The sequence below is a fragment of the Chionomys nivalis genome, chromosome 18 (genome assembly GCF_950005125.1).
Source record: "Chionomys nivalis chromosome 18, mChiNiv1.1, whole genome shotgun sequence".
Lineage (NCBI taxonomy): Eukaryota > Metazoa > Chordata > Mammalia > Rodentia > Cricetidae > Chionomys > Chionomys nivalis.
Genome location: NC_080103.1, coordinates 11,296,058 through 11,355,068, shown reverse-complemented (window position 1 = coordinate 11,355,068; position 59,011 = coordinate 11,296,058). Strand labels below are relative to the sequence as shown.

Sequence of the window (59,011 nt, the reverse complement as noted above, 5' to 3'; positions counted from 1 at the left end):
CCTGAGATATCTGCAGGCTCCGAGCTGGATTTCTTTTTAATTGTGTGTGAGAGAGAACACGTGAGTGCCCTCAGAGGTTAGAGGTGTTAGACCCCTTTGAAGATGGACTTACGGGCCATTGTGAGCTGCCCACCACGAGTACTGGAAGTCAGACAAAGCTCTCTGCAAGAACCGTACTGCTTCTTCTTTCGTTTTTAGCTTTTGTTTATTTGGTTTTTGTGGGTTTTTTTTTTTTTTTTTTTGGATTTTCGAGACAGGGTTTCTCCGTAGCTGTTTTGGATCCTGTTCTGGAACTAGCTCTTGTAGACCAGGCTGGCCTTGAACTCACAGAGATCCTCCTGCCTCTGCCTCCCGAGTGCTGGGATTAAAGGCGTGCGCCACCACCGCCCGGCTTGTGGTTTTTTTTTTAAGTCAGGATCTCTCACCGTAGACTGGGCTGGCCTCAGACTCACAAAAATCTACCTACCTCTGTCTCTGTGGTGTACCACTACCACAGGCTCAATATTTACTTTTAACTGTTGCAGCATCTCTTCAGTCCCGGATAAGGTATTTTAGAATAACCATCATAAAGAAAAATACCTACATTGGGCAAGTGGCTCAGCAGTTAAGAGCACCTGTTGCAGCCTGGTGAGGTGGCATAGGCCTTGAGTCCCAGCATCTGGAGGCAGAGGTGGGTGGATCTCTGTGAGTTCCATGACAGCCAGAGCCACACTGTGAGATCCTGCAGAGAGAGAGAGAGAGAGAGAGAGAGAGAGAGAGAGAGAGAGAGAGAGAGATGCTCTTCCAGAGGATCCAGATTCAATTCCCAGCATCCACATATAACTACAGTTCCAGAGGCTCAGATGCCCTTTTCTGGCCTCCTGAGCACTGCACACTCTGGATTCACAGACACACAAGCAGACACCACACTCACATACCTAAAATAAAAATAAATCTTGAGAGTCGGGCGGTGGTGGCGCACGCCTTTAATCCCAGCACTTGGGAGGCAGAGGCAGGCGGATCTCTGTGAGTTCGAGACCAGCCTGGTCTACAAGAGCTAGTTCCAGGACAGGCTCCAAAATCACAGAGAAACCTTGTCTCGAAAAACCAAAAAAAAAATCTTGAGGGGCTGGAGAGATGGCTCAGTGGTTAAGAGCATTGCCTGCTCTTCCCAAGGTCCTGAGTTCAATTCCTGGCAACCACATGGTGGCTCACAACCATTTGTAATGAGGTCTGGTGCCCTCTTCTGGCCTGCAGACATACACACAGACAGAATATTGTATACATAATAAATATATAATATATAATAAAGGAAAATAAAAGAAAAAAGAAAAAGCCACATGTCTCAATCTTCCTTTAGAAGACTACGGAGAGCCTGAAGAGCTAGCTCCACCTCTAAGCTGGCTGTCTGGAAAGCACAAGGCCCCACGGACATGTCTGTAACCACAGCGGTGTAGAGGCAGAGACAGGGGGATGCCCAGTGTTAGCTAGCCTAGGGAGAAAAGGGTTTATTTGGCATATACGTCCAAGTCACAGTCCACCACTGGGGGAAGTCAGGGCAGGAAACTAATAAACCATTAACCATCCAGGGATAATGGAGTTGGCTAGTTCCCTCTCTAACTCATGGTCAGCTAGTTTTCTTACACAGCCCAAGCCCACAGTGGGCTGGCCTTTATCCATCGATCAGTGATCAAAACAATGCTCACTGACATGCCCAAAGACCAATCTGATCTGGGCAGTTTTTCAATGGAGCTCCTGCCGTCCTAGGTAACTCATTTGTGTTAAGTTGACAATTAAAAACTAACCAGTACAGAAGCCTTGCTTCAAAATATATCAATCAATCAATCAATCAATCAATCAAATAGAGCTGAACAGATGGCCCAGCAGGTTAGGACACTTGTTGACAACTTGAGTTTGATCCCCCTGGAACCCACATGGTGGAAGGAGAAAACCCACTCCACAAGTTGCCCTCCGACCTCCAAACGTATTCATAGCGTACTGTCGTAAACACCCATGCAAATAATAAAATAATATTCTGTGTCCTATGCAGGTCTTAGCTTCTAATTTTTATATGTGTGTATTTGCACGGGAGTGAAGCAGTGTAGATGCAGGAGACTAGAAAGGGCCCCGTGAGAGGCTGGGGAGGCTTAAAGGAGATGTGGGATAGGGAGGTTAACAGAACAGCCGTGAAAAGGACAATCCCGGAAGGGAACGGGTTTAGACCAGGATGGGAGGCAGGGCTTGAGGGCTGGGAGTTAAAGTCAACCAAATCCAGGTGGTGAGAAAATGCCAGAAGGAGGGGTTAGAGAAACCGCTCAGTGCTGAAGAGTGATTTCTGTCCTTCCAGAGACCTGATTTCAGTTTCTAGCACCCACGTCAGGTAGCTCACAACAGCCAGTAACCCCAGCCCCAGGGCATCGGACACCCTCTCCTGGCCTCTATACACACATCATACACACATAATAAAAATAATATAAAGCTTGAAATGTCATTGAGAAAAAGTAAGACAACCTGCTACTTTGCGTTTTAATGAAAGTAAACAAAACAAACGTCGGCTGTTGGCTCATAAGAGGCAGACGCAGGAGTAATAGGAATTCAAGGACAGCCTCAGCTACACAGATTTGAAGCTAGCCTGAGCTACATGAGACCCTGTCTCAAAAACCAAAACCCCACAGACTTTTCTCTCATCCTGAGCTCTCTGTAGGCCCATATTTCTTTTTTTTTTTGGTTTTTCGAGACAGGGTTTCTCTGTGGCTTTGGAGCCCGTCCTGGAACTAGCTCTTATAGACCAGGCTGGTCTCGAACTCACAGAGATCCGCCTGCCTCTGCCTCCCGAGTGCTGGGATTAAAGGCGTGCGCCACCATCGCCCGGCTAGGCCCATATTTCTATATGGTATGACGGCCAGGCTCTGAAGCCATAGGCCCTACCTGAGGTTGGTCACGTAGCCCTGTAGACAGGCTGTCACTGCCCTAACAAAGGGTCAGGATGTTGTTGCTCCTTTCTTTGTAATTTGGAGGATGCCTGATAGAGATGTTAATTCAAACCTAAGTGACAGCTAGCAGACGCAGCCGACAGGTAGTTGTGGCTGTGACAAAAACCCATTCACCTAGTTACCTAGGAGACAGAATGTTAATGTATTTCCCCCAAGTTAAGGTTTGGTATAAAGACTGTTTGGACAATAAACGGAGGACATTCTTCAGGATGTGAACTCAGGATATCATGAGGGATCTCTGAGAATCTCCCTCTCGATGAAACCATGTGAGTCGTGCCTTTATTCCTGTCTCCTCCACGCCAGTCCAGAGAGACATAGTTTATGTTGGGGTCTGGTAGAGAAATAATTGAGGGTCCAGACTAGCCCCAGACCCCTACAGCTCTCCATGGATTGTCCTCTCTTCTTCTTTCATGTCCCTGGATTGGTGAAAATCAATAAGCTTTGTAAATTTCTAGAAGTTTCTCTATGAAATTCTCTCTTCTCCAGTTACCTGTTCTGAAGACTAGCTTCTTGGAATTCCCAGTTTCATTTCCTCAACTCAAGGAGTCTGCCACATCCCACTTGGTTCTTCAGGAAATTACTAGAGGTGACATAGGACTCATGCCTTTGTGACATGGGACTCACACCTTTCTCAGGGATCATTGTCTTTATCTTCTGTTTTGAATATCACTGGTCAACATATTCCATTCAGTTTTTTGTTTGTTTATTTTTCAAAACAGGGTTTCTCTGTGTTGCTTTGGAGCCTATCCTGGAACTAGCTCTTATAGATCAGGCTGGCCTCAAACTCATAGCTCTGCCTGCCTCTGCCTCCCAAGTACCTGTTCAGTTTTTTATTTATCCCTGACTGAGCTCTATTATGCCATCTTGGCCAAAATGGGAGGCAAATCTAATTTTAAAATATTCATTTGTAGAAAGGCGTGAGGCCTCTGGAGTAGTATTGCCATGAGTTCAAGACTAGCTTTAACTTCATCTTCTCAGGAGGGCTTTCCTCCCTCTCCACTTCAGTGAACGCACTCGGATCAAACCTTGCTCCTTGCAAGGTCACAGAGAAGCAACTGTCATCAAGGAGGAAAAAAAAGGTAGAAAACAATCAAAGAATACAATCAGCACTGACTACTACACACACAAGGGCAGGAGCACACCCACGGACACATACAAATACACACATGAAACACTACAGGTAAAGAAGGAGGGTAGACAGATGGGAGAGGGGAGGTCAGCGTCATGGTGATGAAAGATAGTCTTTTTCCAAAGGAGGAATGTCTTCAAGGTGGGTTATTTTTGAAACTATGGGTCCTGACTCTTTAATGAATGGTCTATACCAATCATTTTTCAATGGAATATAATCATAGAGACTGGAAGTAGTAAGGGTAAATACCATATCAGATATGTACATATCAAATGTAAAATATATTTGCTACAGGTCAAAATCAAAGTTTGGATGTGAGGAAATAGCAGTAGATTGGGCTATCAAAAAATGAAGTGGACGCACAGGATTTAATCCAGCACTCAGGAGGCAGAGGCAGGAGGATCTCAATGAGTTTGAGGCCAGCCTGGCCTAAAGAGCAAGTTCCAGGACAGCCAGGGCTACACAAAGAAACCCTGTTTCAAAGAGAGAAAAAAAGGTCAGGCGTTAGAGAGTGGGGAGGAACAAACAGGCAGAGCCTAAAGAATCCCTGGTGCAGTAAGCTACTCAGTGATGAGCGCTGGGAGCACAGCGGTGCAATCTGCCTAAGCACCACAGGAGCGGCCCTAGTGAACACTGTCAACTCCTGTGACTGCGGTGTATTGACACAGGTCAGCAGCTACAAAATCATCCTAGAGAGGGACTCTGCTAGCAGGAGGAGAAAGGATGTGGTGTTTTTGTTTTTAGACAGAGTGGCGACTGTAGCCCAGGCTGACCTTGGACTCACTAAGTAGCCAAGGCTGTCTTTGAACTTCTGCTCTCCCCACCCCCACCTCCCAAGTGCTGAGATCAAGGTGTGCACCACCACGCCCAGTTTTATTTTTTAATTTTTTTAGTCAAGATTTGTTTCCCGGGCTGGAGAGATGGCTCAGAGGTTAAGAGCATTGCCTGCTCTTCCAAAGGTCCTGAGTTCAATTCCCGGCAACCACATGGTGGCTCACAACCATCTGTAAAGAGGTCTGGTGCCCTCTTCTGACCTGCAGACATGCACACAGACAGAATATTATATACATAATAAATAAATATTTAAAAAAAAAGATTTGTTTCCCACCTCACCCTTTTTTGACAAAAACCACAATGATACCCAGGACCATCCTGCTTCCGGCTTTATTCTCCACAGAGCTGGTTTACATCCACAATTCTGTTCTGTGCTGATTCCAGGGTCCAGGTTTTTGGGTCTGGGGTCCACGTGTCCAGTGAAGCCCTACCCACACCACCCCTAGTGGGCAATCGGGCAATCACCCACCCACCCACCTGCCCACCACAGCTGGGTAGAGCCTCTGTGAACCAGGCAGCGCTCTTAATCCCTGGAAGAAATAATTCAAGGAGGAAATGCACACAGTTCTATACCCTCACTCTCCTCCTGCACACACCAACATGCTAAAGGGGATGCTGTCTTCCCAGATGGGAAGAGGCTGCCCACAAAGGAAGGAGACTGGGAGAGAGTTGGCTTTTGAATGAAGGGTATAGAAATGAAAAGGCAAGCCTGGGGTCTGTAAAGTCCCGCCCCAGGGAATAACTGTGCCACTGTCCACCACCCTTTATCCTTCACTGGCATCTCCTTACCCCAGACATTAAGAAAACGTTCTAGCCATGTGTTCCATTCACAGTCATTCCGTGACCCTCGGGCCACCCGCTCAGATTCCCAACTCCCCCCTAGTGACTCTCACACTTGGTCTTCCTCAGTTGACTTTCCTGCAAATGCTCCCCAGTGCAGGCCACCAGAGTGGCCAACGGAACCCCCCTAGCCCCTTTCATAACATCCTTTCCCCCAAGTCCGTCCTCTCCGGACCCAGCCCTCATTACCTCCACCCACAACTCATAAAAGGGAAATGCCTTTATCTATGAGGGTGTGCGGCGAGTCTCTCTCACTCCTGCATGCTGAGGATTCGGAGGAGGATATTGTACACATCTTGTTCCATGTAGCCCTGGGGGTGGCAGGAAAGACAAAGAAAGGATGAGAAGAACAGAACATGGGGAGAGGCAGGTGAGGGATATGGAATACCAGTCGTTACCTCTTAGAATTACATAGCCCTTAACATTCTGCTTGTCTGCTGTGCTATGGTTTGGGATTGCAGTACTTGGGACTGAGCAGGGCTTCCTGCCTACAAGGCAAGTGCTCTGTCCATGAGCTAGAGACCCAGCCCTCGCTTGTGACTTTAAATATTTAACTTGCCCGAGGCTATTTTCCCTTCGTCACAAGGAAGAGAAAGACGTTGCTTCTCGGGATTGCTGTACAGACCGTGTTATGAACACGAAGCAAGCACCTGGTACATAATAATAATAATTCCACTCCCTGTGGTTATCATCCCTAAGGAAAGAGCAAGCCTCGCCAGTCTCCCATGATTCATGCAGAGTCATCTCAGAGGAAACCGAGAAGGGCATGGGAACAGGGCAAAGCCTCACGATGGGTTAGGAAGCTGAAAGGAGAAGCAAGTATTTCTTCCGCGCTCACACGTAGCCTCTCCTGAGCTACCTAATGCGACCTGGAGACCCGCCACCAAGTCCAGTGGCCAGAAAACATGACAAGCATGTGTAGGAACGAGAAAGGACAAAGGGAACAGTCCTTTCTCAGCGCTGTACCCCAGCTTCCTCCCAGACTCCACCAAGCTCACCCGAGCGGCGTTCAGCAGATGATTCCTGTAGGTAGAGATGGTCTCTTCATGGTTCTTCTGGGAATCCTGAGAGGGAGCATCCGTGGGAAGTCACGTGACCACCCTCCTCACACTCACGGCGTGTGAAGAACTGGTCTAGCCTGGACCACTGCCTAGCGAGACTTCTGAAACGCCCCACTTCCACTACCCACCTTCTTCTCTATCACAGTCCACTTCCCTGCAGGACAAAACATACCTGCAGCTGCAGGGCGAGTTGAGTATTCTCACCCCGGACCTGTAGAACCTCCTCGGAGAGCTTCTCCAGCGTCTTCAGTAATTCTTTGATCTAAGGCCAAAAGGAAAGAAAGAGATCCACATCATTTTTCCCAGGTGACCCAGGAAAAGACTATTATCTACGGTTTATGGGTAGCAGCTGGAGTTTGAGAAATTTCAAAACATTGCACTAATCCCAGTGGGGTGGAGCAAAAACCTTCAATCTCAGCAGCTGGGAGACAGAGGCAGGCAGAGCTCTGTGAGTTTGAGGACACTTGTCTACAAAGTGAGTTCCAGGACAGCCAGGACAAAATAAAACCAAAACCACACAGCTAATACATAATTGTTTAAACCAATATCTCTTTGGTTCTATAGCTCGTGATCTTTAATTAGTGTTTGTTTGTTTGTTTGGGCTTTTTGTTTTGTTTTGTGTTTTTAGACAGGGTCTCACTGTGAAGGCCTGGATGGCATGGACCTCACTACATAGACCAGGCTGGCATCAAACTCACAAAGCTCCTTCTGCCTCTGCCTCAGTGTGCTGGGATTAAAGGTGTGCGTTACCATGCATGGCTTCCAATCTGCAAACTTCTATTCTGAGTATTTATAATAATAATTTATTTAAACAGGATTCATAAAAACCAAACTGGTCTTAAATACAAGGAATAATCTTGACCACTTGATTCTCCCACATCAACCTCTTTTTAAACTTTGATTTATTTTAATTTTTATGTGTACAGGTGTTTTGTCTGCATGTATGTCTGTACCATGTGTGTGTCTGGTGCCCTTAAAACCCTGGAATTGAAGTTATAGATGGTTGTGAGCCACCAGGTGGGTGCTGGGAACTGAACTTGGGTCCTCTGGAAGAGCAGCCAGTGCTCTTTACCACTGAGCCATCTCTCCAGCCCTTTAAATTTCAAAAGGATTTTATTTTTTTAGTTATTTATGTGTGTGCCTCTGTATGGGTGGGTTCAAGTGTGCGGTGAGCAAAGAGTCCAGAAGTCGTCCACGGATCTCCTGAGGCTTCCATTATAGGTGATCGTGGACTTCCCAAGGGTGCTGGGAACCCAACTCAGGCCCTCTGAGAGAGCGGTACAAGTTCTTAACTGCTGAGCCATTTTTCCAGCTTCGCGCCTCCACCTCCATATACGGTGCTGGGGATCTAACCCTAGCCTCACATGTGTTAAGCAGCACTCTACCAAGTAAACTATAGTCCCGAGCCCAGAATAAATTTAACATCTAATAAAATCTTTACAACCACAACAGCATTAGTAGTTTAATTTTTATTTTTTTTTTGTGTGTGGGTATAAGTGTTTTTGCCTACATGTATGTCTGTATACCATGTGTGTGCTTGGTGCCTGAGGAGGCCAGAAAGGGGCACTGAATCCCTGGTACTGGAATTACAGGTAGTTGTGAACCGCCCCGTGGATACTGGGAACCCAAGTCCCCTGGAAGAGGTGGCATTGTTCTTAGCCATTGGGCCATCTCTTCAGCCCAATAAATTGATCTTACTGAATATCAGTGTTAAGTTGGGAATGTAGCCCCCAGCTCCTTGTATCCATCCCAGCCTCCCTTGTATTGGTCTGGACTCCAAATCAGGTCCCGGCCTCTCCCTGGGGGGTAGGGGGCAGACCACTCCCACCGGGTATTTAATGTGCTCCCAGAGGAAATGGGCTCCCTGCTGTCCTGTCTTTCCACCTTGTGCTCCGCCACCCAAGAGTGTCATTCTTAATAAAACAATGGGCATTTTGATTTGGTTTGATTTGACCTAATTGGATTTCTTGCGCCGGCGGAGCTGCCCTTTCTTATTATTTTTCTTATCACAATCAGCACTCAAGTAGAAGCAGACTAGCCGGGCGGTGGTGGCACACGCCTTTAATCCCAGCACTTGGGAGGCAGAGGCAGGCAGATCTCTGTGAGTTTGAGACCAGCCTGGTCTACAAGAGCTAGTTCCAGGACAGGCTCCAAAACCACAGAGAAACCCTGTCTCGAAAAACCAAAAAAAAAAAAAAAAAAAAAAAAAGTAGAAGCAGGCTGACCTCTATGAGTTAAAGGTCAGCCTGGTCTACTTCTTCAAGCCAGCTAACATTACATAGTGAGACCCTTTCTCAAAATAAGACAAAACACAAAGTTGTCCAAGATCTGTCAGCTGTTAAGTTTGTCCTGGAACTAGCTCTTGTAGACCAGGCTGGTCTCGAACTCACAGAGATCCGCCTGCCTCTGCCTCCCAAGTGCTGGGATGAAAGGTGTGAGCCACCACCGCCCGGCCAGCTGTTAAGTTTTATGTGTTGTTTTGTTATCAGTTCTGGGGATGGTCCCTAAGGCCGGGCAAGCGTTCTGCCACCAAGCCATAACACTCAAGCTAAGTTGCCATCCCTCACCCACCACGCGCACCCTTGCTGATTTACACGCATGTGCCGCCACATCTCGACTCCCCAAGGTAAATCTTTTTTTAAAAATATTTATTTATTATGTATACAACATTTTGTCTGTGTGTATACCTGCAGGCCAGAAGAGGGCACCAGACCTCATTACAGATGGTTGTGAGCCATCATCATTGCCGGGAATTGAAGTCAGGACCTTTGGAAGAGCAGGCAATGCTCTTAACCTCTGAGCCATCTCTCCAGCCCCCCAGGGTAAATCTTGACACTGAAATTCAAATCTGGACAGTCTCACTCCAGAAATCATAACTACTCAGCCACTATAAGCTCTCAACTACTATGCCAAATTCTATCTTGCCATTTATTGACATTTTGCCATTTATGTACAAACACCTCCTTTAATTCCTTTCTGTGATGCTTGTTTTGAACAGCACTTCTTCTGTCTATGCACTGCACACCAAGCAAATGCTGCTTATAGTCCTCCATCATTCTAAATTTGAACGTACACAATTTTTTTACAAGAAACCCAAACTCATTAGTGGATAGGTCTACAACTACTAAATACCTTTGTAAATGGAGAGTTTAGAATGTATAAAATAGGTCTCGTTCTTCAATAGCACTTAGAAAACAGTGGCTTTCAAATTGCTGTGGCTTGCTTTTGCTTGGTGTCTTGAGACAGGGTCTCTTGGAACCAGCTCTGTAGCTGGAGATGACCTTGAACCAGTCTCCTGAGTGCCTGTCCGCACAGTTCTTCAAACTGTTTTACTGTTGTTTGTTTTGCTTCGGTGTTTTTTAGCCAATAGAGATGTTTTCAGGCCCCGTGTTGAAAGGAGCAGGAGGGAAGAATAGCTACAGTTAACCCATCAGACTCTGAGTCAGCCCAGAACCTCAGCAAAACCACACAACACATTACACCACTAGGCTGGACTAATACAGGATTAAGATAAAATGGTACTAATTGGCCGTGGTGTTCCCTGGTGTAGCCCTAGGGGCAAACATAACTTCTGAACCTTGAGTACTAAATTTTAGTAGATACGCCCTCTTCTCTCTTGTACTGTGTTGCTTATTTTTGATCTCTTTCTTCTATCTGTAAGCCACTTGAGCTCCAATCTCAACCCCAAACCTCTCTTGCCCTAGGCGAGCACAGAGAGGACCTTGCAAGCGCCAAGCACTCCGTTTAGTTTAGTGCTCATCTGACCTTCGGTTCTGCAACCTCACAAACGCACCGCACCGGCACTCCCCACCGTGCTCTCAAGACAACCTTGCAGCTCACCTTGGCCTCCTTGTCCCGGCAAGCCCCTATGAGGTGATCTGTCTTCTCTTTGAGCAATTCAACGGTTTTCTCGAACTGCTCCGAGCGCCCGCGCATCTCGCCTGCCTGGCGTTCCTGCTCTGCCGCCCGAGCCGCTAGATCCTCGCTGCGGCGACGCTCCTCTGCCGCCGCATCGCGCAACCGAGCCATTTCCCGACAGGCTGTGTTGTACTTCTCCAGCACAACTTTGAGCTCTTGGCCCCAAGCCTGTGCCTGGGCAACCAGAGAGCCTCTCGTTTTTTCATGCTGCCGCAGGCTGGCTGCTTCCCGGGCCCTCAGCTCCGCCACTTCTTCCGTGGCTTGATAGAGCAGCTGCTTCAGCTTGCAGATCTCCTGGCTCTTCCCGCTCATCGTGGCTTGCACAGCCCGCAGCTCTTCCTCCAGCATCCCCAGATCTTGCTCCAAGGCGGCCACTTGGGGAGATGCTGTAGCCTTCAGGGAGGCTTCTGGCTTCCCACAGGGGACCAAGGATCCTCTCAGCTGCTGGTTTTCCTCCTCCAAGCGAGTCAGCACCTTCTGGGCCTCAAGGTGCTTATTCACCAAGGTGCTGATGCAGGTCTGCAGCTCTTCCAGGGGTTCTGCAGGTGTGCTCCCTGCACTCTCCTTACCCACGAGGTCTGGGGGCAGGCAGTTCCACAGTCCTTGGAGGCCGCTGCTCTGGGAAGCAAGTCGCCTGCGCAGGTTCTCGGTAGCCTCCTTCTCCATGGCCAATTCCTCTGTCAACAACCCGACGCTCCGCCGCAACTGCTGTAGCTGAACCTGAGCCTCGGGCTTGGGCACAAACTCCCGCTGTAGTCTCTGGGTCAAGGACTGGAGTTCTCCTTGCAAGCGTTGCCTCTCACGCCCCAGCTCCCCCAATTCCTCCATCAAGTTGCTGTTGCTCAGTCTCAGCGCTGACACCTCTTTCTCCAGGTGTCCCTTTGCCAGGCCCCCTCCTGAGGCCTGCTCTCCTCCAGGGGCTCCTAGGGGCTCTCCTCTGGCTCCAGGAGCCCCCTTTTCTTCTTCGAGCTCTTTGGTGCATCCTGGGACTGCTTTGGGGGCTCCCTCTCTGGACCCCTGAGCAGGGACCTCGGGTTTCACCGGCAGTCCTGCTTTTGCTCGATCCAACCTCACCAGCACCCTCTCCAGCCTGGCTTCCATCTTCTCCCAGGCAGCTGCTGCAGCCTCGGCCCTAGGAGTCCCCAAGGCTCCCTCCAGAACTGGTCTTGACAAAGCCCCTCTGGCAGCATCCTTTTCTCGCCACACTGCAGCCAGCTCGTCCCTTAGCTGTAGGAGGAGCTGGTTCATGGCTGCTATGCCCACTGGTTCTCCCACTGCACCTGCTTGTTCAATCCCTGGAGCCGGGGACCTCTCCTTCTGGCCGACACACACCTGGTCAGTGTTGTCGAGGCCAAGGTTCTGTCCCCCATTGGCGTTCAGTTGCTGTGCTGTGACCTTCCCGATGCTCTCAGACCGTGGGCTCTGGGGTGGCCCCTGCTCTGGTTGGGACTTGCTGTGTACTTCACCCTGGATCTCTGCTACGGCCAACTCTTCAGCTCTCCTGGCAACTACTGTTGGGTTTATAGTGGCTGCTGCTTTCTGCTGCCTCTTAAGCTCCTGGATTCGCTCAGCCAGCAGATTCAGGGGACAACCCTGCTCCATACCATCTCCTCCAGGTCTTCCTGGAGCCCTGGGCTCTTGTACTAGGAGATGCCCCAGTTCTTGCACCTGCTCTCGAACCTGGCTCTCCAGACCTTTGAGGGCTGCAGCTTGGGCCTTACACTCCTCTGTCTTGCGCACCAGCTCCTGCTCCAACTGATTAACTTTCCTCCGCTCCTCTTCATACTTCCGCTTCCACTCTTCTGAGCACCGCTCTTCAGCCTCCTCCTCCTGCTGTGCTTCCTCTGGCTCTGCTCTCTGTGAGCTCTTAGGTGGAGAGGTCTGGATCAGAAAAACAAAACAGCAACAAAAACCAGTGATGTGAGGCTGTGCAACTAGTCTAGCCTCGGCAAGGGCCTTGCTCAACTAGTCTAGCCTCGGCAAGGGCCTTGCTCAACTAGTCTAGCCTCAGCAAGGGCCTTGCTCAACTAGTCTAGCCTCGGCAAGGGCCTTGCTCAACTAGTCTAGCCTCGGCAAAGGCTTGCTTCTGTGAGTGTCCTGTTGCCCACACAGTCTACTGGAATAGCTTGGGAGTAGTTGGGAGTAGGTCAGAAACAAAAGGGGGGAGACATCTAGGGTCATACCTGAGACACATGATCTGGGTGTTGAACCAGTCCATGACCTGTAAGAGAAGACAAGGAACAAATGAGAATTCAGCTCTCATCCAGTTTTCAGACTGTGTTAGAGCAAAGTGGCCACTCATTACGATAATTCTCATACATATTTCCCTGGTGACACTCTTGCTCCACGAATCCCTAACCACTCAGCAACTCTGGTTTCCTGTCTCAGAGGTGGAGTGTTCCTTTATTTTGCACACACATTTTTTTTATTGATCATTGTGCTGACACAATGAAGGCACTGGGACATTAATCAATGGTGGGCAAAAATCACATGGATGACAACAATAGCAATAGCCATCTAATCCCAGCATTTGGGAGGCAGAGGCAGGCAAATCTCTGAGTTCGAAGCCAGCCTGGTCTATAGAACGAGTTCTGGGACAGCCAGGGATACACAGAGAAACTCTGTCTCAGAAAAAAAGCAAGCAAACAAACAAATAAAAATAAATGAATAAATCACAACACAACAGCAATAGCCAGAGTTGCACTCAGTGAGCGAAGGCTACACTGGGGAATCTTGTGGTGGAGCAGCACTAAATCAGCAAAACCTGGGCTAAGGTGGCAGACCATTTTTTTTTTTGGAAGGACTGCTTCCATGGGCAGTGGGATACTGAGAAGCTTCTTCAGTTCTTTGGCTATTGAAGAGAATCTTGAAGACACAAAAGACTTTTACCGCCTCTCCGCCGCCGGTTCAGGGCCTGCTGCAGCAGCCTCCACAGTTCCTTGTCTTGTGTACGCAATGCATAATGCAGAGCGTTGTGCCCCAGGCTGTCCACAGCTCCGGCATCTGCTCCGTGGCTCAGGAGCAGCTCGGCCACCTCAGCGCTGCCTTTCTCACAGGCCAGGATCAAGGCTGACCTGTGGGCGGAGACAAATCCCGAACACCAGCTTTCCCTCACAGTCTCAGAAATCCCAGTACAGGGTAAGCCTTCCCTCAGTGGGGTCAGAGCAGCACACCAACACCAGCCAAGGACAAAGCGTTAGACCAGAGCAGGACTTTTCCAGCAGCAGCAGAAAGTGGGACCACTGTGGGGACTCTATTTTGGTCTGCTTTACAGAATGCAAGTTCTACACAAAAGTGCAAACACACACACACATACACACACACACATACACGCACACGGGCGTGCGACAGCAGCATATATGCTCACGACCCTCCTTCCTCAACCTTCCAAGTACTGGACTACGGCGTACACCACCACTCTTCTTCTGCATAAAACTCAAAAGAAAAGGACCCCACTGTTTAAGAAATCTCTTGAAAACTAGCAAATTAAAGCAGTGACTCCAGAGGTAGCCTTTCTATTTCTGGCGTCATCTGTGCTAGCATGGCTAGCTAGTCGGGGCACCAGGCAAAGCTTTCTTGAGCCATTCATGATAGCAGGCCCCCAAGAACAGAGACCAGCCTGTTCTTGCCGGTGCGTGTGCTGTGCCTACATCCTCCTTTCTAGATTGGTGAAGAACTGGAAAATGGGATGGAAGACAGAGATGGCTCACTTGTCATCCTTGTCTGTGACGTTAACTCGGGCACCTCTCTGCAGCAGCTGTGAGCAGATAGCCGCATGACCACCCAGAGATGCAATCATCAGTGGTGTGCGTCCATCCTGCAGAGATTGTGGGGACGTGCGAGGCCATGAGGAGCCAGGGAGAAACAAGGACTGGATGATTTAACCCTATACCAACTCCCCCCTCCCCCGACCCCTGCTGAAACAAGTCCAGGAGCTAAACATGGAGTGTAGGAGCTCCCAAATGATCAGGAAAAGAGGAGGAACGGAAGTAGGATCACAGAAGCAGCAGTCCATCTGTCGGTGTGAGGCACTGCCTGTTGGCCTGTCTGATACTCACATTGTCCAGCACATCCAAGAAGGCTTCGTGGTCACACAACAGGAGGACACTTGAGGCACAGCCAGAAGAGGCTGGATGGATTGAAAGATGGTTAAGAAGAGGCTTGAAGAACATCTCCTTGGGCTGTAACCCAGCACCTCCCATCACGTCAGTGGCTGGCATCCCCACTAGAAGGTATCCTTCCATCCTGCTTCCCAGCCTTCTCCCCATGGTCCCCAGGCACGCACCTGCCCAGTGTAATGGACTGCGGTTTTCTGCATCCACAGCATCTTCATTTGCGCCGTGCTGTAAATAGCCACAAAGAGAAGCAGCAATGGAGCTTGGGGTTAGCATCCTCATCCCATTCCCCATAGCGAGTCGCCAGTTTCCATGGTAATATGAAAGGGAACAAGAGGACCACGGCTCTGAGGGAAGCCAACTACTACAACAAGCTCAGTCGACTCCCTGATGGAGTCGATGGGCAGCTTTGAAATTCAGTCCTAGTTCCTAACTAAGGCCTAAGAGAAAAGAGGTGATCAGTAAATAAACACATGAAAGGAAAAGACACCTGAACGGCTGGGGTTTGAGGACCATGATGTGAGATTTGGAAAAGATGAGGGGTAATAAAAGTAGAACGGTCAGTATGTGTTCGTGATCTACTGGAGACTCAAACCGTCCACAGGTCATTGCACACACATGTTTCTCTTTGTGCTACGTGGCTATATTTATTTATTTATTTGCTTGGGGAAAGGGGTGTGGATATGCTTGTGGAGGTCATGGGGACAACTTGCGGGAGTCAGTTCTCTCCTTCCACCGTGTGGGTTCTGGGGGGTCAGACTCAGGTCCTCAGACATGGCAGCAAGTTCTTTTACCTGCTGAGCCTCCTTACTAGCCCCTCCCACCAGAGACATCTTTTTCATTTGAACATCCCTGCTTTTCTTCTACCTGCCCATCATATACATAGCAGTTAGTCTCTGCAGCCACTTCTACCTGCCCACATACATAGCAGTTAGTCTCCGCAGGGCAGCGACTCTGCCATTGCAGAGCTCAATCATTCTCAGGTATTCTGGTTTCTGACTTGCCCCCAAAGACAGTATGAAGCATGGTATACGTACAGAATAAGTATCAAACGAAAGTTTGGGAACATATTGATAAATGACCACCAGCTATGTTACTAGGAATGAGACGGCTGACCGTTGTCAGTGATGACGGACAACGTTGGAGCATGCTGCATCTATTTCTCGTCTGCATAGGAGTATCAGAGGACTGCCTTTACCTGAAGTAAGACCTTCACACACTGTGGCTGGCAGGAGATGGTGGCCAAATGAAGGGCGGTGCTTCCTGGAAAGAGAGAGAGAGGGTGGGTGGGTGGGTTGCCCCATGAATGCGGATGACTCACTGGGAGGGAAGGCGGGAGACGCACAGATAATCAGAGGGAGATTAGAGGGAGAAGCTCTAGGCCACATAGGGCCAGAAATTCCTGTTCCCCAAGCAGCTGGCACCTTCAATGGAGAGTAAGGGGGAGGTGTGTGCCTAGCTTACAGGGAGGGGAACCCCAGGAGAGATGCTGGCCCAGTCTTACTGAGCAAAGCAGCAAAGGACCAGATCTGGAGCCTCTGTGAGAGCCCAGCATTGGCCCTGTCTGCAGCCACACAGACAGCCTTGCAGCCTAAGGGCAGGCAGAGCCAGCTGACTCACCATCCTCGTTCTTGCTGTTGATGTCAGCCCCGTTTGCAAGCAGGATTGTCAGACACTCTGTCAGGCCTTTGGAGGCTGCCAGGTGAAACCTGCCAGGGTCAAAGCCAAGAGACACAAAAGGATGAAAGACCATGGGATAAAATGGGGGAAGCTCCTATTTTTTTTTTTAAATCATGTTTAATATTCTAACTTTTTTCTGATCAGTTGGTTTTGTCTGTTGTTTGTTTTGAGATAGAGTCTCACTGTACAGGCCTGGCTGGCCTTGAACGACTGATCGCCTGATTTGACCTCCCAAACTCTGGCATTATAAGCAGGTACTAGCACAGCTGACCAGGGAGAGCGTTAAAAAGTCCTGCTTCCTCTGCTCCAGAGCCCAAAGCCAATTCCCAATGCAGAGAGGGAAGGTCTCCCAGTCAGTCTGTCTTGCTAAGAGGAAAGCCTGCCAACACGACCTCCAGTTACGAAGTCAGAGGACGCTACTGGAAAAGCAGGAAGAGCTGCACATCTCAGGAGAGTCAGATTGTTGCAGGGATGTCCAGGAGACACGTGCTGACCGGCCTGTCCTAGCACGGGGCCCTCAGAGAACTGGAGGGGTCACGGAAAGAGTCAGCCAGAACAGCAGAGGCTGGCTGGCAGGGGGTAGAGCCTTCCCCCTGATCACTCCCTCGAGCCCCATGACACCCGGGACTCACTCCTTCATTCCTAACTTCTCAAGCATACACACCCTCGTACTTTTGCGATGAGGAAACTTTGTTTAGCAATTAGTTCTCTGTTGGTTTAATGAGCTTTACATCCTTTTCAAGTCATTGTGGCTTGTGGGGTGGCTGGAACTCAGGGACAACGTCCTCCTCCCTCATTTGTTCCCTACATGGCGAAGGATTATCCATCTACTTGCCAAATCAAACAATGAAAGGAAGGGCTCTGAAGCTGTAGGCCTCCCCTGATCATTCTGAAGTTTTCGAGAACCACATACCAGGGTGGGGGTCAAGAAGACTTACTTACGGGGACTGGCCATTTGAGTCTAGTTTGGTGGGTCGAGCAGACTTCCTAGAGGCCAAGGCAGCCACGCGCCCCACATCCCCCCGCTGCACTGCCTCCAGCAGCTTCTGATCGCGACGGTTCCATTTCTCCACCTAGCCGGGAGTTACAGATTGTATGAATATTGGCGCTGGCAATAGTATGAGAAAAGGAAAGTGATATCAAACGCCTGGCAAGAGGAAAAGCGTCCTGGAGTGGCTTCCTGCTCTTGATCGCCAGGCCCAGAGCAGCAGATCTTTGTTAAGGGGGGGCCAACAAAATACTAACCACTCCATATGTCACCAAGAACTATTGACAGCCACTGTCCACGACAAACCTAAAGGTGCCCAGGGGATCACTGAATTAAAAATTATGAAGCTTGGTGTAGACTTATAATACACTCCAGGAGGTAGAGGCAGGAGGATCAGGAGTTCAAGCTGAGCCTCAATCCCGTGTGTGTGTGTGTGTGTGTGTGTGTGTGTTTGTGTATGCATATATGCATAAGGCATGGTGGTATGTTCCCATAATCTCAACGTTTAGGAAGCTGAGATAACAGAATCTCAAATTTGAGTGATGTGGGAAGTCCTTCTGTTTATGTGTTGCTTTTATTGGTTACTGAATAAAGCTATTTCAGCCAATGGCTTAGCAGAGTAAAGCCAGGCGGGGAATCTGAAAAGAGATATAGAAAAGAGAGTAGGCAGAGTCGGGGAGACACCATGTAGCTGCTGGAGGAGACAGACACCCAGAACCTTTACCAGTAAGCCACAGCCTCGTGGCAATGCACAGATTGATAGAAATGGGTTACTTTAAGCTATAAAAGTTAGTTAGGAATACACTTGAGGTATTGGCCAAACAGTGTTGCAATTCATATGTGTGATTATTCGGGTCTGGGCTGCCAAGAAACCAACAAGCAGTCTCTGCTTACATTTGATGTCAACCAAGATTCTCTCAATAAATAACAAAGAAATATACTTTTATTATAATAATTCTCTTTCTTTCTTTTTTTTTTTTTTTGGCCAGGCAGTGGTGGTGCACATCTTTAATACCAGAGCTCGGGAGGAAGCAAAGGCAGGTGGATTTCTGAGTTTGAGGCCAATCTGGTCTACAAAGTGAGTTCTAGAACACCCAGAGAACCCTGTATCGAGGGGAAAAAACAAAACAACCAAAGGGGAAATAAAAAACATGTTTTGTTTTGTTGAAACAAAGTCAAGCTAGCACAGGCTAACTCAGAGTCTCTATGTAGCCAGACTGGTCTCAAATCAAGCCCCTCTTGCTTCAGCCTCTTGAACACCGTCACATCAGGAGTTCTCCATCTCACATAGCTCCAAAGTAATTAACAATGGCAAATGTCTAGCATTTTGATGTTGGGGGGGGGGGCGCTTGTTTGTCCCAGCCACTCGGCTAGCTTACACCTGAAATAACCACACAGAAACTGTATTATTTAAAACACTACTTAGTCATTAACTCTAAATTCTTTTTTGTTTGTTTGTTTGTTTTTCGAGACAGGGTTTCTCTGTAGCTTTGGAGCCTGGCCTGGAACTCCCTTTGTAGACCAGGCTGGCCTCGAACTCACAGAGATCCACCTGCCTCTTCCTCCTGAGTGCTGGGATTAAAGGCATGTGCCACCACCGCCCGGCTTAACTCTAAATTCTTATTGGCTAACTCTTACATATTGGTTTAACACATCTCCATTAATCTGTTCGCCGTGTGGAGTGGCTTACCAAAGATTCTAACTGGTGTCCATCTCTGGTGGAGGATTCATGTCTTCTCTCACTCTGCCCTTCTTCCTCCCAGCATTCAGTTCTGTTTTCTCCGCCTACTTAAGTTCCGCCCTATCAACTAGGCCAAGGTAGTTTCTTTATTCATTATCCAATGAAAGCAACACACAAACAGAAGGACCTCCTACACCCATTTTGAGACTTTTTATTTATTTAGTTAGTTTTGAGACAAAAGTCTATGTAGCCTTGGCTAGCCTGGAACTACTCATTATGTAGCCCAGGATGGCCTTGAACTCACAGAGATCCACCTGCCTCTGCCTCCTAATGTTAAGGTGTGCACCACCGTACCTGGCAAGACTGTTTATAATCATCACTACCTTTGTTAGATGCCCAGCCGGATGACAATCCTAGCAAGAAGCCCTTCCTTGGTGCTCCCTGGGTCTTTCTAGAGTAAACTGAACCAACCTGACTGCTCCTGATTGGTTCACAATACTTCTTAACGCCCCCACGACTCCAACCCTCTCCCACCCCCACCCCCACAGCACTGCTTTTTGTCTTTAGCGGTTTGCAAAGTAAATCTAGGTCCCTAACTTCCATCATAGCCACTTAACTATCTCTAGCTATTGACTCTGAGCCCCAAATTAGGGGTTCGGTGGTTTCCTCTATCATAGCTGGCTATATGTCTCTTCTTCAGTCTCGAAACCTCTTCACTGGAAGCAGTCAGCAAAGGCGAGTCAGTGTCTAGCTGTGCTTGGGGAGGCAGCAAGAAGAGGCGGAAAGGGATCCTTTTCTCGCCTCCCTGGCGGGGAGCAGCTGTCCCTGACCCAGCCACACCTGAACATACATTGTTCCCTCCTTCCAGCTTACGTTTTGAGGGTGGAGAAGTAATTAAAATAATTGAAGTATTACAGGGCATAAAAGAGAGAGCTATATAAAAACACCCAGAGCTGCAAGCACAGAAAAGCCTGGTTTGGTCCAGAGAAGGGAAACACAGAGAAGAAGGGAGAAATGCAGAGATCGTTGGTATGGAAGAAAAGTCCTCAAGATGGGGACTTTGTCATCAGGACTAAGTCTGGGACCTGGTTCAGCTACATTCTCAGCTATGTGACCTAGAGGAAGCCATTAAACACTCTAACCTGTTTCCTTGCACATAAAATGCAGACAATAATAACCACCTCACCACAATGCATTAAACAAGTTAATGTAGACAGAACCACATAAATGTACGGCATCCTTACAACAAAACAGGAAGCAGAGAGAAACGGGGGTGGCCCATTGCGTTTTATGAGGTGTAATCTCAACAAGAAAGAGGTTATAGGAAAGGGTGGAAAAAAATGTAGAGTCTGCGGAAGCCCAATAATTCATTTTCAAGTACTGTTTACAGAGCCGGGACAAATTGTTAATCATCAACACAGGTCCAAGCCATAAAATTGCCGAGGATAGATGGAGTCTGAGGTTACGCTCGGAACCTCTCCTTGTCCTCCAATTAGCCTCATGTGGCCCTGAAAAATAGTTAGGGATGATATTACCGTGTGCCTTTCACAGAAAAGGAAGCGGAGGCACACATGTTAACATCTGTCCAGGATCACATAAAAGAGAAGCAGCTCAGGCCTCTTGCATCCAGACCTAGTTCCCACATCAGACCACAGTGTTACACAGCTAGGGGGAAAAAGGATTACTTATTTCCAGATGAAGTTTGAGAATGCCTCCAGGGCAGAGCTACTCGCTCTCGGAAGTTACTCCTTGCATGGGAGAGTCTCCAAACAGGTTTATTCTCAAATGGCAAAGCAAGCAAAATGACTCCACCACATCCTAGCAGGTCCTGACACGCAAGAACACGCTTTTCAGTGCCCCTTGGGAACCAGGTCAGCCGATGGAAAACAGAGCTGGAACAACGCCACCACCACACACCACTGCCACCAGCTGACCTTGACCTCGAGTTCTCTGGTCAGAAATTTATTTATTGTTTGTTTGTTTGCTTGCTTGCTTGCTTGAGACAGAGTTTCTCTGTGTAACTTTGAGCCTGTCCTGAAACTCGCTCGTTATACCAGGCTGACCTCGAACTCACAGAAACCTGCCTGCCTCTGCCTCCCGAGTGCTGCCATTCAGAAATTTAAATTCTCTTCCCTCTTCCTAGTGTTCTTGTTCTCGGTATACATCTTGGCTAGCCTGGCACTCACAAAGCTCTTCCTGTGTCCAGCGTGCTGGGATTTTAAGTGCGGATCATCATGCCCAGCTCTAAACTCTTCAGACTGGTTCCTGTCTCTGTGTCAGGCATGTATGAGCTTCCTTGAACCTCAGTTTCCTAACGACAGAAGAGCATTCAGTTTTGTGTCTGTCACGTAGCTGACACATGGTAAATGGATGTTCCAGCCATCATCCTGCTTGGCTTTGCTGGGAACACTTGGGTGTTCCAGAGCTTAGAATTCTCCAGTTGAGTTAGTGGAAGGCTCTTGCTTACACCAGTCAACGAGTTAGTCAAGTTAGGTGGGTGGTAAAGTGTGTTTTAGCAATATGGATATATTTCTTTCCAGCTAGGTCCTTCTAGGTCCACCAGGTTTATTTCCTACAGTTTCATTACACCAAGACATGTTTAGAACGGGTAGACATTCTTCATGATGAAAACCCCTGGAAACTAAAGGACAAGATGGGTGCTTCCAGAGTCCCAGACGGCCTGTGGCTCGCTCACTTTTACACCTCTGAAAGGAGACACTGGATTGCCATCACAGCCTCAGGGGAGTAATCACCAAATTAACCAGGAGACTCCTTGTCAAAGACCATCTTTGTGATTTCTACGGATGAGATCAGGGAACACGTGTAGAAGTAATTTTACCTTCTCCTATCTCAGACTGTGAACACTCAGGCTCCCTATCAAATGGGAAGACACCAACAGGCAGTGCAGGAGCAGTCGGCTTCTGATGAACAGGAGGATGGAAAAGGACAGGGATGAGGACCTGACACTTAACATCTCAAATGCACTAGAAATCCTCTATGCTGATTTGAGGCCAAAGGCTGCAAGCTATTTCCCAGCCCATCTCTTTGTCTATGTCTTGCCCAGATGGAGTACTCAGGTGGAGTACCCAGGTGGAGTACCCAGGTGGAGTACTCAGGTGGAATACCCAGGTGGAGTACTCAGGTTTATGCCACCCTTGAAGACATCAACTTTGAGTCAAATAACCCAAGACTAGGGGAGTTGAATTTTTGTTATCTTCCTAGACAGGTAGGTGATGTACATTAGATTTTGTTGTTTCGCTCCTTTTTATTTAGACAGGTCTCACGTATCTCAGACTGTGCCCAAATTCCATCTATAACAGAGAAGACCTTGAAGTTCTGCTCCTTCTGCCTAGGTGCTGGGATTGCAGGAACGTGTCACTATGCCCAGTTTATATGGCTGAGGACTGACCCAGGCTCCACACATCCTAGGCAAGCCTCTCAACTGAGCTACATCCCCAGCCCAATGCAGATCAACCTTAAAGGAGCACAGATCTCTCGGTCCTTGCCTCCAGTGACGGTTCCTCCCTCCAGGACTTGAATAGTGATAGAGATGATCCGCTGGTGTATCTGGGAAGCCAGGTTTCTGGGGTGTCCAGAAAAGCTGTCACGCTCTCTGCAAATAGGTTCAGTGTGGCAGGTGGAGGACATTATCTTGGGGCTTATTATGGGGAAGTTTCTTGAGGAAATAACTTATAGCTGAAGCCAACCTATTTGAAAGCCTTCTGCAAGCTTGATCGGAGGGGGAGACTGTTTTTATTCTAAGTGTGTAGCTCCGAGTGCTCCCTGTACATCCCCACACTCTTGATAGACTACAATCTTGTGATACTAAGAGTTTATTTAAATGAGTAGACATTCCTTGTGGTCAAAACGTGGAGAACTGTGGTCATAACGGAAAGAGGGAGATCCCAGTGTAGCTCACTGCTTACTCCAGCATCTAGGAAAGGGGGCGCTATCCAGGGATGAGAGAACCAAAAAGGTCGTATCACCTTGAACTTGCATGATTTCAGAAGCTAAGCAGGGTTGGGCCTGGGTAGGAGAATCAAAAAAGAATGAAATTGTCCCCTTCCTAAGGAGAGAGCAGGCTCCGTAAATCTGGAAGGGAGGAAGAATTCTAGGGACTTTCCGTATTTAGGGAAAAGCAGACGCGGATTAGAAAATCACTGAGAATTAAGGCAGAACCCAGGCAGCCGCGGTTTCTGTTACCTGTAATAGTAAATGCCATTTGACTGGCCGGTCAGCCTGTGGAAACTCCGTGTGGAAACCAATGTAAGTGGGACAGAGACAGGCCTCAACAGTACCTACTCTTGCTTCACAGCTTTCTGCTAGGTTTCTGTGGCCTGCCCATGCACAGGGAGATAACCCGACACTTCTCACACGTTCTTGCCTGTGAGTGACGTCAGCTAAGCAATATCAGTCCCAAGGAACCCACACCCCAGCCTCCAGAGAAGATGCCGTTCCCTCAGGGGGTCACTCTGGAAGAGCTCCCTAAGGAAGAAAGGCTGTGCCCTCCCTGAACCACTGTCTCCTGAAATCTTTGTTTTGCCCTAGACAGGGGAGAATAGAGTAACCTCTGCCAGGAGCTCGCTCCTCGTGAGGCCACTCTGTCTTCTTACCCCTCACCGTCACACTTCCCTAGCTCAGTCAAAGAAAACGAATGCAAATCCTAAACCAGAAAAAGGAATAGTTAGAGAGAGAACCAGGCAGGGAGACTTGATTGGTCCCAAGAACCAGTCTGAGGGCGAGACACTGCAGTGAACTGGCCAGAACGGATTCTGCAGGCAACTCACCCAGACTCTTGGGGATTAACCAGTGCCTGTCTGCTTAGTTAGATTCCAAGGTTCAGCCACGGTGAGCAGGCAGGAGGTTCAGGCAAAAGGTGACAGGGGTGATACTGAGGAAAAGGTGTCCAGAAATTATGGAGAAATCAGAGGCTCCATATTGGATGGCCAGTTGGAAAGAGGGTTGAAGTGGTGCTTGAAAGAATGGGAGGAGTGGAGGTCATGGAGCGGAACAGAGGGAAGGGTGGAGGAAGTTGTGAAGAAGGGCTGGAGAAGGCACTGGGCTGAGCATACTTCGGGGGCAGAAAGCAAACAGTAAAAACGGAGCCATATGGGAGAGAAAGTTGTGGGGAGAAGGTAGGATGGAAAATCAAACTATCAGGCAGGAATTAGGAGTGGAAGTAAGAGTGGAGGCAAAGGCTAGGGGTGGGGGTGGGGCAAGTGTCTGAGGTGGGTTGGTACCGGGAGTCAGACCTAAAGTAGAGAGCTGGGTCATGGGAAGAGGACAGACCTTCAGAAAGCATACCAGAAACTGGAAGTCATAAATGTTGGGAGAACAAGGAGCCAAGGGGAAAGACCTTGGGAAAGAAGAGGTTAGGGAGGTTGAGGGACAGGTTTGGGGAGGCACCCGTAAGTTCAGTTAGCAGAGCTGGCGGCCACATTGCCAGAGCAGCCGCGCAGCAAAAAAAAACCGATGCAGGCTTAATGCAATCGTCCAAGGAGATGGGACTCAGGACTTCTGTCAACACAGGACTTGGACCCCAGCCCCAGACCTTCTCTCACACATTTGGCACCTACCGCCACTTGTGAACTGGAGCAGGAGAAGATGCGCTTCATGGCCGGGGCTCGGGCCACGGGGGGACGGGGACGCGCAGAGAGCCGGGCCACAGGTTCTCAAACCCACTCGGCTGAGGTTGTGGGAGAGACAGCTGTCAAAAAGCAGAATGGGTCCCGCCCTAGACCCCGCCCCAGATCCCACCCCGCTCAATCGGAGGCTTGAAACCCCGCCCCTGGCCCTGCCCCACCCCGCCCCTGCAGAGGCAAAAAGCCCGCAGTCTTCCGCGGCGACCAGGGCTGGGCCTCAAGCCCCGCCCTCCAGTCTGAGCCCGCCCCCCCGCACCTACCGACTCTGAGAAGGATGCTCTCAGCCTCCGCAGAGGCGCCTCCGAGGCCCCACCTCCTACTCCTTTCTGCGTGGAGCTCCGCCCCTAACCCCCGCCCCCCTTCGGGCGCCCAACCCAACCCAAGGATCTCAGCAGGCTTCGCTGTCACCAACCGTCCCCTTTACCTGTGATGAGGCTTATAGCCGTGACCTGCTTCAGCCCCCTCCTCCCCGACGAAAACCCAAGCCCTGAAGATCTTCAAAAGAGAACAGTTTGGAAGCAGTAGGCGCTTGTAACGCTAAAAAGACTTGAGAACCAATGTGTGGCCCACTGCACCGGGAGGGACAAAACCCGAGAAAGATTAGGCCGATCGCGTAAGCTCTTAGAAAGGACCAAGGGGGAGACTTTTTACTGTATGCTTGCCTGTCTCCAAACACACACACACACACACACACACACACACACACACACCCTTCCGTTTCATGGCCCTTTGGATCCGTTCTTGGTAATTCTTGTTTGACCGGTGTTGCTAAGCCAACCGATCTGGCCATCTTTCCCTTCTCCTCCCTGTAACCCCTACAAGCCCACCCAAATATGCTTGAAACTCTAAGGAATAAAGCCCAAAGTTCTCTTGAGAAGTGTTTTTTTTTTTTTTTTTAAAGACTTATTTATTATGTATACAATGTTCTCTGTGTATCCCTGCAGGCCAGAAGAGGGCACCAGACCTCATTATAGATGATTGTGAGTTGTGAGCCACCATGTGGTTGCTGGGAATTGAACTCAGGACCTTTGGAAGAGCAGGCAATGCTCTTAACCGCTGAGCCATCTCTCCAGCTCCTCTTGAGAAGTGTTTTACATTAACTCATTTATTGGGGGAAGGGGCATGAGTGTGTACTACTGGAACACTTCTGGAGAGGTCAGAGGGCAACCTGCAAGAATTGGCTCCCTCTGTCCAACATGTGGGTCCAGAAGTGATCCAAGTAGCGGGGCTTGGCAGCAGGCAGTCCCTCTAAGATGCTGCAAGCCCAAAGTTCCTAACATGGTTTACAAGGCTCTTCTGAAACAGAAGCCCGAAGAAGGTGGTGGAGGTGCACACCTTTAATCTCATCGCTCGGGAGGCAGAGGCAGGTGGATCTCTGCGAGTTTGAGGTCAGCCCAGTGCTACCAAGTGAGTTCCAGGACAACCAGGTCTACACAGAGAAACCCTGTCTCAAAAAACAAACAAAATAACCAAATTAACTGTTGTAGAAGACCATACATAATTCCCTTTGCAGCTGGCGTATTCTAGGTGGAGCCTCACGTGAATTGCTGTTTTGTTTTTAATTGTTATTGTATATTTCCCCTTAGAACCCCGACAACCTGCCCATCAGAGTGCACATCTCGGTGTGTGACTTACTGGCAGTCCTCATCGTCACCTACACAGCTACCACCTTCCTGTTGTGTGTTTACATCTTGGTGTTTCCTATCAGGTTCTCTGCTGGCAGCAGCTGTGTTTTTATTAGTCCCTTGCTTGGCACATATTAGGTCTTTACTGTCTGTTAAGTGAATGAGAGAATGGATGAATGAGCAAAGAAGCAACAAGAAAAAACAGTCTAGTGTAGGAGAAGAGACCATTGCTTCCCCACTGGTTTTGCTTCAAAGGACTAAAAGGCTTTTTGAGAGACAGGCTGCAATTAGAGAAAGCCCCACTCCAGAACTGAGGGTGGAGGGGGGCAGGTATGGTATGTCCTTGCTAGGAGGACACGAATAGCACATTTGATAGTCGCCAAAAGGTTAATAATTTTGACACAAAGGAAAAAGAAAAGTTTTCTTTCAAAAATAGTTACATTGGCCAGGCGGTGGTGGCGCACGCCTTTAATCCCAGCACTTGGGAGGCAGAGGCAGGCGGATCTCTGTGAGTTCGAGACCAGCCTGGTCTACAGAGCTAGTTCCAGGACAGGCTCCAAAGCCACAGAGAAATCCTGTCTCGAAAAACCAAAAAAAAAAAAAAAAAAAAAAAGGTTACATTTCTTTATTTCTGTGTACATGTGAATGTGGGGCTGTTGCCGTGACAGTTGTGGCCATCAGGACAACCTACAGGGATTTGCTCCTTCCAGCATGTGTAACCTCATCGTGGGGATCAAACTAGGGGGTCAGGCAGTGTAACAAGCACCTTTACCTACCTACCACCTATCTGCCAGCCCCAGAGTGCTCTTTCAGTCATGTGGACAAAAGAGGGGCTGGAGGAAGGCTCAGCAGTCAAGAGTACTTCCTGCTCTCTGGACTATGATATTGAGTCACAGAACCTAGGGAATGAATCCTTCTCTCTTCTGGACGATGAATTAGAGTCAGAGGACCCAGGGAATGAGTCTCTCTCCCTGAGAGATTCATTCATATATGCATATACACATATGTAGGGTCTGCCTAAAACGGCGTGAGGCACAGGACAGGACTTAACAGAGGGAGCTAACGGTGTAAACAGGAATGGCATCAGGCCGGGAACAGCTGACTACTTCCGTACACCTCCTTAGTCGTCCTCACGGCGCGTGGAATGGTAGGTTATCTTACGGGGCTTGTAATTATGGCTGCTGTTTATTAAACATTTACTACATGTTCACTTTTCCTGGACTGTCTCTCTTAGTTCTCAGAACCTCTAGTGAGAAAACTAACACAGAAGTTAAATATGTCCCAGGCCACATGCGTTTGAAAAAGGATGGCCTATACACCCAAATCCGCCTTTATTCCTAATCCTGGACCACAAAATCTGTTACCTGAACCTCCAAGAAACTCTGACTTGTTCAAGAAGACATGGCACAAATCAAAGACCAGAGCTTGGCCACACTGACCTTTAACTCCAGAACTCAGAGGCAGGAGAGTCTCTGAGTTCGAGACCAGCCCAGTTTACAGAGCGAGTTCCAGGGCAGCCAGGGCTACACGGAGAAACCCTGTCTCAAAAAAAAAGAAAAAAGAAAGGAAGGAAAGAAGGAAGGTAGGTAGGAAGGCAGGCAGGCAGGCCCCATTCAAGCCTGTCTATGCACTTCCTAGAATATTTTAAGGGTCCCCTAAGCAGACGAGAATTGCGGGGCACAGAGCAGATTGCCTGCGGAAGAGCCACAGAAAACATTCGCATGCTTCCGTTTCTGAGCAGTCTATATCCTAGGAAACTCAAACAGAGCCAGAAGTCACTTGATACTGGATTTTATTTGTTCTGACCATCTGATCGCCGTGGTAGAAACGACAATACCCACAGAGGGCGGCTCTGCGGAAGACCAGAGACACCAAAATAAACACTGCAGACAGGCCTGGAGAACAGCCTGGGAAGACAGGTTCTGTGGCAGGGGCCCAATCAGATCTCCTCTCTTCGTCTGAGGGTATCGGTCCATCAGAGCTGAACTCTGGCGACCCGCAACTGACTTTGCTGTTCAAAGTCTTACTTACAATAAAAAACAAGTTTCCTGGTTACTATGAGAATTCCAGTCGCCCATAAACCAAAACATCGGACAAGAGGGAGGAATTCAGAGTTAATTTGAGTTTTCCAGTAAACATCAAATAGGACTGAAAACTCACTCCAGCAGAGAAACCCATGACACACGACAGGAGTCCCAGAAACATCTTCCTGGGAGATAGTACTGCTATAAAGCCAGCCGATGCTGGACAATTAAGGGCTCACTCCCCCGAGATCTTATGCCAACCACTTAGGTTTCTTGATGCAGATCCCCTTCGTTTGGATATCGCAGCGGCTGCTATTTCCCAAAACTGGTGTGGCAAAAGGGCTTCCCACCATCAAGCTGGTTTCTCTAAGGAAGCCGCAAAGAGGGGAAAGCTGCCAATGAGCTTCCTGCTATTCCAATTTGAGCCACCAGGGGGACCCTGGTTCCAGAAAACTCGGGGCCAGGTCCTGCCTTTGCTCCTAAAGAAAGATGAGGGTTGGGACGCTGAAGCCCAGAGAGCCCGGGGGCCAGCGGGTTTCCCCAGCACCTGAGGGCGGGCGTCCCATGAAGTCTCAGGTTTCAGGAGAGCTGGCGGTTGCCTGTCTGAACGCTTCTCTGTGCCTTGGAATTGTACAGAATGTCTCTTGTGGCTTTTTCTCCTCCCTCTTTTCCTGTTGACTCTCCCCATCCGGCTCTATGAATCACTAGACTCCACAGGAGAGCCGCAGATGTTGACTTTACTTCTTTTAAGTCAACGTCAGCTCTCTCCTGCGGAGTGGGGAGCAGGCAGGAAAGTGAGAGGGTGTGGGGGGTGTGGGGGTGTTTTCGGAATTGCGAGGGAGGACAAAGGGCATCTGAAGGTGTCAGGAAAAAAATCCTTTGACCCCCTTGTGAAGGGGAGAAGATAGGGTACCAAACGAAGACCCAATGTTGACTGTGGAACCCCATCAGGGCCGGGAGGAAAGCACAGGGTGGGGACATTATGTGTTTTGGTGCCAGCCCTTCGTGTCTGAGGCAAAGCCTCATCTCTTGCCAGCAACATACCCATGGCTCAAAAGTCAAGTCAGGCTGCAGGTCTGGAGATATATTCCAGAAGCATCCTTTCCCCTCTGCGCCTCTAAGCCTCGTTTTTTGACACGAGTCTCTTGAAAAGGCTGCCAAGGAGGACTTTCTGAACCTTCAGCAGTCACTGCTCCAACTTCTCATCAGTCGGTTCTTCCTTGGGGATTTTCTTACGGGCAAAGAAGCCAAGCTACAGAGGGAAACATTCAAGTCATTGCCAGATGCCCTGACTGGGGGCCTTGCTAAGTGCCCTGCAGCTTATCTGAGGTCTTTGCGTCTGTTCTGCTCCCAGAAATGAGATTCAAATTTATTTTCTTTGGCTTAGTTTGACTCAAGCAACAATTGTGGAATAAAGTGAAGGAGATCCACACATGACACCCCCATCCCCACCCCCCGCGTGTTTAATTGCCTAACATGGAGCCTGACCTTCTTGGCAGAGTAAGATGCTTCAGACTGTGGGCATGATGCTCCCACTGCCCACAAAAGCTGGGCTCACCTTCCACAGGCAGAAGACAAGGAGAGCAAGCAGGAGCAACCCTCCCAGGGCGCTGCCCACGAGGATCCACAGGGAGATGGGGGCAGTGGGGCTCTGAATCACCTCCAAGAGGCTCTGCATATCAAGGAGAGTTTGTTTTGGTTTGATTTGCCACGCTCTGCCTTTGAGACCCGTTTCTGTGGGTTGCTTGTTTGTTTGTTTGTTTTTGAGGCAGAGTTTCGTGGTGTGTCCCAGATTGCCCTTCCAAACTCATGGCAAGCTTCCTCTCTCAGCCTGTTCTCTCAGCCTTAGAGTTACAGGCACGCATCACCATACCTGACTTGTGTTTTCTGAGTGTCCTTTAACTCGGTTAGCGTCACTCAACATTGTAACAAAGCCAGCCCCAAAGAGAGAGCGAAACAACAGAGACCTCTATCCTTAAAAACACCGCAGCAAGAAGCATGGCCGTGGAAGTGCCACTTCTGACTAGGCTGCTGCCTAGTGGCTATGGTCCCGCTCTGGAAAAGTCCACGGTGAGACTGAAGAGATGGCTCGGTAGTTAAAAGCACTTGTTGCCTTTGCAGAGGACCCGGGTTTGGTTCCCAGTATCCATGCTGCGGCTCAAAACCATCTCCCTTTGAGGGAATCCACGCCTTCTTCAGACCTCCACTCACATGGTATTCTCACTGATGCACAGTGAATTAAAGTAATAAAAACACCTGGGGGCGGTCAGTGATAGGAATGCTTATGTCATATTCCAGAGGCCACAAAACACTGATACACAGGAGATTTTAAAAGCTAAACTGAACTCAGGAGGCAGAGGCAGGCGGGTCTCTGTGAGTTCGAGACCAGCCTGGTCTACAGAGCTAGTTCCAGGACAGGCTCCAAAACCACAGAGAAACCCTGTCTCGAAAAACCAAAAAAAAAAAAAAAAAAAAAAAAAAAAAAGCTAAACTGAGAAAAGAAAGAGGCCGCCCTTTCACCATCCCACTGCCTCTGTTCCCATGGCTCCTACCTCACTCCAGGAGGGAGCTTCCGTCAGCTGTAGGACACTGCCCTTCTCGGTTCCTAACTTAAAGGTGCTGACCACCATCAGAGACTTGAACTTGGCCTGTGGAACAAGCAGACGGGAAACACTGAAACTGAGCCACCCCTGGTGGTATGGAACCCCAAGGGCGAAGCTGCAGCTCAGTGGCACAGTTATCAGGTCCTGAAGAGCAGAAGATGTTAGAGGTCGATGGGGAAAAGAGGAAGGGAAGCAGACAGAAACCCTGCTCTGAAAATACATCCAACTCCTCTCTCTCCACCCTTCCTACCAAATCCCACCGACCCTGGCACTAGGATCTAAGCATGGGCTGAGTGTCCTGAAGCCTTCATGTGTCAAATCTTGGTGTCTGCTGCAAGATACTAAGAGGGAGAAACTTTACCCAACTGTTGTGTTTAGTAGTGGGCCTTTGGGAAGTGCTTGGGGTGAAACTGTTTTAGTGGAACCTTGTGACTGAATCCTGATGGCTTTGAAAGAAGAGCAAGCGAGAATGGATACCCGCAAGTCCCCACCATAGGACCCAACAGAGACCCTTACAAGGGCAGAGCTGAGAAGAGTTTCGGCCCCTGAACCTAGTACACCTGCTGTTTACATCTTTGTCCACTGGTCTATGAGATCCCTGAGGGTAAGGACCATGTCTGATCAGCCTTTGTGCCCCAGTGTCTATGACAAATGTGTGTGTGTGTGTGTGTGTGTGTGTTATTCTTCAGTACTCTTCTACTTTTGTCCTTTTATTTGAGACAGGGCCTCTCATTGGCTTGACATTCTTTTTTAATTTTTTTTTTTTTTTTTTTTTTGTGGTTTTTCGAGACAGGGTTTCTCTGTGGTTTTGGAGCCTGTCCTGGAACTAGCTCTTGTAGACCAGGCTGGTCCGTGCGCCACCACCGCCCGCCCGGTGACATTCTTTTTTTAAAAGATAGGTTCTTACTGTCTACACCTGGCTTGCTGGCCTTGAACTCATTATGTAGATCAGGCTGGCCCTGAACTCACAGAGATAAACTTACCTCTGCCAACAAGTGCTGGGGTCTCTGTGTGTGTGTTTGCTTGTTTGTTTCTTTTTTAACATTGTCAAGTAGGTGAGACTAGGGGGCCAGTGAGCTTCTGGGGTGCACCTGAATCACCCTCCTATGTCCCCATCATTGGGATTACAAGCACATGTCACTGCATCCAGCTTTTTCTATGAGTCCTGGGGTCTGAACTCAAGTCTTCATGCTTTATCTACTGAGTCACCCCACAACCCCCTAGTGGCTTCTTAACAAAGGTTTGCTATGGAAGTCATTAAGCTAGCTATGGTGGTATATAACTGTAACCCCGGCACTCAGGAGACTGAATCAGGTCAAGACTAACTGCAGAGACTCACTGAAACCCTGGGGGTGGGGGATGGAGAGATGGGTTAGCCAGTAAGCAGTTGCTGCTCTTGAAGAGAGTCAGAGTTCAGTCCCAGCACCCAGATTACTGTAACCCTGGCTTCAGGGTACCCAATGGCTTCTTCTGTTCCCTGTGAGCACTCACAAACAAGTGCACACACTTACGTATAGACACACATATGTGCACATAAAAATAAATCTTGAAAAAAATTTAAAATAATAAAAACGTCTGGGGGTGGTCAATGGTAGAATGCTTACACCATATTCCAGAGGCTGCTAATACCATCCTCAGTCACACACACACACAATGAACACACCTGTGCACACGTGTGCATACACACACACACACAGCTGAATCTGACAAGATGACCAAGAACGCTAGAGAGAGTAGCAGATGTGGAGAGGAATGATTCGTCTTAGCTCACCTAAGGCTTATGCTTATTACCCAGAGATCTTGCAATATTGAAGGTGGTTGTTACATGTATTATTAAATAATATAAACACCTAGTGCTAAATAGCCATTTACCATTAAGGTGCTAGTTCCCTGCTCCCACTGACTTCTGAGCACCGACCATCATAGTAAATTCAATTTCATCTCCCTAGCTTCAGAGACTTTCATAATCTAAATCCCTCTCGAGTATGCAATTTTACTTTACTGTAAATAATATCAAGTATCGTATTCATTTGTTTAACAAAAAAGTATTAAACACGGCAATGAATTAGACATGATACATGATAGGTCTTAGATTCCCCACTGATGACTTACACAGAATTATTCCTGTAACAGGCATTTGACGAAATGTGAGTGGGTACATGCACGTGTATGTGCTCGTGTGTGTGTGTGGAGGGGTGTGTGGAGGGGTGTGTGTATGCGTGCGTGCACACATGTGCTCATGAAAGTGGCTGGCTGGCGTGGGGCTTGCTATATAGCCCAGGCTAGTCATGAGCTTTGAACTCGTAAAGATCCATCTGCCTCTGCCTCTTGAGTGCTGAGATTAAGGATGTACATCACCATACTAGCCTGATGAATTAGTGATTAAATGTGGGAATTTTATTAATTGACTCCTACGATGCAATTAAGGGTGGCTAAGTAGAGGAAAATACAAGAGTGGTTGCTATGCTCTATAGAGGGCTTGCCATAGGTCCATCTCATTACCTCCCTATAACAATTCCACAAGCTAGGTACAATCATTCTCATTTTAACCAGGTGAAAGCCGGGCATGGTGGCTCATGCCTTTCATCCCAGAGCTTAGGAGGCAGAGGAAGCTGGAACTCTGTGAGTTTGAGGCCAGCCTGGTCTACAGAGTAAGTTCTAGGACAGCCAGGGCTACACAGAGAAACTCTGTCTCCAACAAACAAACAAACAAACAAACAAAAAACCAAACCACAAACAAACAAAAAAATCAGAAAGAAAGATTATGAAAATGAAATCACTTGCTTATGGTCAAACAGAGGGAGGCTGAACTTAAAACAGGAGTCTGTCTACCTCCATGTTAATGTTTCTGATAGAAGCAAAATAGAAGAAAAGAAAAGATTTACCCTCCGGAAGAATTCGTTGTGAATCAGCCTCAGCAATCCAACAGAGATCTCAGTCCCCTTTGCCAGCTGTCCAAGGTGGCACCTCACCACCTGACACCGAGTGTTACTCCCATTCTATCCGAAGAGAGACACATCAGGACCCTGGAGGGCCCACCCACCTTTCACCCGACACCAGTCTCTACATGCATTCCTGCCCAGACACCTTCCAGGACCTCCTACCAGTCTGTTAGTGTGCTGAAGCTCCTCTGGGTGCACAGGGGGTCCTGGGGGCTCAGTCAGATTCTGCACTGTGCAGCTTGCCTAAAGGAAGATTCAACTGGAAAGGCTCCCAAACCAGCCCGTCCTAGACCCCTGCTATGCATAATCTCTTTCCTTCCTCCCAAGCCGCAGGGAAAAGAAGGGCCCCAGGAAGAGGAGCTGAGAGCAGTGGGCCAGCAGGAGGAGTCCGCTGGTTCAAGGTGGCAGGGTTCCGTGTGCTCTAGCCCAGACTCACATTGCTGGCTATGACTTGAGACAGTGACAGGAAGTAACTGCCCCCGTGGGCCACAGCTGGAAGGAGGGCTGAGATGATGAGGCCACTGACCACATGACAGCCAAGGTTCTGAACCTGGGAGAAGAAAGAGAGGCAAGGACAAGGGACGTGCTGCATCTCTTCCCCTCAGCCACTCCAGGACAACTCTTCTGATCCTTTCCCCAGACAGCTATTGCTGTTTCCCCAGCCGCACCCCTAGTGGGCCAACCCCCACCAGCATGCCAACCCCCCCCCCCCCCCGAGCTGCTCACCCTCAGAGTGGTTTTGAATTCAGGGCCAGGACCCACTGGGAGAGTCCTGTAAGGGTGAACCTCGTATCGATGTAGGGTGGACTCACTGTATGGACACCAAACCAAGAGGTGAGGCCATGACAATGGCACAGGCCACATGATCAGCATACAGACATGGATTCAGGGAAGGCAGGGTCAGCACATGGACAATGAGATAGGGATGAAAGTAACACAAACTTGATAAAAATAAATACATAAATAAATAAATAAATAAATAAATAAATAAAGCCATGTGGTCATATCCCCATATCTCTTTATCAGGACCTGACAAAGCCCAGGAAAGTAAGGTGCTTAAGAGCGAAGGTTAACAGTTTGTGCTCATGGGAAGACTGGAGGACAAGGAAGGACGGGGTGGGGGGGGCACACAAAGAATGTGACTCTGGGTCAGAGCAGGTCCCAGCCAGGATCCCAGCCATACCTAGAGAAGAGGAGGTGAGGCTCGTATCGGATGTAGGCAGAGGTCTGAACTGTATTGTCTTGAAGGGTCTCATTTCTCTCCAGGCTATCGCTGTAGGGTCAAGGGGGAGACTTTCACTTTCCAGTCCCTCCTCAGGGACCCCCTCTACTACTAAAGGAATTGGGGGGTCTTTCCATCAAGACCCATGAGAGGGGCCAGGCAGTGGTGGCGCACGCCTTTAATTCCAGCACTCCGGAGGCAGAGGCAGGCGGATCTCTGTGAGTTCGAGGCCAGCCTGGTCTACAAGAGCTAGTTCCGGGACAGGAACCAAAAGCAACGGAGAAACCCTGTCTCAAAAATCAAAAAAAGAAAAAAATAAAATAAAAAGACCCACGAGAGGGGTAGGGGGGCTGGAGGAAGCTCCTGTGTTCTCACCTGCTGGCAGTCAGCCTCACCAAGGCCTGGCTCAGGAGAAAGGTGCAGCTAAATTCAAACTCTAACAGAAAGGTCACCTGGGGGTAAGGGAGGTGGATGGAATAATAATAAATTCTTCCTTGTGGATAAACCACAGAAGAACAAGCCCCCGCCTACCTCCTCCCCAGAACTTCCACGCCTGTGGACCCCAGACCCCGCTTTCTCTGCACTTTGTTCTCATTGTGGGCCCACACTCACCTTGGCCCCCGCCTGGAAGACTGGATGGCCCACGATGCACACCCGGGCATGGGGGGAAAGGACAGTACATTCCACCTTCACTGGTTTGGCTCTCTGAAGGCAGAGGGACGAGGAGGAAGTTAGAGCCAGGGCCAAGGCTGCTCTTCCACCCACTAAGACACTAAACACTGAGCCTGTCTTCAAGCGCCCCATAGCCACGCCATATTCTCATCTTTCTCCTCCCCTTCACCTCTGCCCCTTCCGTCGGGGGTACCTGAGGAGTAAGACTGGTCAGGTGGAGGTTTCTAGAGAACCTGAGACTCAGGCTAGTGTTGTAGGCGTTTTCCTTCTTGTTCTCCAGGGTTGCTGACACCAGCAGTTTCTGTCGGTCACCATGAACCACAAATGGGGACTTCCTAAAAATGGGAGATAAAGGAAAGACTAAGAGGCAAAAGAGAATCAAAGGTCTCACTTCCAACACGGTGGCACAGGCCTTTAATCCCAGAAGCAGAAGCAGGTGGATCTCTGTGAGGTCAAGACCAGCCTGGTCTACAGAACAAGCTCCAGGACAGCCAGGGATACATAGGGAGAACCTGTCTCAAAACAACAACTCTCTAGCTCCCTCGACGCCCTTTTGGTTTGCCTAGCTCATGTCCATCTGACCTGGAGCCCCTGATGTCCATGTCTGCTTGAAGTACCAGGTCTGTGATGCACTCGTTGTCAGGGCCGCAGTCTTTTGAGAAGGGGACCTAGAAGAGAGTTAGGGGTCTGAGGATGGAGAGGAAGGCAAAGAGAAAGGACTGGAATTGGGGGAAAGCAAAGAGAGGCTATATTTTGATCACCAGAGCCTGGCTAAGATTTCACCATTTGTGTGTGGCCTCCCCTTCTCTTAAGTTCATTGGGAGGGCAGCACTGGGACCCCAGACAGAGCAGGGCATGACACTACCAACCAGCTTTCGGACAGAGGTGGACGATCCCTCATCCAGCACAGGCCCTGGCTTTGTGGTGTTGTCCAAGGTAAAAGTCACAGTCAAGGCCACTGGTCGGAGGTAATCTGATGTATCCTGAGGGAAAGCAGAGTGAAGGGCAGATCATGGGGAACCAGGGTTAGAGTAGAAGCCAGACCTCTGCGGAATATGAAGCACTTCCTATGTCCTGGGCATTGTGTCCCAAGGTGGTCACAATATGATGGAATGAATTGATATTAGTATATATCATCCCTTTTGGTCAAGGACATGGGGTGTGGCAGATGAGTACCTTGGCAGAGTTCACAGTGACACATTATAGAGCTAGGGTTCCAATCCTATCATCCTGACCCCCAAATCTGAATTGTCTCAATCTCTCTGCTTCCGTTTGGCTACTGATCTGTCTGAACCTCCACCGGGAACCAGGCTTCCCCTGACTCTCAGACCCGATGCAAAGCCGTGCCTGCCCCGTCCTCACCAGTACGTGGAAGTGCAGCTGCTCACAGGTGACATTCCCTACACTGAGCTGGAGCTGCCGAGGCGACAGCCGCTGGCCGGAGCCATCAAATGCTGCACGCGCCCCAGCTGTCCACTCATCCAGTGATGCCGAGAGCTGGATGTCTGGATGGGAGAGGCAAGCGTGAGAGTGGAGACAGATGCAGACGCCAGGGTGGGCCAGGACTTGAGGGCTGTCCAGGCTGTCTGCAGTCACTCACAGAATCTGCGGTCCCAACGCCCCGCAGTGTGAGAGGTCACTCGGAAACACAGGGCTGCAGTGAGGCAGGCTGCTTCCTGGCCTCTTCGCCTACAGTTCTTTTGAACCACACTGATGTGCGATGGCTTCACATCCAGGGTTGGCAGCAGGTGTATGATGGGCTGGGAGCTGGGAACGAGGTGGGAGAGAAATTGTAAAGGAGTAGGTAAAGGACAGCCCCAGAGTGGGGATGGAGCTCAGTGGTGGAGCTCTCGAGCATCTGAGCTTGTACTTCAGAACCGGAAGGACAGAAAAGGATGAGAATCGCAACCTTAGTCCTTGCTTTCTGTGATTAAGAAAGAAAAATAATATTAAGGTCTGAATATGTCACCCTTCCCAGAAGCCTAAGACAGAAGTCACATAACAATACATTCGCGTCACTAAGCACTGATGTCAGGCTGGAGAGATGGCTGGGGGTTAAACGCTCTGACTGTCCTTCCAGAAGATTCCAGCACCCACAGGGCCGCTCAACGGCAGCTGTAAAACTCCAGTTCCAGGGGATCTGACACCCTCTTCTGGTCTCCACGTGCAGTGCACACATGCACAGTGTACACATACACAGTGCACACATACACAGTGCACACATACACAGTGCACAGACATACACATAGGCAAAACACCCATACACATAGAATAAAAATAAACACTCTTAAAACTCTTTATGTGGACTATCTTATTTGATATTTACAATAAACCAGTAAGATGGTGACAATCAGTTTCTTTCTTTCTTTCTTTTTCTTTTTGGTTTTTCGAGACAGGGTTTCTCTGTATACCTTTGGAGCCTGTCCTGGACCCTGGAATTAGCTCTTGTAGACCAGGCTGGCCTCGAACTTACAGAGATCCACTGACAATTCCTTTCCTTCTATGAACTAGAACACTGTGCACTGCTACCCAAGCTGAACCCCTCACCTGAGCAGGATGGCCGCCCCATGGGCACCCACAGCAACATCCACAAGATCATCTCCATCCAGGTCTAACCGGCCATCCACACTTCGGCCAAAATAGCGGAGGGCCTGTGGCATGGATACAGCAGCAATCCGCTGAAAGGAGGAGAAGAAAGACTGAGGAAGAACTCACAGCCCCTTCTCTGCCCTCCTGCCAGGTTCTTTCTAACATTCCCATCCATCAAGAGAAGAAGAAAAATTTGCCTATCTCGGAAATCCCTCATTCGCCGTCTCCCTTGGCAACCTATGAATGCAGCCACTTGCTTGGTTTGACTTTTAAGCCAAGTGGATGACAAATAAGCAAAACACACACACACACACAACTCCCTTCCCTTTCTACCACTGTGTCCCATTTTCAATTGTTTGTTTTATTTTGTTTTTGAGATAACATCTCACTGTGTAGTCCTGGCTAGCCTGGAATTCACTATGTGGGCCAGGTTGCCCTTGAACTCACAGAGATCCACCTTCTGGGATGAACCCCAGCACTGCTAACCTGGGTAGGATGGGGCCTGATTCCATTCTGGGTTCCGTGATACAGGTATAGTGCTCCCCGGTGCCCATCCTCCAGGGGAGCCCCCACTGCCACATCAGCAAAACCATCTTGATTCAGATCGGGAAGAGCAGCCATGGCAAAGCCAAAACGAGAATCCTGGGGACGTTCTGGCTGAAGGGTTCCTTGGAGCATCAGCAAAATTTGCTTGTAGTGGTGAGGAGATAGAAGGAATTGTTTACCTTGTGACCCTCACCCATCAGCAAACTCAAAGATATCTGTGTTTCTCCCTTTTCTCCCTTCCACCATTCCCCACACACATTCTAGAGGGCCCCACCAATTCTTACCTGGCCCACCACATATACATACACACGTCCAGTCTCTTTGTTCTGGGGACCCAGGAACATGGGGGCTGCCACAAGTAAGACGTCAGTTATCCCATCCTTGTCTGTATCCAATGGGCAGAGCTCACTGCCAAAGTATGAGCCAATCTGGGTGAGGGGGGTGGTGATGAGCCCAGAGAAAAGGGAAGGGAAGGATTGTGACAGCTGGACTCAGCAGGAAGTACTCAGCAGCCTCAGCCTGGCAGTCCTGGGGACCCAAGGGTCTCACCCTCCCTTGATGTCATACCTGATCCCCCTGGAGGCTCTGGGTGACCCTCAGAGACCCATCGTTCTTTAGCTGGAAGGCGATGACCTTTCCTCGATGTCTAAACCTCGGTGCTCCGGAGAGAAAGAGGCGGCGGCCACCGGGCAGAAGCATGGAGGAAACCGAGTAACCTAGAAGCGAGCAGGGATCAGATGCCAGAGGGAAAGAGGATGAGATGAGAGCGGAGGGTGTGCTAAAGGCTTAAGGTGAGTTCTCAAGAGAGATCAGCGAAAAACTGCCCGACTAACAGGGAGTGCCTCATTCGCCCTACTGGGTCGTGTCCCCCCCCCCACCCGCCCCAAACCAGCTCCCTGCAACTCTGTTACTCACCCAGGTAGGCTGCATGGTTCTGCAAGGCAGGGGGAAACTCATCTTCCAGGGCCGTTCGTGGGGGGAAAAGGCGGCGACCTTCTTCAAGCCATAGTACTGAGCCCCCCCAGTCATAGGCCCCCACCATCCCAAAGAGAATCCCATCCTGAGGGGCAGAACCGAATGAGGACACTGAGAAGACAGTGAGGAACAGGAGAAAAATGAAGTCTCCAGGAGTAAGATGCTCACAGAAAAGCACGGAAGGGCAGGGACTAGGCGGGTTAAAGGAGAAATCTGGAAGGGCCTTAGGGTTTAAGTTGAGTCAGAAGCGGCAGAGGATTATGAAGAGATCAAGGGCTCAGGGATGTTGCAGAGGGTCAGGGTCTGTCCAACCTGTAATCGGTGGGTGGAGAAGCCAATCTCAGACATTTCTAGCCCAAAGGAGCTTTCGTTTTCCCCACGGGACCCTTGGGCATAAACAAATTGCAAAGCGCTCAGGGGAGCTCGCGGCACTGAATTCACTCTGGAATGCCCCAACACGGTCCTCCACTTCACCCCGATAATCATTACCTTCAAGACCGAATATCCGGTCTCCCAGCGCATCCACAATGTCCGTCAGCGCAGCCTCATCTGTGACATTAAAGAAGAACCGCTCATCTGGATCACTGGCAATATCTCTGATTTCCCGAAGGAAAGAGCTAGGGTCTCTCTGTCGCCGGAGATAGTGACCGAGGACCTGAGTTCAAGATGGGGGTCTATTAGCTGTGTGAAGTAAATTGTTAGAGCTGACACAGGACATAGCCAACTAGAGAAAAGGGGAGGGAACAACGGCTGGATTCCAGGCGGTGGCTAATACTATTCTCTCTGTTTCACATATTGAAAACCTCTCTCCATCTCTCTTTTTAGCTCCAGAGTCGATTCTTGGTCTGGGAGATGACTCGGGGAGTAATGTGCTTGCCATGCAAACTGACAACCTGAGTTCAGATCCCCAGACCCACAGAAAATGCTGGACACAGTAGCTCAGGCTTATCTGCAATCCCAGCATGCCCCTACCAGGAGACAGGAAGCTGAGTCAGAAGACTTGACCAAGCCTGTGGGCCAGCTAGCCTGGCTTAGAGTATGCAGCTGAACAAGGATCCCAGTCTCAAACAAGGTGGAAAGTGAGGACCGACATCTGATGTGGTTCTCTGACCTCCATATATATAGAGGACACACAACAAACAAACACACACCATACAAATACACAACACCAAACAAAACCAGAAAGCACCAGAGTCAAGTCTCACCGCGATCCCGTAACGTGTTACTTTTCCAGCCTCACAGGCCTTTAGTGCGGCTGGAAGCTCCTCTCCATCATGAGATTCCCCATCAGTGACAACCACCAGCAGCCTTGCAGCCTCAGGTCGGCCCCCCCGGGACTGACTGAACCCTTCTGTGCTAAGGAAAGAAAAGAATGAAATACGGTCATGCATGTAGGTGTGCATGTGAGTATACACACGCTCTGCACACACACACGTGCACACACACACATGTGTATTTAACACTGTCATCCATTCTCTGAGGTCAGATGTTGTGTCTTCTAGGCCATTCTCCAACAGTGTTAACATGCAAACTGGCACAAAGTCGCGGCTTGAACGTTTGGGTGCCCAGAACATATAGAATATAAAATAACTTATCATCAGTGTAAGTTAGTGCAAGCTTTATTCATTCATAGATTCATTCAGTGAACGTTGTGTTTGGGTTGACAAGATCAAGGAGATGGAGAAGAGACACCAGTCATGGTGTCAGGCAGTCTCCCTGGAGGAAAGTTTAGGATCGTGTTTGGAAAAGAGGTTAGGACTTGAGTGGCTAAAAAGCTAAGGATCAGAATTGACACGGAAATAGCAGAGAAGAGATGGGGCTCTGGTCACAGAAACAGACAGACCAGGAGAGATACACTCAGAGACACTGTGAGATACACTCAGAGAGACTGTGAGATACACTCAGAGATACTGTGAGATACACTCAGAGAGACTGTGAGATACACTCAGAGAGACTGTGAGATACACTCAGAGAGACTGTGAGATACTCAGAGACTGTGAGATACACTCAGAGACACTGTGAGATACACTCAGAGAGACTGTGAGATACTCAGAGAGACTGTGAGATACACTCAGAGACACTGTGAGATACACTCAGAGACACTGTGAGATACACTCAGAGACACTGTGAGATACAGTAAGAGAGACTGAGATACACTCAGAGACACTGTGAGATACACTCAGAGAGACTGTGAGATACTCAGAGACACTGTGAGATACACTCAGAGACACTGTGAGATACACTCAGAGACACTGTGAGATACACTCAGAGACACTGTGAGATACAGTAAGAGAGACTGAGATACACTCAGAGACACTGTGAGATACAGTAAGAGAGACTGAGATACACTCAGAGACACTGAGATACACTCAGAGAGTGCTGGGCCAGCAGCCAACCGAGCCTTCCTCCATCAACATCGGGCACGCGGATAAAGATAAGCGCACAGACCATCTCGTGATGTACACGCTACATCCCAGACCCTCTCGCGGCGTGCCGATCCTTCATCCTCCCACATCCCTTCACCATGCCTCACCATGCCAGCATTATCGCTTGGGCAGTTCTTGTTTCTCGCCCCTCCCGCCGGCTGAGGTTCCTTGCTGCTCTCACAACTTCTTCCTTGGTTCGGAAATCTCCCAGGGACCACTCGTGCACCGGGCTCTCCCCATACTGTACCAGTCCTACCTGAAAACAGTAAACCATGTCCTCCAATGGGATGTTTGTAGAGGATGGAGACAATGGAGAACAAGGGATAGAGAGGAAATGAACACCTCGCAGGCATGTCCAGTCTGCAGTCTGTGGGTCCCAAGCAACTGCATACGGCAAGAGACAGCTATGGATGTGGCCCATACAAAATCCTCAACTTACTTCAAACATCATGAGATTTTTTTAAAAAATATTTATTTATTTATTATGTATACAATATTCTTTCTGTGTGTATGCCTGAAGGCCAGAAGAGGGCACCAGACCTCATTACAGATGGTTGTGAGCCACCATGTGGTTGCTGGGAATTGAACTCAGGACCTTTGGAAGAGCAGGCAATGCTCTTAACCTCTGAGCCATCTCTCCAGCCCCCAAGATTTTTTTTTTTTGACTTTTTGGTAACTTAATTACACAATTCTTGAGCATGAGTTCTGTAGATGACAATGTCCTGGTGTGATGTCAAGGGGTTGGACATGCCTGATTACACTGAACGGACCATGAGGTTCTATCTCTTTCCCTCCAAACCCATCCATGTGTCCCTCACTTACCTGTATCTGCTCCGGATCAATAAAGAGTCTCCCTACCAGCCTCCGAAGGAAAGTCTGAACTTCAGACCAGGGATAGATACTATTGGAGCCATCCAAAACAATGACGACGTCCATGTATGTTGGACAGCCTAGAAGGGGGGAGTATAGCGATGGGAAGAGCCAACAAGGAAAAATGTCACAGGAAGACGCGTCAATGTAAGCATCTATTAGGACTTCTTACATGCAAGGAAGGACCATGCCAGGCTCCTAAGTATGGGAATGAATGAAAGAAGAGATGGGCAAGTGTGAAGGATGAAATCTGCACCAGATAGAAACCTACCACTAATCTACGCCATGGGAGACCAAGAGAGCATCACTTTGGTACGTGTGTGTGTGTGTGTGTGTGGGAACTGAACTAAGGGCTCTACTCATGCTCTATCCATGTGCCACTGAGGGTCAGGTCCAGCCCGGAGGGTCATTCTGATAGTGGTAAACCAAAGAGGCAGCAGAGTCAGGCATGATGGTACATGTCTACTATGCCGGTACTTGAGAAGCTGAGGCAGGCAAATCCCAAGTTCAAGGGCATCCTGGGCTATATGATAAAACTATGTCCAAAAAGGCAGCAAGTAAGAAGGTGTATGGAAGGACTGGGGGAGAACTCAATAGCTGAATGCTCATTTGGAATGCATAAGATCCACAAAAATAAGATATTGAGGATTCCGAGAAAATGTACCGGGGTAGAGAGCATTGTAAACGAGAAATACAGGTAAAAATAAATGGCACCCAGAGGAAAAATAATGTATATGTAATGGGTGCACAGGATGTATGGAGGATAAGCTGGGTTTTTTAAGTTGAAACCCTAAGCCAGATCCTGGTGTCTTGACACTTTAGTCAGGAGTCTGAATTCTAATCTGTTAGCAAGCAGCAGATTGTGCTGCAAGCACAGCTGGGGATGGTGAGGTTATCCATGCCGACTTCTGCTGAGTCTGGGGATGGTGAGGAGAGCCATGCAGACCCTCTGCTGAGTCTTTTGTTCTGTTTTCCCCACCCAGCACCCCCATCTGAGAACTGAGTTCCTAGGCCCTTCACCGGCTCACGTTGGGCAGTGGGTGCCAGGCTTCCCTGGGGCTGAAATGAAGCATCCACACGGGCACACAGTCCAGAACTGAAGACAGAGCTGCCACAAGCACGGGACCATAGAGGGGCACAGGCCTGGGGCACAGGTGGGTAAGGGAGATAGTTATTCCCAGGTCTAAGAGGGGCTCCTCAGAACATGCATCTAGTTAAAAATAAATAAATAAGGCACTAAGATCACTCCATGGCGTATCCTATCTTGCTCTCTAGGGATTTTAAACTCCTTAGCTCTTCTATATAGACTAACCCCCTTTACCATAAAGCTCTTTTCCCTGCCATGAACCTTCGGAGACCCTTCAGCTCACCATGAATCCCCCATCACCATCTGTCTCTAGTAGCGACATGCCCAGGTGCATATTCATGGCCGGCTGAGATGAATTTCCCAGTTGATAGTCTCCTGGTTGGAGGAGGGGTAGAAGAGAATGAAGTCGGGGTCAAAGGCTGGGTGCTCGAGTTCAGGGCAGTTTGGGAAGAGAATGAAAAGGAATCTGTATCAAGTTGAAGGCAAGGTCTGTATAGGTTATGGGGGCAAAGAAGCTGACACACAAGGACTCAGCTACTGGGTATCAGAATCAGGGATTAGCAAAGAAAGAGTTGGGCATCTTCTTACCCAGGTGGCCCTTGGCACATGGGGCATTGTAGGATCCCCCTATAGAGCAGCGATAAACATCCCCCCGCCGGTCACCTGAAGGCCCATCCCAAGGGGCTCCCACCAGCATCCTGGGAGGGGAATATGGATATAAGCATCGGGTGAACATAACTCTTTTTTCTTCTTTCTTTTTGTCAAGACAGGGTTTCTCTGTAGCTTTGGAGCAGGTCCTGGAACTAGCTCTATGTAGACCAGGCTGGCCTCAGGCTCACAGAGATCCACCTGCCTCTGCCTCCTGAGTGTTGGGATTAAAGGCGTGGACCACCACCGCCTGGCAAACATGATTCTTTTTTTTTTTTTTTTTTTTAAGATTTATTTATTAAGCATACAATGTACTGCTGGCAAGGAAGGCACCAGATCTCATTACAGATGGTTGTGAGCCACCATGTGGTTGCTGGGAATTGAACTCGGGACCTCTGGAAGAGCAACCAGTGCTCTTACCCTCTGAGCCATCTCTCCAGCCCCCAAACATGATTCTTAATATAGACGAGAGGGAAAGTGCATGGAGGTGGCCAGTTCAAAGCCCTAGGCACTTTCAAAGACCAGCTTAGAGACTCATCTCTCCTGCCTCCCTTTTTACCAGGGCTTCCACAGTCCCAATCCCGTGGTCCTCCGGTTTCCTTCTCACCATCGCTGTCCACCCCCAACATGTTGCAAGACGCTGTATCCGAATTCGGCCTCTGGTGGCCCTGTGAATAGGCGTGGGTGGCGCTCATCCAGATTAAAGGGGGAGCAGAGACCTGGGAGGCCAGGATCAGAATTAGCACCAGCTGGTCAGTTGAAGGACTGGAGCGGGCACAGCGATGCCCAAGACAGGAGGGTGCATCTTCAGCTCAGTGTGGCTGCCTGATTGCTTAAAGCTTGCCTGGCCTCTGTCGATGTCGTGTACTAAAGCCCCAGGTGGGGTGATGGGGCGACTCTCCCTGCGTGGGGGATTCTGAGGCCCTCGGCCATGCTGAAGCACAGCTGCACTTTCGTTCCCGCTCCCGAGATCTCATTCACAGATACGTCTGGAAAGGTCGGGTTACTCTCCACATCACCCTCCTACACACCCTCTTAGGCCCTCAGAGTCCAAAGAGGGAGCGGGCCTTTGCGCAGCCGCACAACCACCCCTTCCAAGTTCTTCCCGAACCCGGGCCATAGGGAAAAGAGGAGGGCGAGGAGCTTCGTGTCTGGGTGTCTCCTCTTTCCATGCCTTGACATTGTCACACTTGCACTTTCTCCAAGGTCTAGGACGCTGGTGGCTTCCAGCCCTACAAACCTCAGTGCTAATTAACTGGGTGGAACCAGCCTGCCCACACACATAGTTTGCCATCTATCCTTGTCAAGGGTCCTATCCACCCCAAAAAACACTCCCCCATAATCTGTTACTTATCTCCTCCACCTCCCAACTACCCCTTACCCACTCCCCCAATTCCCTCAAACTTTAGCTCACTCCGAAGGTCCCCAATTGTGTCCTTGCCGATCCCTTTCTTCTGACCCCAATTCCCATAAAATCAGAGCGAGTATTTTAGGAAACAAAGATTATAGGGTATTTGCAGAGAAAAATTCCAAGCCTCGTGTCCCTCCTGTGCCTCTCTCTCCCACTGTCTTGCTCCTTATGTTCAAGCAACCCTCTCTCACCCTACGCCCACCCTCCAGCATCTCTAACTTTCGATTCAAACCGAGCTCACTTTCAGAAGGTATTCTGTATGAGAGCCTCTTTGCATCCGGGAAACAGGGTTATAAGACCAGGAACTCATTAGATGAACCTGGAGTTCTGACCACATCGTAAGGCAATTATACCTTGGTACCAGGGAGTACCAGTGGTAGGGAGAGGCCGGGAGGGTAACCGTAGGATCAGGCTAGCTGCATGGAAGAGGAGAAACGTGGTTCTATTCTGCATCCTCAATTTTATGGAGTTTAGGGCAAAGGTGTTAGATAACTAGGTACAAATCTTACTCAAGCCTTAGGCAGCTTCAACCCCTGCCATTGCGGAGTCTAAAAATATGAGTTCACATGCAAAATACGGTATCAATATTAACCTCTGACCCAAACTCCCAGGTAATTTTAATCACAATGGTCCCAATTCTAAACAATACACATATCTTCCATTCCCACCAGAAACCAAGAAGTTTGCTTTCCTCACCTGTCAGCAACGCCAGGGACAAGAACAGGTGAGGAGAGGAGAGGCGCGCCATGCCTGCTTGTCCTGTCTTGTTCAAGAAGTCCTCTGTGCTTCTCTGTCCCTCTCCTTTGCTGTTTTCTTTACTTTCCCTCCTATCCTGCCCCCTCCCACTGGCAGCTAAAAATAAAGTTGGACGGAATGGGAGGGGTGGTGGTGGGGAACTGTGGGGAGCCCCAGTCCAAGAGGACAGAGGGATCTTAGTCCAGTCTCTGCCTTGGTGCTGCCCCCTGGAGGCCTCAGCTCATATTCAAAGAGAACACAGCTTTGGACCCTTTCTGAGGCTACATTCCCCACTGTTTATATTTCCAGTAGTGATTTCCTCCCGTTTGGAACGGAAAGTAGGAGTTAGAAACAAATTCTTTTCGCTTTGTTAATCTCAACCTGAGATATGCAGAATAAAAGCCGATAGCAGTGACAGCAGTGTCTTCCTGCCTGTGTTTAGGGCAGTCCCACTGTGACCTTGCTAGTCCACTGCCTCTCTGGTCAATGCTTATGTGTTTAAAGCTTCTGGAGAGTCTTTGACTGTGAACAGGTGTGTTTTGTAGCGCAGATATAACTGCTTTGGTTTAAAAATCCCACCCCCAATTTAAGGAGGCTATAAATGTCTCAAGAATGGTAGAAACATCTTAGTACTTTTGATTGCCTACTTTCCCCCAAGACTTAAATTTTCAATGAAAACCTGTAAGGATGTTAGTTGCCAATGCCATGGAAACCCATCCACAGTCACAGAAACCAAGTAGACCAGATGTCAATGCGCAGCTGGACAGAGTGGCACACACTTGCTCTCCTACCTACTCAAAAGCCTGAGGCAAGAGAACTCAGACTTTCAGGCCAGCCTGGGTGTAACAGATGAGACCCCCCATCTTGGAAACGAATAAGTAACTCAGTGAGCAAATCGATCTTTAATGTGCTGACCTGGAAGGCTTGCCTGCACTGTGGGCATGGACCACAGTTATTTACAGAGATTCATTGTACAGTATTTACAGCGAGAGGCCAGACACAGCATCAACCTGGACAGTTAAAGAAAGGGCAGAGCCAGGAGAGGAAGGAAACTCTAATATCAAAGTGTAAGCAGACACGGGAAGGTATGGAGGAGAGAAGGGTCAGTGCCAAATCAGGAAGGAGGCTGGTGAGGTAGACACAGGGGAGAAGTGTCAAATGGCCTTCGGTGCAGAGATATGAGGGAAGAGTCTGCTGGGACATGAAATGAAGCCTCGAAAATCATGGAGTGTGAAGGAAAAACACTATGCTCCATGCTGCTTCAGAAAAAGAATGCAATTAGCACTTTACCACTCAAAACGTATGCTTCTCCTACCAAGAAGGAATTCTGTTTAAGTGTTCAGATAGGGGACTAAGAAAGATAATTCTGCCGCATGGTGACAAATTCTTAACCAGACTCAAGGCAGATAAAAGGGAAGAGAGCAAAGAGATTCGGGCGATGACAGAGAAGCCCAAACGCCTCTCGAGGCATGCTGGAGTCTTTCCAGCGACATCGCCTTCCTGACCTCGTCTTTGGCAAGGTTCTCCCCTCATCCCTGAGTATCTGGATCTAACTTCAATCAAGGAGTCACGTTAGGATGAGGCTGCCACATGGGGACAATCTAAAACTCCATCTCGCCAACTGAGGCTCCCTCCTTATCTTGTATCATAATGTCAAGGCTTGAGTCGTAGCCAGGGGCAGATTAGGGTGAGAATAGACAGAATGGAGGATATGAGGCCACAAAGGCCCACAATCCCAGGGCCACAGCGCCAGAGGCCTAGTTTGTCCAGTGGGATAAAGAGGTCACAGGCATTTCTGAGCACATCCAGCAGAAGAGGGGGGTGACCTCGAAGGACACGAGCCAGGAGCAGGACCCGGAGCCGAAACTTCAGAGCTAGTTGTGGCAGGCACCCCCCTGGAGTCCCTGATCCTCCAGGTCCCCCAGTCTCAACTCCTCCTGGGACTCCAGAAACCTTCATTCGCCGGCCATAAGCTGAGGTCTCTTGCTCCATCAGTAAGCGGATCTCATAAGCATCGCGGCTCAGATTCATGATGAGGGAGAACAGGTAGTACCTGGGATGCACGGGCAGACGCACAGGTTAGGGCAGGCATGCAGTCTGTTCAGCACACCCTACACAAACTGAAACCCTTTTCTCATGCACTGAGAAGGGATTCCACATCAGAATGTCAGAAGCCAATGCTGTAACCCACCACTGGAGATGCCCACTCTGGGAACTGTTGAGACAGCTTAGTGGATAAGAGCATCTGCCAAGCCCCAAGATCTAAGTTTGATCCCCAGAACCCACATGGAAGATAGAAGTGATGTCCTCAAGGTGTCCTCTGACTACCACAGACACCATGGCACACACATGCACCCACATGTACAATATAAACAAATTATTTTTTTAAAGTTAAAAACTATGTCCTGCCTTAGAAGTCGGAATGTAGCTCACTAGTAAGAGTATTTGCCTTGCATGCATGAGTCCCTGAGTTCAATCTCAGCAACACCAAGAAAAGAACTGTCCTTCCTTCTGGACAATATGTTAGGCTCAATAAATCGATACAGAAAGACACATGGTCTCACTTACCTAACTCACCAGAGCACGGAATAAGATGGTGGTTGCTAGGATTGGAGGGTATGAGAAACAGGAAGACATTGGCCGATGGGACAAACATTCAGTTCTACAAAATACATAAGTTCTGTACATCTAACACAGCGTGGCGACTACAGTTACATAACTGAATCACACACTTGAAATTTGTTAAATGAGATCTCAGCCCAGGTGTTCTAATTAAGAAGATGTCACCATAAGGTTATGATCACTTAAACAATCATTTATTTTAATGTACATGGGTGTTTCACCTGCATGTATGTTTGTGCACCATGTGCCTGTATGCCTGGCACCAAGACGGCCAGAACAGGGTGTCAGATCCCCTGGAACTGGAATTATAGGTGGTTGTGAGCTGCCATGTGGGTGCTGGGAGCTCCCTCCTGTCCTGTCCTCTGGAAGAACAGTGTGGTGGTTTGAATAGGAATGGCCCCCAGAGACTCATGTGTTTGAATGTTTGGACCATAGGGAGTGGCAATATTAGGAAGTGTGGCCTTGTTGGAGTGGGTGTGACCTCACTGGAGGAAGGGTGTCACTATGTATGTGGACTCTGAATGTCTCATATATGCTCAAGCTACACTCAGCATAGACTCCTTCTTCTGTATGTGGATCACGATGTAGAACTCTCAGCTCCCTCTCCAGCACCACGTCCTGCCATGATGATAATGAACTAAAGCTCTAAAGCTGTAAGCCAGCCCCAGTTAAATGTTTCCTTTATAAAAGTTGCCATGGTCACGGTGTCGCTTCGCAGCAATAGAGCCCAACTGAGCCAGTGCTCTGACTGCTGTACCATCTCTCCAGCCTATCACACGTACGTTAACAATCCTGAGTATGGCGATCACATCACAATACACATATTCAAGACACCTCACTGCATGCCTAAATACATACAGCTATACCCCAGAAATAATGAAAAAAGAACTCTCCTACTATTCTATAATCAGTGTGTGTTTATACGTAACTTAAGATCCTGGCTTAAAACTTGTGTCATGAAATCTGCCAAGATTAATTTCATTTTGAGACAATTCTTATAACATAACACACTGAACTGCAGAGATGACGGTGGTAATGGGCTCACCATGCAAGTGTGAGGACACAAGATCAAATCCCCAGAACCTATGTAAATGCCAGAAGACATGATAATAGGGAATCTCTCAGAATAAGATGGCTAGTCGGACTAGCCTTGTATAGGTGAGCTCGGAGTCAACTGAAAGGCCTGCCACAATGAATAAGGTGGAGAAAGACAGACTTCTGAAGCCAAGCTTGGGCCTCATGTGCATACATGTGCCCAGGCATTCACACATACTTGTTACTACATATACACACATAAAATACACACATGAAACACACACACACGCACGGGGAGGGGGAGGGAACACATTTAACTTGACCCTAATAATGCAAACAATTTTTTTTTTTTTTTTTTTTTGGTTTTTCGAGACAGGGTTTCTCTGTGGTTTTGGAGCCTGTCCTGGAACTAGCTCTTGTAGACCAGGTTGGCCTCAAACTCAGAGATCCGCCTGCCTCTGCCTCCCGAGTGCTGGGATTAAAGGTGTGCGCCACCACCGTCCAGCATAATACAAACTATTTTGAAAGAACAATTTTATCTCAAAGGAGTAGCAGGGAGGTAAATAAAAAAAAAAAAAAAAAAAGAACAATTTTAGTTGTTCAAGAGATACATACAGCCCAAAGTGGTGATGCATGCCTATAATCCCAACACTTAGGATCAGGAGTTCAAGGACAACCTGGGCTACATGAGACCCTGTTTGAAAAAAGAGAGAAGAAAAAAGATTTACACATACTTTAGAGGATTTAAATCCAATCTTTAAGAGAAAAAAAAAAAAGACCACCCCCCAAAGGCCCAGAGATTAAGTGACTGCTAGAGATGTTAGATAATAAATTCCTTAAGCACAAAAATATACATTATTCACTATGTAAACTAGACATACCTCAAGCTTACAGAGACCCCCTGCCTTTGTCTCCAAGTGCTGGAATTAAAGGCACACACCACCATACCCAGTCCAACCCAGAAGTCTTTTTTGTTTCTTTGTTTTTGCTTTTCAAGACAGGATCTCACTGTATAGCTGCCTGTCTAGAAACTCACTCTGTAGATCAGGCTGGTCTCAAACTCATAGAAATCCACCTGCTTGTTCCCAAGTACTGGGATTAAAGGTGTGTACCACCACACCTGGCACATTTTTGTTATGTTTTAAGGCAGGATTTGCTTTACTATGTAGTTCAGGCTGGCTATGAATTCTCCATCCTGCCTAAACCTTCCTAGTATTGGATTACAGACATACATTAGCTAAGTCTTAAATACAAAAGCCACAGGTTTCTTTGTTCTTGTTATGATGGCTGTGTGTGTGTGTGTGTGTTTGGTGTATGACAAGGTATACGGATCAGAAGTAGACTCCGGATGTCTTCTACTGCTCTCCACCTTATATCTTGAGACAGGGTCTTTTACTAAACTTGGTGCTCTCCGGTTGGCTAGACTGGCTGGCTAGACGAGACCCTGAGTCCTCCTGTCTCCACCTCCCAGCACTGGGGTCACAGGCCTGAGTCACTCCTGCAGGCTTATGTGGGTGCTGGGGATCCACACACTTGACTTAGACATCTCCACAGCCTGTGCTTTGCTTCTGATCTACTCTAGCAACAGTGATGTACACTCAATAAATTGTCCTAGTTTAAAACCTACCCTGAGAGGCTGGAGAGATGTACTGCTTCCAGAGGACTCAAGTTTGGTTTTGAGCACCTGTCAGGTGGCTCACAGCCCTGTAACTCCAGCTCCTGCAGGATCCAACATCTCTAGCACCTGTAGGCATCTGTACTCATACACACACATGCCAACACAGATACATACATAACTAAAATGAATATAAATAAATCTTTAAAAGACTGTGGGATTTTCTGTTATCCCCTTGGGAAAAAAATTAAGTAACGATTCTATGTCCAAGTGTCAGCCGCAACCGCCTCTGGTCTTTTAACTGGTCTCTCGGTGGCCATTCTTGTCCCTACCCCAACCACTGAGCTTGATAAAGTAGCATGAGTGTAAATCACATCACCACATCTGCTCTTAAAATTATCCACTTGTTTTCTTCTCGTCCAATTACAGTGAAACCTAGGGAGACAGCTCTACCCATGAGCTGCACCCCCCCATAATCACTGTAACTGCGTATGTGTGTGTGCGTGTGTGCATGCGTGTGTGTGCATGCGTGTGTGTGCATGCGTGTGTGTGTAGGCACAGGTATGCTCTGGTATGGTGTGGAAGATGGAAGGCCCACTTACAGGACTCAACTCTCTCACCATCAGGTTTACCCAGCAAGCACCTTTAACCTGTTCAACCATCTCAGCAGCATAATTATTTGTGTTGATAACTGACTCCCTACCTACACTGTCATGAGCCTTGGTTTCCTTTCTCTTTTTAAATGCACTTGTTTTATTGCCATTATGTGTAGCAGTATGTATGTGAGATGGAAGTCACAGAGCAACTCTGTGGAGTGGGTCTTTTCTGCCACCTTACCTGGGCCCCAAGGTCTGCTTGCTTATACTCCCTGAGTCATCTCATTATAGACCTCAAGTTTCAAGGATCAGACGCTACATCTGTTTGGCTTCTGCTTAATCACCTGGCCCATAGTAAGAAACTAAGAAATATTTTTGGAAAAGTCAAACACAGTGGCGGTGGTGCGCACTCATGGAGTTCCAGCTACTAAGGTGGCTAAGGTAGGAGATTGTCTGAACCCAGGAATTCTGCAGCAGTCTCAGCACGAGACCCATCTCTTTCTGGAGGTGCACATATTGACGGGTATGTATGCACGCATGCACACATGTACGTGAAGCCCAGCGTTCAACCTTGGAGCACTCCTCAGGTACTGTCCACCTTGTTTTTTTTGTGACAGGGTTTCTCACTTGGCCTGAAACTTGCCCAATATTCTAGGCTGGCTGGCCAGAGAGCCTTAGGAATCTTCCTGATTAACCTCCACATTGCTGGGAATACAAGACTGTGTCACCATCCCTGGTCTGTGTGTGGGTGGGTGTGATTCTAGGGATCTAACTCAGGTTTTCTCATGCTTGTAGAGCTGTGTTATCTCAGCCTTGTAAGACTCCTATATCATGAAAGAAAAAGGGACTAGACATGGAATCACATGCCTGTAATCCTGTCCTAACTGGGGGTTGGGGGGCTTCAAGCAGGAGAATCCTGAGTTCAAGGCTAAATTAGCGCATATAGTGAGACCAATCTCAAAAACAACAACAAAGTAAAATTATAAAAAAAGAACAAACAAATAACAACAATAAAAAAAACAACAAAAAAAAAAAAACCCAAGCAGGCAAAATGACTCAGCAGGGTGAGGGCTCTGTCAACAAATGTGATGTCCTGAGTTCAGCCTTGAGGTCCACATGGTGGAAGGAGAGAACCAACCTTTGCAATCCGTCCTCCACACACGGTGTGGCAATGCCACCTGCCCCCACCCCTCACTAATAATAAATAAAATTCTTTTTTTTTTTTTTTTTTTTTTTTTTTTTTTTTGGTTTTTCGAGACAGGGTTTCTCTGTGGTTTTGGAGCCTGTCCTGGAACTAGCTTTTGTAGACCAGGCTGGTCTCGAACTCACAGAGATCCGCCTGCCTCTGCCTCCCAAGTGCTGGGATTAAAGGCGTGCGCCACCACCGCCCGGCTAATAAATAAAATTCTTAAAAGGAAAAATGGAATAAATGAGTAGGAAGGCAATGAGGGCAGACTATCTGTGACTTAGATATAACTAAAGTAATACAGTATTTGTCACCTCCAATCTCAGACAGTACGGCACAGCAAAGCTAACTTCCGGATGACATTGTAACTCTTTTATGGCTTAAGATACAAATGAAGATTGGAAACCAAGTGGTTGGTTAAGATAGTGGTGCACACCTTTAATTCCAGATCTTTGGAAGCAGAGTCAGGCAAATCTCTGTGAATTCAAAGCAGTATAGTCTATACAGTGAGTCAACCAGGACTACGTAGTAAGACCCTGCTTCAAAAACAGACAAAGGAACGACTAATGTATAGTCCGAGCATCCATGGAGGATTAACTCCAGGATCCCGCACTCCACCCACCCAAATCCACAGGTGCTCAAATCCCTTAGATAAAATGGTATTGCATTTATATATAACCTACCCAATCCTCTGTATCCACCTCCAGATTGTTTATAATATCCAATACGATATGTATGCAATATAAAGAAATGTTATATCTCTCTATATAACTATATCGTCTAAGGAATAACAACACAAAACACTTTCACATGTTCAATTCGGATGCACCTTTCCCTTCGACGTTTTCTATCTGTAGTTGCTTGAATCAAAAGATGTGGAAACAATGGCTATGAAAAGCTAAGTGTATACTCAGAAAATCCTGACCTACTACTGTCTCGTAAGTAGGAAGTTACGGGCCAGGGAGCCGGCTCGGGAGGTGGAAGCATTGCCATGCCAGCCTGATGGCCTGAGCTTGGCCCCTGGACCTCACAGTGGGAGGAGAGAGTCTGTTGTCCTCTGACCTACAGATGTGTGCCGTGGTGCACTTCCTCTCCTGCCATAATTCTCTTTTAAAACATATAGAATGATGGCTTAGTAAAAGCACCTCTGCTCTTCCCAGAACCCACACGACAGCTCACAACCATCTGCAATTCCAATTCTGGTGTCCTCATTTGGCTTCTGCCAGCAACAGGCACATAACTGGTGCACAGACATACACGCAGGCAAAACATCCATACACATAAAGTAAAATATTATAAATGTGCATGTGTGCAAGTCATGTGGAATGGAGGCCACAAACAGTCTTACAGGAGAAAACCAAACCAAACCTGAATGAACGCTGCGCCCACTTTTCCTGGTCCACACGGGGAGCGAGTCCGGACTTCCCAGCCCACAGAACATTGTCGCAGGCAAAGTATAAGGCTCGGTTGAGATGACTAACAGTGATGCAGAATCTCAGGACAACGTCGGAGAGGTGCACAGCTCTTTTGGCTGACTCGAGCGCATCTGCCGAGTTACCCAGGCGGAGCACTTGTGGAGAAGAACAGGGGAAAGCGAGAAAGCGAGGGATTTGAGGTAGAGGCAGAGGTGGGGGGTAGAAGAAAGAAAAAGGATAATAGTTGAGCAAGCAGTAATAACATACAATAAAAAAGTAAAAATAATTTGCTTTTTTTAAAACTTCAAATCACAGTTAAATCTTGTCCCAGTTTAGTTTTTACTTGCTCCAGTCTCTCCAATCCATTATAAATAACTTTCTCACACCTGTTGTCTCATCTCAGTTGGAGGCATGCAGAAGAGCCAGTGATGGCAGACTGGCAGGGGGAACACAGGAAGGAGAGGCAATGGGCCGACAGTTGGGAATAATAAAAGAAGGGTTTGGTACACTTACGCTTTCTTCCAAGGCTCAGATGACCTTCCAGCTGTCGAATCTGTTTCTGTAACACAGGACTGGCCCCATGTCTCTGCAAAGCATGGCCAAGAAGGGAACAGGCATACTGGGCAGCCCTGGAGGGGAGGACAGGAAAAGTAAGGGACAAACCTCTAACCTCTCTGCCAAAAATGTTCTCCAGTAGGCTGGTGAGACGGTTAAGAGCACTTGCTCTTGCAGAGGACTGTGTTCCATTCCCAGCACCCACATGGTGGCTCCCAACTGCCTGTAAGTCCAGTTCCAGGACATCCATCACCCTCTTCTGACCTCTGCAGGCACCAGACACATGTGTGCACAGACATACTTGTAGACAAAACATTCAGACAATAATGAATCTGAAAACAAAAACTTCCGGGGACATTTCCTCCTCCTTTTCACACGAATATTTTTCCGTTCTCCTCAAGGCCGGGGAAGGGGACGGTGTGAGGGGAAAATACAACCTATGAGAACGGGGACGGGGGGTGGGGCACTATTTGGAGCTAAGAGAGTAAGAGTTTCGAAAACGGTGAGGCCTAAAGGGGCCAGTAAGCGGCCGGGATCCATCACAAGCGCCCACACGCGAGTTCATATAAGAAACACGACGGAGGGCGATCTAGTTGAAGGGCAGACTAGTCTTCGGGACAGGGGAACTAAGACATTAATCTCCTTGAACGGTACGGAACCCGAAGGAGAGCCGAGACAGCGCGGCTGCTAGGTGACAGCCGGGGAGAGGACGCAGAACCGGGAGGATCGCCCCTCATGCCACCACAGCAGTGAGGAAACTTGCTTTGTGGACACGGTAACCCTGGGCGGCCTCCCCGCTGGCCCACTCATGCCTCAATTTCCCCATCTTTCCCGTGAGCAGGAAAGAATCATGTCACAACCGGCTGCAGAGTGCGCCTCCCGGGCCGCGCGAGCCCCCGTAGCCAGAGCTGACCCTCAGGGACCCCGTAGCGCGCCCGTCGCCTCGCGGGAACCTGCTCTGCCCTCCCGCCCGCGCTCCTCCGTCGGCCGCACCTACACAGCCGCTCCCGGGCTTGGCTCTGAGCACTGAAGCGGACCCAGGCGTCCATGACAGCGACAGCCTGGGCCCACGGCGCCGCGGCCCGCCTGCTTCCAGCCCCTAGTCACGCCTCCCGGGCGGGCAACGGGGCTTCGCGAGGGACAAACGGCGGCAGGAAAGCCAACCAGCCGGAGCCGGCCCTGGGGCGGAATCTCAGGACGCGCAGCAAAATCGTGGGTGCATTTCCGGCAGAGATGGTCTCCAGCCTCTAAGCACGCCCCCACGAGCACCGGGCTTTAAATTCTCCGCAGCAAGGGGCGGGGCCTGCGGGAGCCCGGGGCGCAGTAGGATGCCCGCCTGGGCGTGTACCCTCCAGCCCTGTCCAGCTAGGCGCTGAAGAACCCTGGGCAGCAGAAGCCTGTAGCCCAGACTAACTGTCCAAGGGAAAGAGGGTGTGATGAGATCCTGCTTGGCAACCTCCTCCCGATTAGGTGGAGAGTTCAGGGGCAGAACTAAGTGGACGAAATTCACAGGCCACCACATCTGTAGGCCTAGGCACACCTTCGGGGTCAGCAGTGGTGAAGGACTGTCTGGGCGAAATGGGGAGTGGTCAGGTCAGAGATGCCCACCTTCTTGGGGGTAGCCCGGCCCGGAGGGGAGTGACCATTGTGTTCTGCTTTGCTTTGCTGTAAGACATCTGGCCGTGCTGTGGTCAGTGGCACCACAGTAACCCAGCCCAATTGTTGACTCATTTAACCGTTGCCAATTTAACGGCCACTTCTGCGGTTATGCCCCGATGCTACCCGAAACATTCTTGTTCAGTATCTAGTTGAAGACGTCGCATGTTAGGCACCCATGCTTCTCAAAACTAATTGCTATGTGGGTAACTTTGCTGCCACGAAGCAGTACGCAGTCGATGGGCTTTAAGCCAGCGCTCAGGTGGAAGGTGTGAACAGGCATAAATGAGATGTACATGGGCAATCTGGTCTCTTCCCAGCCTTAGGTGAGTTGTCAGGGTTGCAGACTGGGCTGAACAGGAATTTGGTTACAGTAGGTGCCTGGGAAGTTGCTGCATTGAATGCTCTGCGGGCCACTAGCCATGGATCCTCAGGGAGGAAGCCTTTGCTATCTCCTGGGAAGATCATTTACAAGCTAAAGAGCTACATTTTGCTGGATGGGTGGCAAATCCCTGTAGTCCCGACACTTAGGAGGCAGAGGCAGACCAATGAAAGTTTAAAGCCATCTTAATTTATCTACAGAGCTCCAGTTGGTGCAGCCTGATTTTAAGTGAAGGGGTGCTAGCTTGGTGGTTAAGAGTGCTTACTGCTCTTGCCACGCATCAGGGTTTAATTCCCAGCATGCACATGGCTGCTCACAACTGTCTCTTAACTCCAGTTCCAGATCTGATGCTTTCTTCTGGCCTCCATGGCACCAGGAATACACATGGTTCACATTATGTACACTTCAGGCTGATAGTCATACATGCAAAATACATTTAAAAGCAGTACCCCGTTATCCATGTCTCTCTTCCCTCAGGCTGGCTTTGTGGGGTTTGATTTCCACCTCTTTGCATCCCTGTCCCACCTCCTTTAGGATACTGATACAGGAAAACTTCAGGACAGGAAAAAACATTTTACAAGTCTATTAAGAATGAAGTCAGTGGGCATAGTAGCACACACCTTTAATCTCGAGAAGGAGAGGCAGGTGGATCTCTGAGTTCAAGGCCAACCTGATCTACATGGCAGGTTTCAGTAGAGACAGGGCTACACAAAG

At 48.8% G+C, this 59,011-nt stretch overlaps 3 protein-coding genes across 4 annotated transcripts; all 3 read right to left on the bottom strand.

The window, feature by feature from the left end:
- Positions 1-5,297: 5,297 nt before the first annotated feature.
- Ankrd35 (ankyrin repeat domain 35) lies at positions 5,298-24,900 on the bottom strand. 2 transcript variants are annotated; one of them, XM_057793409.1, is made up of 13 exons: positions 24,795-24,900; positions 17,492-17,622; positions 16,490-16,578; positions 16,068-16,132; positions 15,040-15,097; positions 14,813-14,883; positions 14,465-14,571; positions 13,644-13,828; positions 12,938-12,975; positions 10,677-12,635; positions 7,009-7,098; positions 6,774-6,839; positions 5,298-6,086 (listed from the first exon to the last, which is right to left on the bottom strand). In XM_057793409.1, the coding sequence occupies exons 1-13, from the start codon at positions 24,831-24,833 to the stop codon at positions 6,027-6,029; spliced, it is 2,958 nt and encodes a 985-aa protein (XP_057649392.1). In that variant the 5' UTR covers positions 24,834-24,900; the 3' UTR covers positions 5,298-6,026. The 2 variants fall into 2 exon arrangements, with proteins under 2 accessions (XP_057649392.1, XP_057649393.1); XM_057793410.1 differs by having other exon boundaries at positions 17,488-17,622; positions 24,795-24,808.
- Positions 24,901-28,916: 4,016 nt separating this feature from the next.
- Itga10 (integrin subunit alpha 10) lies at positions 28,917-47,315 on the bottom strand. Its single transcript, XM_057793408.1, has 30 exons — positions 47,197-47,315; positions 45,697-45,808; positions 45,030-45,139; positions 44,725-44,816; positions 44,383-44,497; positions 43,307-43,434; positions 42,592-42,740; positions 41,264-41,414; positions 40,548-40,713; positions 40,371-40,444; positions 39,999-40,143; positions 39,651-39,799; positions 39,368-39,511; positions 39,024-39,227; positions 38,496-38,626; positions 37,549-37,715; positions 37,311-37,453; positions 36,818-36,931; positions 36,531-36,616; positions 36,142-36,283; positions 35,889-35,981; positions 35,652-35,728; positions 35,238-35,327; positions 34,781-34,865; positions 34,491-34,604; positions 34,217-34,297; positions 33,998-34,111; positions 31,062-31,157; positions 30,068-30,181; positions 28,917-29,761 (listed from the first exon to the last, which is right to left on the bottom strand). The coding sequence occupies exons 1-30, from the start codon at positions 47,246-47,248 to the stop codon at positions 29,696-29,698; spliced, it is 3,504 nt and encodes a 1,167-aa protein (XP_057649391.1). The 5' UTR covers positions 47,249-47,315; the 3' UTR covers positions 28,917-29,695.
- Positions 47,316-48,104: 789 nt separating this feature from the next.
- Pex11b (peroxisomal biogenesis factor 11 beta) lies at positions 48,105-57,431 on the bottom strand. The gene is made up of 4 exons (XM_057794069.1): positions 57,253-57,431; positions 56,218-56,333; positions 55,658-55,859; positions 48,105-49,288 (listed from the first exon to the last, which is right to left on the bottom strand). The coding sequence occupies exons 1-4, from the start codon at positions 57,306-57,308 to the stop codon at positions 48,889-48,891; spliced, it is 774 nt and encodes a 257-aa protein (XP_057650052.1). The 5' UTR covers positions 57,309-57,431; the 3' UTR covers positions 48,105-48,888.
- Between the last annotated feature and the right edge of the window lie 1,580 nt (positions 57,432-59,011).

Bases quoted from the DNA above. Each gene is read 5' to 3' on its own strand.
- Ankrd35 (XM_057793409.1), bottom strand. From the start codon at position 24,833: ATGAAGCGCATCTTCTCCTGCTCCAGTTCACAAGTGGCG. The intron at 17,623-24,794 runs GTAGGTGCCAAA...ACTCCCGGCTAG, and splicing joins GCTCCAGTTCACAAGTGGCG to GTGGAGAAATGGAACCGTCG. The intron at 13,829-14,464 runs GTGAGCCATCTC...CTCCGCCCACAG, and splicing joins GTCACAGACAAGGATGACAA to GTCAGCCTTGATCCTGGCCT.
- Itga10 (XM_057793408.1), bottom strand. From the start codon at position 47,248: ATGGCGCGCCTCTCCTCTCCTCACCTGTTCTTGTCCCTGGCGTTGCTG. The intron at 35,328-35,651 runs GTGAGAACACAG...TTGACCCTACAG, and splicing joins GTGAGGCTGACTGCCAGCAG to CGATAGCCTGGAGAGAAATG. The intron at 34,298-34,490 runs GTGAGTCTGGGC...ATCTTCCTTTAG, and splicing joins CTCAAGTCATAGCCAGCAAT to GCAAGCTGCACAGTGCAGAA.
- Pex11b (XM_057794069.1), bottom strand. From the start codon at position 57,308: ATGGACGCCTGGGTCCGCTTCAGTGCTCAGAGCCAAGCCCGGGAGCGG. The intron at 56,334-57,252 runs GTGCGGCCGACG...CCTCCCCTCCAG, and splicing joins GCCCGGGAGCGGCTGTGTAG to GGCTGCCCAGTATGCCTGTT. The intron at 49,289-55,657 runs GTTTGGTTTGGT...CGTGCATCCCAG, and splicing joins TGGGCGCAGCGTTCATTCAG to GTACTACCTGTTCTCCCTCA.